We start from the raw sequence: 69,267 nt of genomic DNA, 5'->3' as shown, positions 1-69,267 counted from the left end.
AATGTCAAATAAATATTATTTATTTGACATTACTTTTTGATTTTTTTTTCTTTTAAAAATATAAAAATTCACCATTTTATAATTATTTTATATTTATAATACATATTAAATAAATATAAACATATCTCACTCTACCACTATTCTTATTATTAACCTCTTTCCCCTAAACCCATCACCTGTCTTATCGTACACCCATTGAAATGAAGTTTCAAATACTAATATAAGTGCCATCGATGTCAGAATCAATTCGTAACCAATGATCATCCATAATATAAAAATATTAAATTAGTTAAATAGTTTTTAAATATTTATGTCCATTAATTTTACTAATATATATACATATATCGAAGAAAATGAAATTTATCAAACATAATAATATTAAAAATTATTAGCTTAACCCAATCACCACTAACGGACAAATTTTTACGCCAAATAATTAGAAAGACGTGACCAGAAACATTGTTTTCAACCACACCGTGCTTGATATTAATACAAAGAGAATACAAATCACTATTTTCTTTTTCTAAACAGTAATTTCAACTTTATTAGAGCGCGTGTGAGAAAATAGTTAATTAATATAACAATTTATATCATAAACATGATTAATAAGGCTAAGAAATTGTAAAGAAAATATTAATTACATTCTTTATGGAAAGGTTTCCTAAATCTAAAAATTATAAAACAGTGTTATTATCAATGCATCTATTTATTTGATACATTAAAAAATATATTTTTGAGGTCGCTACATCTTATGAGTGATAATTATAAAGGATTAAATTTTATGCCCAATGACTTTAGATTTTTCCACTTTTATTCAACTATAAATTATTTTAAACATGAATTTTTAAGTATTTAATATAAAATTCAACAATCTTACATGCATGACCTCTTCTATTGATTAATAATATAAATATTTTGCATAGTTCTTGTGATTTAGGTTAAACTGTAATAAAGAAATTCACATGATTTATTTAATTTAGGAATGAGACTTACCAATCAATAACAAAGTGTACAAGAGTGTGAATTAATCATAATAATAATAATAAATATTACTCGTTTGTCTTAAATTTGTTAAAAATTATAAAGTTTTGTTAAATCCTTTTCTGCCCTCTTGTTTTAAGTCTCCATAAAAATAAACAATAATTGTTTAACATTACAGTTTATTTATGTAACTTTTTTTACCATTAGTGTATTTATAGTTTTTCTTTCCCTTCTAGAGGAAAAGTTAGGTTACACTTTAATAAAAGAAAAAACTCTTTAAAAAAACAGCCTATCTTCATTAAATAAATATAAAAGAAGACAAAAATTTACATATTCTATATATTTTCATATATAAATTGGATAGAAAAACCAATATATCATTGTAACTTACCGAAAAAGGTCATAACAATTCTACAATATATACTATTATGAAATTACAAGTCTCATATATATATATATATATATATATATATATATATATATATATATATATATATATATATATATATATATATATATATATATATATATTAAGCATACTTATTTCCTAAGACAAGATAATTAGTTTTAGATTATTGAAACTTTTTACCAAATACATTTTGATTATTGAAAATAAACGTTTAGGTGAAAAAACTTATACTTTTGATCTTAAATTCTTATTCATTTATTTATAAAAAATAACTCATTTCTATCTTTCGTATTATCAATCTTTATTGTGTTACTTTTATTACCTTTAAAAGGTGGCAACTAAAAAGTTGTTTCAGGCTTAAGAATATAACCCTACTCACTAAAATAGGAAATGTTTTTTCTTTAAGGAAAATAGAAAATGTGTTAGAATGTGAACTTATACTAAGTAGAAAATGCGTTAGGATGTGTAGGTCTCTCCATAGAATAAAAAAGCTTTTCCAAAATAGAAAATTTGTTAAAATTTAAGTACTCTTGTTAGTTAAAATCAGAAAATGATCAATTCAGCAATGTAAACCGAAAAAGTTAAATGTGTATAGATTTTATGTCTAATAGAATTTAATAGAAACAAATAATCAAATCGAGAGTTTTCATGTTAGCCAAAATAATAAAATATATTATTCACTTATTTTAATGAGATGTTATGCATACATTTTTACAATAAAAGTTACATGTTTAGAATAAAAACTACATTTTTAGAATAAAAACTACATTTTTAGAATAAAAACTACATTTTTAGAATAAAAACTACATTTTTAGAATAAAAATTACATTTTTATCATACATCACTAATTCACATTTGTAAAAGTGTAAAGAAATAGTTTAAGTTATCATTAAATATTGTGATTAAAAGTTTATATTAAAATATATTGGAAGTTTTTGAGGAAATTATAATATGGTAATTGGTTGAAGTAAATATGAGTGAATAGAGATGAAAGGAGTTACGTAAAGGATAACTGCATCTGCAACACATGGAAATGCAAAAACAATACTGACACTTGCACTTACAGAGAGAGGAGCGAGAGAGGAGAGAGAAGAGAGGGGTCCCACCACAATGGACATCGCTCGTGCATGTCACGGGCTCGTTGGTGAGCCTTTGAGCCGCCAACACTTCCACCACAAATTCATATTATTCCCTGTGCTTCACTCGGTCCTTGAGATTGGGAAGCATTGGTACCTAGCTAAGCTAAAGCTAAACCCTTCAGTTTTAGCTTAGCTTCTTGTGCTTTTGCTTTCTCCATCCATAAACAACCACCACCACCACCCACCACCATGTTTTCCACCACCACCACCACCACAACTTTTCTTCACTCTTGCTTCCTTCTCTCCTGCCTCCTGTCAGCTCTTTCTTGTGTTTCCATGTTCTCTGGTAATTGTTTTCTTCTCTTTTCAGTTGGCTAAGAAAATAAAAAACAAAGCTTGTTGTTTTTGTTATTGTTCTTGTGATATAGTTTGCATGAGGTGCAAAGACACGAGTCACCCTTTTAAGGATTCAGATTCCGTTTCCATGATGTTAGCACAAGATCTCTTTTTTTCTTTCTTTCTCTCAGATTTCGATGCAACAGAGCCCAGAAAAGGCACACTCAGCGTGGTGACGGTTGAGATTCTCCCGTTTCTGGCGTCACCTTGAATCTCTCTCAACCAGCTTACGCAAAAAGGGATCTTTTTTTTTTTGATAAAATATTCACGTGGGTCCTTGTATTGTGATTCTCCCTTTGACCATCTCTCTGGGTGTGCCTTTCTGGGCTTGTGTTGAGCCTGTGGATGAGTTGACACCTGATTCACATGGAGATGGCGTTTGTGTGAGGACCGAGTTGAGATAGATCAGAAAATTTGTGTTTTGTTTGGTTGTTATAGTTGCGTGGTGCTAATGGGTCAATTCACGACTCTTGTTAGTTCACTGGAGATGCTTGTGTTGACGAGATGATTTATAGTAACTTATTATTCTGATTGGGACATCTGAGTTCAAGTTGTGTCTGGAATGGGTAGGGTGTTGGTAGGAGGGGTATGCTACTCTTTTATGGGTCAGATTTTGAAATTAAAAATTAGTCTGTGTAAAAGAGAAAGAGGGTGATGCAAGTATCTTGTTTTTTTTGGTGCCAATTGGGATTTTTTTTTTCTTCTTCTTCACAATTTGTAGTGAGAAATTCTGTGTAACTGGCGCAATTTAATTTACAAAAATGAGTAAAGAAAACGGGAAGCACAAGGTAGCTTTGTTTGTTCTTGTTGGTAGATGTGATTGATTGCGTGAATGTTCTAAGTACCTATTTGAAATGATTAGGTATTGAGACAGGAGATTTAGAAAAAAGAGATGATTTGTTTCCACAGATTCTAAGAGACGAGGCAGTGGCGAGGCTTTATGAGCTTGGGAAGGTAACATATCTGAACTCAGCATTACTTTGATACTTTTTTCATTTATATTTCTACTCATACATGTATGAGTTTCTTTATTGACCCCAATGATCCAGATCCATACAGGAAAATGCAGATAACTTCAATGTGTGTCAGCTTTAAAGTATAGCATTGAAAGAAATGAGCAACATTGTGTTACCTAAATTGCTTATTGCATTACGTACACTTCACTGCAAATTATTTATTCTTTGAATTTAATGTTGTTGTTGGATTACAGGTGAGTGATGGTAAAAATTATTTGGAGAGGACATTCTTGAGTCCTGCATCCATGAGGGCAATTAGTCTTATTCGTAGATGGATGGAGGATGCTGGTTTGAGAACGTTAGCCTTCTAACTTCTTCAACCCTGAATAGTCTTTCTGAAGACATGACTGATGCTTTTATTCTTTGCAGTTGGGTGGACCAAATGGGAAATGTACACGGTCGAGTCGAAGGTGCAAATGCAAATGCTGAAGCTTTATTGATTGGTTCTCACATGGTGAGTCATTTGTTCCCTCAATTTGTTTAAATAAAATTGAACCTTTCCTTGACAATAGTGACGATCCATTTGAATGATGGATATTAGGACACTGTTGTTGATGCTGGGATGTTTGATGGATCCCTAGGAATAGTCTCTGCAATATCTGCCTTGAAGGCCATGCATGTCAATGGAAAGCTGGAAAAGCTAAAGCGCCCCGTTGAGGTTAGTCAACTAACTGATATTAGTTTTCAGTAAAAGAGTACTGGTTTGTGCTCACTGCTCATTAATTTATTGTATCCTTTGGTAATAATGATGTGCACCGAGAAAAAGATAGTCAGAAAATGTACATGGAAATGTTGGAACTATGCTACTGTTTTATTGATGTCATCTTATCTTTCTAATGATTCAGGTGATTGCATTTAGTGATGAAGAGGGTGTCAGATTTCAAACTACTTTCTTGGGCAGTGGTGCTATAGCTGGTATCTTGCCTGCTACAACATTAGAGATATCTGATAAGAGGTTTCACCTTGCAACTTCCTAGTTACATTTATAATAAATTTTTCATCATCAGTATATTTATTCATATACCTCTTTCAGGGATGTAATGATAAAAGATTTTCTTAAGGAGAACTCAATAGACATTACAGAGGAAAGTCTTTTGAAGCTCAAGTATGACCCAAAATCTGTTTGGGGTTATGTTGAGGTGTGACAAACATTTTCATTGTTCATCTATTGAGCTATTTTTCTCAATAATTTCACCAATAAGCTCATAAGAATTTGCTCGGTTGTTGTTTATTACATGTTGCAGGTTCACATTGAGCAGGGTCCTGTGCTAGAACAAGTTGGTTTCCCACTTGGTGTGGTTAAAGGCATAGCTGGGCAGACACGATTGAAGGTATGTTACAACTTAGATTTTCTGTCATGTGTTGTAATGCTCATAGTTACTTGGATCAGTTGTGGTTGTTACTTCTATGTGAACCCAACAAGATATAACTGATTATCTAAGTTGTCTTTCAAACAAAGAAAACTTTAATCTTTTAATGCGTGTGAAAAATATGAGGTAAACTTGTCAATGAAGAATTTGGCTCATCTACAGTAACTCAGGATAAAGTAAGCAGTCTTGGTTGCTGATAAAAAAACCAATGGTTGTTATGCATGATATGCACAAGCATAACAAATTCTGAATGTGTTGGAATATTAACTATTGATATTCTTATCAGCAACTAAGATTGTGCACTTTCAATATTGTAAGTTGGTGTATCTAAATAAACTTTCAATATCAATGCTTGTGAAAGACATTTTTAAAAGCAGATCTATCTGCACATTGATACTGTTAGTTTACTTGTAGTTATTGCTATACTTATACGCCCACGCCTATGTATATGTGGTTTATAATTACATAAACAACGATGCAGGTTACAGTTAGAGGATCACAAGGTCATGCTGGAACAGTCCCTATGTCCATGCGCCAGGATCCTATGGCAGCTGCTGCGGAACAAATTGTGGTCTTGGAAAGCCTCTGTAAACATCCTGAAGAATACCTTTCTTATGATGCTCATTGCAGTGATTCAACAGTGAAATCACTGTCAAGCTCACTTGTCTGTACTGTTGGAGAGATATCAACATGGCCAAGTGCCAGTAATGTCATTCCAGGCCAGGCAAGCCATGAATTTCTAAAATGCGCTGACCCTGGAATGTCAAAGTGGGCGTGCGTCATCATTTCATATTTTTGTGGTTGAGGAGGCCCTTGATGACAGTGAATTTTTTGGATTGTTGTAGGTTACATATACGGTTGACATACGAGCAATTGATGACCTTGGACGTGAGGCTGTTATCTATGATTTGTCAAAACAAATTTACCAAATATGTGACAAGCGTTCAGTTTCCTGCATTATTGAACACAAGGTTTGGTTTGGTTGGCCTTCTTTTGTTTTTCTCAGTTGTTTTCTGAATTGTACTAACAACAATCAATGACTTTGTTTTGTTCACTTCAGCATGATGCAGGTGCTGTGATTTGTGATTCTGATCTGAGTTCTCAGCTCAAGTCTGCAACTTATTCTGCACTAAAGAAGATGGAGGGTGACATTCAGGACGAAGTGCCAACATTAATGAGTGGAGCAGGCCATGATGCAATGGCAATATCTCACTTAACAAAGGTGACACATTTTTGTTCCTTATCTGTGTGTTTTGACATGCAATTTACTCTACAGAATCTGACAACGAATGAGGATTTGAACAGGTGGGAATGCTGTTTGTGCGATGTCGTGGAGGCATCAGTCACTCTCCACAAGAACATGTGCTAGATAACGATGTCTGGGCAGCTGGTTTAGCAACCTTGTCATTTCTGGAAAATCTATCATAAGTGATATGATAACTGTGTAAAGCAATAAATAGATATTATAGCTTGTAATTATAGGTTAATTTATTGAGTTAATTCATGAGTTAACTCTTTTTTCTTTAGTTGTTTGTGTCTTCTTATAGTTGTGTAATTGAATTTTTGGTTTTAGTTATCCTGTTATCAGGAAACGGCTCAAGTTGTTCTGCATGTTCTTTGCCACTGTCGGATAAAGCTTATGACTGATTTTACTTTTTACTTTAATAGGTATATATAATGTTAGTGTAAATGTTTATGTATGGCTTGGGAAGTAGTTATCATGAAAGTGTAAACCAAAGCTATCATACTCATACACAAGGAGTTGATGAAAGATGATAATATCAAATATTGGTGAATGCACGGATTATTTGTTCCCACACAAATGCTTGGCTCTAAATCCATGCTTTATGGAATCAAATTTCTGGCAAATGTATTTTGTTGTCTTCTGAGTTAAAAGAAAATTGACAAATACTTTTTGATTCATTTTATTGAGTGGTTCTTGAATTGGAAGAGATTGAAAGAGACAAGGTAAACCATGTTTGATTCCATACTCAGAAAAAAAAAAACAGTATTGGGAAGTAGAGTTTATCTGCAAGTGCAATTCTTGGCCATTAATTCTCTTGGTACAAAATAATTTCTTCGAATGAATTATGATATTGTCGTGAGTGTGGATGATTGAACATAAAGGAATATGAATGAACATCTGTGGTCAAAGTTCAAATGTGACTGTCACAATAAATAGAGGAACACGAATGTAATCATATTCGGATTCGCATTAAGTAGTTCGTATAAACTTTGGATATCCTCTCACGTTGTTTAATGTTTAAGTACAAAACAACAATATCCAATACACACTTCATACCATAGTCTTCTGTTTAACTTCCGTATTTTAATGTCTTTATTATGAATATAGTGATACATGGTTAAAGTAAAATTGGGCCAACGACACAACCCTTAACTTGGGCTGTTACTAATCTTGCAGGGATGTTTCTTCTTGCACCCTCACAATTACTAACTGTACATCGTAAACAATGTATGTTTCGAGAACTGTTTTTAATAGAAAACTGATTGTTTGATTTGATCAATTATTCTTTATTTTATATTTGTAAAAGAGTTATGGAAATGTATTTGATCAATTATTAGAAGTACACTAATTAAGTTAAACGTATTATACTATAATTAATTAGTACGATAAATAATCAATTAAAATATGACATCATGTTTTTTAATTTCATCGTTAATTATATCTTAATTTTCTTACTTGTATCATTCCATTATTGAATATTGAATTTTGATAAAATGTTATTAGGGTAAGATAAATTGGTTTGAGTTATTAAATATGAAAAATCAATAAGATTTGTAAAACATTATATATCTAGAGAAAAAGTGAAAATTGAAATATATAAATTGAAAGTCTATTTCGAAAAGTTATGCTTAAAATAAGTTTAAATAATGTTAAGAAGAAATAATTTTGATGAAGATTTGAATGAAAAGAATGACAAAATAGTTATGAGAGAAAACGAGTCTATAAATAAGAAATTGTCATCTTTTAAAGAAAAATTGTGACACACAAGAACTATGATGGGAAGTGAGAGTTATTAAAAGTTCATTACAAAGTAAACATTATAAATAAGATATATCTTGAAATCTAAGAATGTTGTTGGTTGGGCTTAATTTTGCCAATTTTTTTGTTTGATGTTTATGTAAAAATCTTCCCAGCTAACACTAAAAAAAAACTTAGTTAGTATTGGTCAAAAGTTGTCTAGGTCAACACTAAATAAAATCATAACAAACTATTTACAAAGAGATAAAAATATATAATTGGTGTCACTGTGAAAAGAGTAATCCTTGCAAAAATAAGAAAACAAATAACCACAATAAACATCAAAAACGAAAATATGAATCATAATGTAAAAAAGTAATTTCTTTAATATTGTTCGAGAAAACTCAAACAATAATATGACCGTATATTGTATTATATGATTGTACAATCATATTCATATAATGAACTGTTCGGTTATTATATGACTAGCTAGTCAAATTATTACTGAATTAACACAAATATTAATTAGTTTAATGCAAAGTATGATTACTAACAATTGGGTCGTGATTAGACCGTCGTAAATCCAAAGTCTACTTCCAAAATTATAAATACATGTTTGGGGTAAAGATGTAAGTGATTATATTTATTATTTCTTAACTGCTCTAATTTTGGAACGGACACGGAATTTAAAATACTTTCTGAAGACAACCTCTAACTTAATTGAATGGAGATTAAAGACGAACAACAATCGAGACCATAACTTAAATGAAAAGACGACACAGTAATAAAATAGATAACTTTGATTTTATAATCAAAATAATATTAATAATGTAAATAAAAAATAACTTTTATATTCACCCATCAAAGAATTCTACTTGACATAACTCTTACAATGATCGGAGAAATTTTAACAAATATTGGTTGAGAAAATGATTCTGACTTACATTAACAAGAAGATAATTCCAATTCATATTGAATGAAAAAAAAATTGTTGACGTCAACTTTGAAGAAAAGTATGAAGAGAATTAAATAAAATTTAAAAACATAAAGGATTTCAAATTTTATTTTTTTATAAAATCTTGAAATTTTCAATTTTAAATAATCTAACTGTTATTATAAAATTATAACTACTTAAAAAATATATTTGATTATGGAACTATTTTATAAATTTTGTATTCAAAATTAGAGATAAAAAAAACCCATTTGTCAACTTAAAACCAATAGTACTAAACTAAATTTGTTTTGGAACAAAATTGATAACATAATGTTTTCAATTGAAAAAAAGAAAGTTTTGACCTCGGATTTCCAATATATATATATATATATATATATATATATATATATATATATATATATATATATATATATATATATATATATATATATATATATATAGACCTCTTATAATGATAGGTTGCTTAAAGATTTAGGAAATATATAGACATATGAATGTATAGTAGAGGAAAGGTTAAATCTCTTCGTATGTTTCAATCATTAAATAAATAATTTAATGATCAATTTATGCAAAGACTTCAATAATCATTTGAATATAAAAATAAATAAGAAACTGATATAAGAATAATAATTTTTTATATGTATATAAAAAATTATTAGAAGTTTCACGTTAAGTAAAAAAACAAGATAAGTTTATAATATATAAAATTAGAAATCTTATTTATTAATTTTATATGATTAAGTTAGACTTAAAATATTTTTTTTAAATAAATGAAATAGGAATATTGAAGAAATATAATAATAGAATATAAGTATGCACCACTTGAATCTTATGGTTTGATACCTTATGTGTTGATCAAATTCTTAATAAAAAAAATAAGAGGAAATTTCGAGTTTTAAAAATACAAATTCCTTAATTTTAGGGTTTGAATAAATCCTTTCTTCTTTGACAAAAATTTTTACATACATTTAGACATCAGGCCTAATTATGGACTTTACTTGTACCTAAAAGTTTAAAGAAAATAACTTATAATTTTTGAGTTCAAGAAATTCACAACAAAGAAATTAAAGAATTATTTTGATGAGGAAGAACATATGGTCTTGTCATGTTTATAATCACTCTAAGGAAGAGTTGTTCATAGTAACTAGACTTCTTGCTCAAGCAATAGTCCATTGTTTGAATTAGAAAATGTTGTATCAATTATATTGAACAATGTTGTTCAAATACAATGCCTCACTCAAATGATATCCTGTGTAACCTAACTTTTATTTTGTTTATCTAATTTGTATTTACATGACATACATATAATTTGTGTATGAAAATGGTTTAAACATAACATATCATTTCTTTGTGATTAAATAACAAAGAGCAGTTAATTGTAATTAGTTGATTATGGTATGATTTGAAAACTATTAGTTATCATTTGTGAAATATAATATGAATATTAAGTAGGTTTTGTCCAAATAATATAAATAAGGGATTGGATAGTGAAAACTTGTGAAAGTCTCATTTTTGTCATATATTAACGATGAAATAGAGGAAATCATTAGAATTATTATCACATAAAATTAACATACAATACAATTATTATATAGGCTATACAAATATATTTACAACATCCCATTTAATGTAATATATTATTCAGAAAACATCACAAGTTTAATAAACTAGACCAGTTAACATGCAAGAACTATAAAGTATCATTGCAATTATCTAAATATAACTATAAGTCAAGTTGTATATACACATTTTCAATCCAAAACTATTCACAAATTTGGGTCTTTAAAGCTACTAAAAGAAAGCATCTAAACTAAAGCATCTATACATTCACACTATCTCCGCCTAGTGTATGCTCCACAAAAACATCATATACCTCTATTTTTTACTAATTAGGTGACCATCCAAACATACAACAAACCACAAAACAAGGGTAAGCTAATTGTAAAAAAATCAATCATAACATTCACTAGAAGCATATAACCTTTCTTTTCAAACAAATATATACCACATCTAAACTTATTACACATCTATACTCGACATCCGAATACATGTATTATTGTCGAACTATGATGAGTTCTACACTTGTGTGGTGGAATAACTGACCCACTCAAAGTTACCATACAAGGTTAGCCGTTAAAGTGCCTTTTGCCAAATGGTAAGACCCCTAGACTAGAACCTGCTGTTACTCCTCATGCCATAACTCATCACCATACGCTTACTACCATACACTAACTACTAGACACTTATCACCAAACGCTTACTACTTGACATTTACTACTTGATGCTTACTACCATACACTTATAACCAGACACTTACTACCAGATGCTCAGATGCTTACTAGCAAACGTTTATCACTAGATGCTTACTACTAGATGATTATACCATACACTTACTACTAGATGATTATCACCACACATTTAGTACCAGACGATTATCACCAAACACTTATCAACAAATTTTAGTAAAATAAAATTCTAAATGACCCAAAGACAGTTCTCGAAATTGCAAAAATTTCCCAAAATCATGATTTTAGAACTTGACCTGTCAAAACTCCCATTTTATGCCAAAAACTCAGCATTATTCTAATTTACTCTAGATCAAAGTTCTGTAATCAATTCACCAACTCATATTTACTGAATCTACATTCTCAAATTTATCAATAAATAATTTTTCACATCAGCAAACCAACTACACTCCAACATTCATAAGTTTCAATTCTAACACACCACTTTTTTTCAAGCAACTAAACATACAAAATTTTACCATCAATTAAATTTCACACAATCATATAAACATCAAATATAACATGTTTACCAAATCCAAATCAAATAAATTAGCTTCATACAACTTATATTTTTAATATTAAAAAAATCTCTCTATTTAAATATATTATTGACTTTTTAAACTTTATTCTCTAAGTTCTTATAATATTAATATAAAATATATTAATTAAAATCTTATTAAGTGAAACATAATTTACAATTAAATATTAATTTAATATAATTATTATGAAATATTTTAATTATTAATTTTCTTTGTTTATACTTGTTTACACTAGAATGATGATATGTTCACATATGAATAAGTATATATGTATATATTTACATATATAAAATGTTTTAAGACATTAGTTCTCTAGAAGTTCTTTAGATATTTTTATAAATATATAATCTTTCAAAAGTCCCTATTATATATTTATATTTAACATCTTTTATTTGTATTAGTAATAAATAATAGTATATTATACATTCAACCACTGTTTTTTCATATTATCTTAAGGAAAAGCTTTTTAGGTAATTATAGCCTTTAAGTTCGACGGAATAATTTGTTCAAAAACAATGATGGAATCCAACGAGAACCAATTTGGTTAAACATTTGAAAATTGGGAAAGAAATGACATTTTAAGAATTGAATAAAGTAGAATCTGAAGTGATGAAAATGTCAGAGATTTTCAAAACAATCACAAGGAAACATAAGAAAAAGTGATTTCTATTTTCAAGCATTGCATAGGGTTTGTCTCCCTCAAGCACGTGTGATCACACGTGTGACGGCAGTTACAGCCATGGTTTTCTTCTTAGCAAACGGTATTCTTCTTTTCACTGCACCAAAACCGCAACCACCATCCATGGTTTTCTTCTTTGCATAGCTTCTTTTATTATTTAGTCCTTCATCTTTTACTTATTTACACATTCTTTAATACTTTTTTTTCCTGTCCAACCATTTCATTTTGAATGATATTCCTTATATAGTTTAAGAATTAATAAGACTCAATTTAATGGTATATCACAATTAATTTACTGTACACAAATAATTTTAAATGATTCAATACTTTAATGATACAAATTTTAGGAAAAAAATGAAATGATATATTTTTTTTGTCCATAGTTTTGGTACCATGTGTACCAATTAGTACAAAATGAAAATAATATAAGAATAAAAATAAATAAATGGTAACTTTTTACATCCAGTAACATTTTATAACCATGTAGGAAAGTCTTTTTATAATAATAAAAATAAAAAAACTAAATCACACAAACTAAGAATAGATAATTAAATATATATATATATATATATATATATATATATATATATATATATATATATATATATAAATTTATTTTATCGCTTAATTCTTAAGGATGATTTTATCCTTCATACATAAAAAAGTATTTCTTGATGAATTGAATAATCTTTATAAAAATTAAATTATAATGTCTTTTATATAATTTTGGTTTTAGTTTTTTTTTTTAATTTTTAATTTTGTAATAATTAATTATTAGATCTTATATTCAGTTGTATTTATTTTTTATGAACTCAATTATACCAAATTAAAATATATCTGAATTTGATAATTTAATTGAAATTGCAGATTTTTTTAGACTGAAAGACTAAAATGAGATAAATGCAAGTGAACATTATGGAAAAAACTTGTTTTTAGAAAATATATAATACAATGAAAAATTCTAAAGTAAATTAATCAAAATAATAATATCAATGCACTTAATGTTCAGAACATTAAATCTCATTAAATAAAGTAGAGATATACCAACATTTGTTATAACATAGATAGGCAAATATTATGAAATAATTATTTTAATAGTTATATCAAGATGTGTTATTTAATTTTATTATCTTAAATTTGATTTTTTTACAACACCTTTTAAAGTTTATGATACTACCCTTTTACTAAAGCAAAATGTAGAGTGAAACATCCCATGGAGGGTGACATTCTAAGTTAAATTTTGGTTATAAGTAAGAATTTTATATCATTGTTATATGAGGAATATTATCTGTATATTCTCATGAATCCATTAATGTATTATTCATAATTAATTAACTATTATAAAGTAAAAAATTAATAAATCATAAATAGAAGTATTCAACTGAGGCTTATACAACTTTATTAATGAAGTCTAGTAAATATTAAAGAATGCATTAAAGGTTTAAAAAGATAATATTATTACAAAAAGTTATTAGTATATATTATTCATATTTTTAATAACCCTACACTTATTCAATTAGAAACAATTATACATATTAATTATATAAATTAAATATTAAATACACATGTAACTTTAAATTTTTATATATAATTTTTTTACATTAAATACTTTACATGGTAATAGTTTCTTTTTAATGTTTTTATACTATAACTTTTATTTTAATTATTAAATCCAATTAAATGTTACAGAGAGAGATATTTCCTCTGTTTCTGTGTAAGTAAGTACTGTATACCAGTTTGGGAAGTTTTCTTAATCCAGATGTACAAAATAACATTAATTATATTTATTTCATTTAATTTATATTTAATGTACATGCATACATACATTTATTTTAATATAAAATAAAATAAAAAGTACAAAAAATACTGTAAATTAGACAACACCTAATTGCTTACACATAATTTTGGCAATATCAAAAGTAGTGATACTTAAAAAAGTAAAAAGAAAAGAACTTTTATTAAGTGATAAATATGTGATTTGATGATTTTCCTGTGTGCATACATAACCATCCTCTTGTTTGAAAAGGAGGAAACCGCATCACCACCGCTCAAGCTTCTTTCTGTTTTGTTTTCCCATCAATAAAAACCATATGGAAACGTGCACAACCTTTCTCATGATAGTGTAGCTGGGCCATCTTCTGCAGCATTTATGATCAGACGCAAAGTTCCTAACTTTACAGTTTTCTGAGTTTCTGGTAAGAATTTTATTGGTTCTGTGTATGATTGTTAGAATTTGAATTTACTCTTTTGTGTCTTGTGATTGTAACGATATAATCATTTATGTAATATGTTTTGTGGGTGTTGACCTAACCATACTCTTGTTGTGTATGTGTGGTTTATTGAAATCTTTTTTTTTAATGGTGGGTATCTGCTCATTGGATCTTGGTTTTGTTACTGTCCTGTAGGGCTTTGTTTTGAATCTATTTCTTATTGAGCATTTTCACAAATGAGAAATCTAATATTTGGGAGTACTCTGCTTCTTGATCTAACCTCTTAGCTGGGTTGACTTCATTGTTTACCTCATTTTCATTTTGACGCATTCCCCCTTGTGATTTTGCTTTTTATTTTGTGAGGCAAGTCTATAAACAAGAATTTAGTTTTTATTTATCCATAGATTTAGATTCAGAAGTGAATCATCCTTTTGGTGTGTGTTTAACCAGCCAAATGAATCAGAGGGTTGTTTGATTCAAATTTAAGATTGTGTTGATTTCAAGACTGTACTTGTTTAGTAATTGGTAATTGTTATGACAATCTTGTACATGCATTGATACAATCTCGACATATCCTTTGGGTAAATGAACAGACTAGGGAGGAATCTGGGTTGGTCTGTGTGTGAGATATTCTTCATGTGCTTAGGATAAATAATGATTATTTTTTGACTTGGGTTGGATGATTGTAGATTGTAACAAGAGATTTTAAGTTTATACTTTGTTTTGTGGAAGCTGTGTAAATATTATCTTCATCATGGGAGTTGTATGTCAAATCAACACTTTACTTAGATGGCCAACCATAAAATAAGTTCATGAATGCGAGTGTCTGATAATTTTTTGAAATGAAATGAACTTGTTAACTTCCTGAAAGCTGGCTTTTACATACGATTTTTCAGGAGTCGAACTTATTACTATCATTATTTTTGTGAAACTATGACCAACATACTACTGTAGTTATTTTGTGAAATATGACCAAATAAACGTCACTGCTAGGAATATTTGATCCGAAGATCCTGTTTGGGTTGGTACTTGTGGTGGTTGCTTGAAATGGAACATTGAAGTAATGTGATTTACTTTCTAAGACTAAATTCAGTTTTTTTGTTATTGTTTTATCACATCTGCAAAAAGCTTCAATTCTAGACCTCTTTAATATACCTGAATCTGTATGTTCCTCTTTCATTTTAATTTACGTTAGGAAGTTCTGCTTGAGTGCTTTCCTTATATTTTCTTTGTATGTATAATAGATTTTGCAACAGAGACATGGGAATAATTTCATTTTCCTTCATATTTCAAGGATGTAGTGTAAATTTGCTACTTTCATATTTATTTAAAATACTTGTTAATTTGAATTGCTTTTTCTTCTGAGAAAATGCTTACTTGCTGATATTCACGCCTTATATTCACATGTAGCCTATTGAATACATTTCGTTATGTTTTCTGGCTGCTATTTATGCATCCCTGACTTTGTTCATATTGAATATCAGACCAGGTTTTTATCTTGTAGATCTCAAGTTTAATAGTTATTTTGAAAATTTCTTGTTGCTCTATAATATCATTTATAGTACCAACTTTTCCCTTGCTCCTGTCCCCTCCCTTTTTTAAACAACCAAACAACTTACAAAGTCTTATTATCATCTTGTAAGCTCTTTCATTACTTAATTTTCTTTTAAATTTAACAAGGTAATTTTGGAATCACATATGCAGGCTTATCACTTTTGAAGAAGTTCTCTACTTTACCGGATTAGGTTCAGTGTAATTTATTTTGGTATTGTTGTATCAGAAATTCTTCTGAACAATCCCGTAACAAAACATGACATTGTTGGCTAAGCTACGCTGTGTCACTATAGATGTTACCGGTACCCTGATGGCTTACAAAGGGGAGCTTGGTGACTATTATTGCATGGCAGCCAAAGCTGCAGGCCAGCCTTGCCCAGACTACAAACGTATGCACGAGGGCTTTAAGCTTGCATATAAGGACATGGCAAAGAACTATCCCTGTTTTGGGTATGCAGCCAAAATGTCAAACATTGTATGGTGGAAAACCTGTGTGCGAGATTCTTTTGTCAAGGTAAGACATTGGTAAAGTCATTACTTTGGTTGTATGATGTATTAAATGTCATAATAGCTGAGTTTTTGGTATTTACACGGGTACACAAGGAAAGGTAGCGTATTTAGTTTGGTCCTAAATTTCTCTTCTGAAACAATTAATGCACTGAACTAAGAAAGGTTTAAATCCAATCTCTGTTGATGTGTTCAGCTTCATTTAAGCTACCAGAATTGGGCATTGAGTTACAAGCTCATAATATTTGCAATCCCACATGTGAAAATTCATAGATAAAGTTTGTTTTTTGGCAGGCTGGATATGTTTATGATGAGGAGACATTTGAGAAAATATTCAGACGCATATATGCATCCTTTGGTTCGTCTGCCCCATATTCTGTCTTTCCAGACTCTCAACCATTTCTTAGATGGCTTCGTGAACAGGGTCTCAAAGTTGGTATTGTGAGCAATGCTGAGTATCGCTATCAAGATGTGATTCTTCCAGCTTTGGGATTAAACGAGGTAAGTTTCCTTTGTTTTTTTCTAAAAGTTTGCTATGTCAGACTTGTAAATGACATCCAAAGATACATTTAGGATTGTTTCAAAAACTACTTAAATACTTAACCAGAAGTGCATAATTTCACATTCTCAAATTTCTGTGAGTGCACTTGTTGGAAATGATAATAGAGAATGGTACACTTCCATTTTCAAACGCAATGCAGTTATTGATTCATGTTCTTTGTAAAGGCTGCCTGAAGCAGCCGAATTTAGCCTCAAGAGAAGAGGAGAGAGAGCAGAAAGGACATTGGTGGAAATTGTTTAGAGCTATCAATGTAACTGATATTACTTAATGGGACAAGTTCTTTTTTTGGTTGTTGTCATCATGGTGGTGTTTGCAGAACTAAGACTTGCTTGCTACTCACTACAGGTCTTTTTGTTGTCCTGTACACTTACTTACCCAGTGACAAGAATGTCTGATTGCTATGTATGATGTTTAATGATGCAGGGATCTGAGTGGGACTTTGGTGTGTTTTCTGGTCTTGAAGGCGTTGAGAAACCAAACCCAAAAATTTATGAGATTGCACTTGAAAGGGCTGGAAACATTCCACCTGAACAAACTTTGCATATTGGAGACAGCATACGCAAAGACTATGAGCCAGCTAAGAGCATAGGGATGCATGCACTATTGGTGGACAGATTTAAGACTCCAGAAGCTGAGGAATGGCGGAAGTCTGGGGCAGTTGTTCTCCCTGATCTATTTACAGTACAAGAATGGCTTTCTTCAACTGAGTCAGATTACTAGAGAGGCTCTAACGTTTTTGAACTAGTATTTCTGTTATCACCCCCTTCCCTAATGATATTACTATTTACTTTCTCTTGTGACATTCAACCAAATGCATGTGGCTGAATATTTCTCTATAGAGGCATGCTTGAGAATCTAAAGGCTAAGAGTTAGATGTAGCTCAAACTCAAACGTAACTCTGCTATACGATATATTTATATGTTACATTCTCTTCCATAGGGTTCTGTGGCTTTCCCCGGTTACAAGTATGTTAGAAGTTTGTAGGGAGAATGGTATGTTTGGTTCTTAAAAGGACATATCAGATTTAAGGTAGTATCTGAGAATATTAGCAAACTACAAAATCCCTGAAAATTAGTTTCTGTATTTCATATGCTACATTCTTTCATGTATAAAAAAGTGTTCTACACTATTTGAAAAATTGCAATCTAGTTTGAAGGGGTTAAATTATATTTTAATGGTAACACATAGTGATTAAATTCATCGTGTCAAAGTTTTTCTGTTTATCTTTCTTTGTATTCATTATCTTGAAGAAATAATGATCAGTGACGTGAATCTGTGCAGCAGGTATGCAATGGATTGTAGTAATCATGATGCCAAAGTTTTTCAGGTCTGACTGACTACACTCTTGACATTTCATATTTTGTTTTTGGTTCATCATGACAATTTTTGCTATTTTTTTTAGTAAAAATAAACCCAAAACAAAAAGAAAAAACAAAAAGAAAAATATCTTAGCAGACCCTTCAAATTTTATTTAACACACTAGAACCTTTTCCAGTTAATGGAAGGAAATCACTTCACTGAACAGGATTTCTAAAGGCGCTGATTTAATATTTTTGCATCCCTCCTAGAAATCAACTTACCATTAGTATATTATGTGGAGTTTTCTTTTTTAATTTTTTATAAATATGTTTAAAACTTAATTTAAATTATAATTTATTATAATTTTAAAATGAATATTTTGAAAATTAAACTTTTGCCCTCACTTAATATATATTTTTAAGATTATTAAATATATATATATATATATATATATATATATATATATATATATATATATATATATATATATAACTAATTTGAAATATGTTTGTTAGAATATAAGTAATATATTATAATATAATGAAATAAAAAGTATTAATTAATTTAAGAGATTGTATAATAAAATAAAATAAATTAGTTACCCAGTTAAACTCAATGACATTTTATTTACGGAAGTAGACTCATTGTTCAATGCCAGAATTTGATTTGAGAGTTCAAATTTTAGTAGTTATTCGTTACTGTTTTTGATAACATTCACTTACCGAGTTATATTCTCTTATAGTTTCCCCATTTAAAAAAAAAACAGAAAAAAAGAAGAGATTATTTAAAAAAAATTATTAAGATTAACGTAACCAATAAAAAAGTATGTTTTAATTTCTTTCTTCGTTTACAACGAATAAATTAAAAAAATTTAAATAAAATGAAACAGTTTATTATAAGTTAATATCAAATGGTGTTGTTTAATTTTCACTTTTAATATAAACTGTTGTTACTAATAATGAATGATATAAAATTTAGGAAAAAAGAAAAAAAAAAAAAAGAAACATTATACTTATTCATGATAAATTATATAAAATAAAATAATTCAATTATATTGGTATTAGGTTATAAATAATTAAAAATTCAATTAATAATTTGATCTTTATATTTAAGTTTTTATTTTGTTTTAGTTTTATGTTTTTTTATTTAATTGAGTTTCTATTTTTTTAAAAGACTCGATTGAGTTTTTATTTTTTTAAAATGTGTCTAAATTTTAGTTATTTTTTATTTAGAAGAAGTTATGTCAAAATTGAAAAGATTTTAAGATAGAAGATGATAAAATTTTGATGTGACATTTTCAAACCGATATTCAAATCAATTTAATAAAATAGAACACATTGAATTTTTTTTATATAAAAATAAAGATTCAATGAAATATAAGACTGATTTATTAATTAGGTTCCAAATATCTATATTAGTTAGGAGAGACGAATAGTCTCGACCTTCCAAAGTCATTATCAAAATTACCATACATTTCTTTCTTTGTAAAAGAGAGAAAAAGGAGATTAGTATTATTGGTGATTAAAAAAAATACAAATTTTAATATTATTTGTTGATGCATAAAGTAAATGTGATGTAATATATGTAAAAAGAAGTTAAATATGTTTTTAGTCCCTAAACTATCAAACAAATTTGTTTTTAGTAATTCTTTCAAACTAAACTACATTTTAGTCCTTCTATTTAAGGAAACCATAGTTTTCCGTCTTCCAAAACCAACGACGTTAAGCTCAGGAGGCTAATAGTAGTATGTCATGTCATTTTTTTTCTGACACTAGTCAATCTTTTTTCTCGGTTTCTCTCCCTCCCTCTCCTTCCGACTCTACCACATCCACCTCCGGCGCCACCTCGAACTCCTCCGTCGTGATCGTGAGTTGCCCCTTTCTTCCCACGCCGTCTCCTATAGTCGAATCTCGAAGTTCTTCACCTTCGTCACCAAAAAACTCAAAAACATATTTAATTAAAAAAATAAATAAAAATTGATCCACACAATCTTGTAACGTATAAGGTAAATGTGATGCAATATGTAGAGGAAAAGAAGAAAAATTCATCCATATTGTCTACATAATATGTAAAGAATAAATTTTAATAATTTCACATAAAGATTCGACATTAAAAATAAATTTAATATTAAAAATATTATTTTGAGTCATAATATTATTAGTGAATTTCGATTAATGGTATTAAATAATTCCGATGTATTCTACAGGAAGAAGTGGTATTTTGAAGTGTTGTTGACTTAACATTATTAAAGTCAGCAAGCTGGAAAGTAGCCCTCTCCCCTTTGATTATGCACTGATATTAGGTGATGAACATTTATATTAGTGATCGTTTTCCAATACTTTAAAGAATTGTATTGAAAAGTATAAATTCGTACAAAGTTTTTAAAAGTATTAATTACTGTTGAAGTATTAATTACTTAACTAAAAAAAAGTTTTGTTACTATTGTGTTTTAAAAGTGAAAATATTATGTTAAAAAAAATAATTACTAAACATCTAATTACCATAAAAAAGATATTTAACATAGATAATGTTATTATATATGTATTAAAGTATATTAGATTGAACTAATAATATGAAAAAGGTTTTTATTTAAAAATATATCAAATATTATTTAATTATCAAAATTTAAATATAGGAGAAATTTAAATTGTTATACAAGATTAATTGTATCTTTTAATTGTATTTTTTTATAAAATTAAAACTATATGCAAGGAAATTAAATAAAGTTCTAATAACATATATTAAAAAGGTGATCGAGGTTATTTTTGTTTTAGTCAAATATCAACCTTCTTATATTATAATTGTCAATGTACCTATTATATTCTAAATAATGAATCATTTTATTAAGGCTGTGTTCACATTCATGGATGAAATTGTTTACGCATATTAGGACAGACGGATTTGGAGTTAAAATTGTGTTCACATTAACGAATTGGAAAGGATGGAAGAGCAACGATTTGCAGGATGAAGCATTTTCTCCATCTGCGATAATAGCATGGGATTTGAGGGAGATTGGAGTGAAATTCTTTTTTTACCCCTTTAAACATTTTATTCAAAAAACAATTGAAAAAGCATCCAACCTCGGTATATGAAAACAAAATATTTATTTGAGAGAGGTGTGATATTGGAGAGATTTGCTATGTGAATTGTAACATCCCAAAAATACAATGTAAAACCATATAATAGGATAATCACATACAATAATATTACAGCTCAGTTCGTCAAAAGAGATTCAGTATGAATTCGGCCGAACGGCCTTACAAAAGGACGGGTAGTAAACTGTACAAAAGATCCAACTAGACCGAACGACTTACAACAATAACCTATATCGATCGGTCTGTCAAAAGAAAAGAAACAACAAAAGTCCGAACGTTCCTATTGTTCGGTAGCACCATCGATTGACCGAACGTTTCTACTGTTCGGTCTTAACTTCTACCTCCACCAAGTTTCCTTCTTCCAGCGGTTCTTCCAGCAACTCTTCTCCTTCTGCTCACATCCACACGGATGATCATTGCAACAGAAGGACAACAACCGAACGTACAAAACGGACAAGACAGTAAATAAGGTAAGCTTATGTAATTTAATTCAAGTATCAACATATATTTCACACAATCAACTAAACAAGATAAATCATTAACTCTTTCATGCAAAGCCTAATACTAGACTCTAACTGTCCGGACTGTATGAATTCTGTGTAGCTACGACGTTCGTGCACCCGGGTGATGTAGTAACTGGGATACTCTCAACAGCTGCCACCCGAGTTTAGTCCGTTCCATCCAAATTAACCATAAGGACTAGGACCTCCTGCCATTCCCACACATGACTTACCCTTCTCGACGTGAGAAACGAGTAATCACGGAATATCAGGATGAACCGCCAGCTAAGCTTTATCCACATTCATACTTTACCATTTCAATATTCATTCATGAGATATTCCTCCCCGGAATACTCTTTCATATTCATACTCATTTCATCCACATCATATTTCATCATCTTTCATTTTCAAACCTCAAACCGAACCAATTTCAATGCAGATCACATAGGATACCGAATACCAAACGTTAATCTTCAACCCCGAACGAGACCGAACACTTGGAGTGAGACCGAGATGTCTCCAGTTCCGAAACAGATCAAGATCAAGAGAGTTACTAACGGGGTTGTGAAAGAGACCAATTATAATAATACCTCTCAAAGACTAATAGAATCGAACGTTATTTACAAGGTGAGCCAATTTAATGAACTGACACATGAGAGTTTAGACTGAACGCCAATAAGCCTAGGCCGAGTACTAAGACTCTATGCCGAACACCATAGAAACTGATACTGTAGAACATCAAATAATAATAATTGCGGAAATATATGAAGAAACCGACCGCTATAAATACTTAGCTTATTTATGAGCTTAATATCAAGGAAACGAATGCTAGTCGAATACCGAGCACTGTAGAGACCGAACGCTATTGGGTTTGGCCGAATTCTCTTATTTTAAAAATTAGTTTAAGGAATCAAGGTCGAGCGCTTGGTTTAAGACCGAGCACCACTTAGTATGAGTACTTGGTGTAAGACCGAGCACTACTAAAATTATAGAATAAAGGCTTAATAAATATAAGATATCATTTAACTAGTGTTCAAGAACGAACGAAATATACAAATACATATAGATATACTGAAGTTTATAACCAAAGACCAAGGAAGGACTACCCTTGGTCGAACGCTAATGTACAAATATTACAAAACGAAAACGCTCGTCCTCAACTAGAATTCTCTCCAAATGAAAGAATCCAGTTCCAACCGAGTCCACAAGAAAACCGAACGGTCAATGACCTTCAGTGACAAACATCAATTTTCACATAGAAATATAGACTTAGAATTCATACTCTCATTAATACATTCCTCAGCATTTATCTTCATACACTTATACAATCAAAACATAGTAACAATCATACTTCATATTCATCCAATATTCACACAAACATGTCATCATTCCAAGTAAGAATAAAATTAAATTAAATAAGCTTCCCTTACCTCTAAGAGTAGTCGAACGCTCACAGATGCATAATATGGTTCACCTCTACCAGAGACCTTAGCGTTCTACAGTCACGCTTTAAGAAACTAAATCAAACACAAGACCAGAAATACTCAGAATGAGAGGATACACCCATGCAACCAAAAATCTGGGTTTGCATGCGACAGAAAACACACGGTTGAGGGAGAGATGAACTTACCAGCTCGAAATCGAAAACTGATCGGTTCAAACAAACGCCCTCGACGCCGGAAGTGCTCAGGTGTGGTCTGTTTGATGATCGGAAGAAGAAAAGAGTAAGATTTCTTAGAGAGAAGATGAAGAAATCTAGAGATAAGGAGGAGAAAATGAAAGTTCAGAACTTTGGAAAAGAAGGGTGCATGTAGAAGTGGCGTGAACTTTTGAAAACTGAGAGTTTTACTCCTACCGTCAAAACCGAACGTCCAATCTGCATCACACACTTGTCTTCCATTATCTGATTTTCAGACATCCCTTCCTTGACACTTGTAATCCACTATGCAGGGGTTTTTAGTGGGTTTTAATGGTTCTGACATTAATATATTAATAAACATATAATAATACTAAATAATAGTAATAATAATAAAAATATAATAATAATAATAATAAGAATTAATTTTCATGTTAAAATTATTTTTTATTTTTCTTTTCTTCTTATAGTAATTTTTACAATTATATATAATATTAAAAATTATTATTTTATATTACTTTAATAACTAGAGATATTTTGATAACATTTAATTTCTACTAATTAAACAATTTTTTTATCTGTCACATCAATCAAATCTTACACTAATTTTTAAAAATTTTACTTCCAAATCCATTCTCACTTACATCCAAATCCACTCAAATAAACTACAAAAAATTTACCTTCAAATCCCCTTAAATCCATCAACTCACTCTCTCCAAGTAAACAGAGCTTTAAGTATTGTCTTATACAATTTCTAGTTTGAACAAATAATTTAATCTTGGCTTAAAATTCTTAACACCGTATGTATGGGTGAAAAGTGTGTATTAAGATAGTTTAATATTAATTCAGAGTCTACGACTTAAAAAATAGTTTAAATATTCCTTCTATTTTCTATTATTCTATAAGTTTAAAGATAACAACTGATCGGATTAGATACTAGATAGTGTCTATTCACAATCTAACTTGCAAAATTAAAATTCAACCAGCAAATCCGCGGGTATTCATTTTCCATGGCAAAATCTCGTGATTTTCATAAAGCAAACACCACTTGTATCCAGTGTGAAGAAATAACAACACAATTTATCCAATAATGCACATGGAAATGGAAGGGATAGGTTTATCTTTTGATGGTGTTGACTTGTGCAACCTTACAACTAGTAAGCTACACTGTGCAATGGACAGTGATTGATAATTCAGTGATAAGAAAAGAATCAACAGAATTTCCATATCAGTTTATGTATGTAGCATGTCAATTAGTCTATGGGATAAATCATGGAATCTTCATGTTAGTCGGCATAATCTGACAACTTCATTGTTTTTTCCAAAGACATCGTGCCTTAATTGCTAATTTGATAACAACGTGGCGAGAATTCCAACATAGCTTTAGTATGCTGACGCTTTTACTCTCAGTAAGTTCAGTTGTATCAAATAAGAGTATAACTTTGAAACCTATTACATGATCTATTTCAATTATTGGGAAGCAATTTACATACTTGTTGGACATGTTTGTCTTTATCTGTTCAAAAAGTCTCACATGTTTGTGTCAATTACATAAGGGTAAGAAAATCTCTACACTTTCAAGCTATTTCTGAAACAACTTCAGTTTTTTATTTTTCTGATAGAATTTACTCTTTCAAATATGCAAGTTGCGTTTCCAAATGTTATACGTAAACTTCAGCATGATGTCTTCTTAAGGGCAGGGTAGATCAGCCTCTTATATATCATGTGATGTGGCCCTTCTTCTATTTAATGTACACTAAAAGACAATTGATGAGGAGTGAAATTTCCACACAAACTGACAAGAATTTAAGACATTTGGAAGGACTCAATCCCATACTTCTAAATATCTGTTTATGCTTGTTTTCCTCCTCAATCCTTCACTCAAATCTACTCAATAGCTTCAGAAAAGAAGCAATATTTTGAATGTCTACTAGAACAAGAGAAAATGATGAGGCCGAACCTCAAAGAGGGTATTGGAGATGGAGCAAACAAGATTTCTTGCCAGAGGAGTCCTTCCAAAGCTGGAACAACTACGTTTCTGCGCTCTCACAAACATGGCTAAGGTTCAAGGATCGTCTCTTCAGCAGATCAGATGATGCCACCGAGACAGAAGAGCTCAAGAAACAAAGTGAGCATGACATGAAACGTTGCCTCAACTGGTGGGATCTCATATGGTTCGGTTTTGGTGCAGTGATTGGAGCAGGAATCTTTGTGCTCACTGGTCAAGAGGCTCATGACCATGCTGGAGCAGCAATTGTTTTATCCTATGTTGCCTCAGGCTTCTCAGCAATGCTTTCTGTTTTCTGCTACACTGAGTTTGCCGTAGAAGTTCCATCAGCAGGAGGGTCGTTTGCTTATCTGAGAGTTGAATTAGGAGACTTTGTTGCTTTCATAACAGCTGGAAACATTCTTCTTGAAAGTGTTATTGGAAGTGCAGCAGTGGCCAGATCATGGACTTCTTACTTCACAAACCTTTTGAACCGTCCAAAGAATTCATTGCGCATTAAAACAAATCTCAAAGAGGGGTACAACTTGTTGGACCCTATAGCTTCTGGGGTTCTGGTGATTGCTTCAGTGATCACAATAATCAGCACAAGAAAAACTTCATTCCTCAATTGGATAGCTTCTGCCATCAACACCGCTGTTATTATATTTGTGATTATTGCAGGGTTTCTTCATGCAGACACATCAAACTTGTCACCCTTTTTACCTTACGGCGCTAAGGGAGTGTTTCAGGCTGCAGCAATTATTTACTTTGCATATGGAGGGTTTGACAGTATTGCAACCATGGCTGAAGAAACCAAGAAACCATCAAGGGACATTCCAATAGGTTTGTTGGGGTCAATGTCCATGATCACGGTGATTTATTGCTTGATGGCACTCTCACTGAGCATGATGCAGAAGTACACAGAAATAGACACTGGAGCCGCTTTCTCAATTGCATTTCAGAGCGTGGGAATGAAGTGGGCAAAGTATGTGGTTGCATTTGGTGCATTGAAGGGGATGACCACAGTGCTTCTGGTGGCTAGATTGTCACAGGCACGTTATATTACTCATATTGCAAGGTGCCACATGATCCCACCATGGTTTGCTCTCGTGCACCCTAAGACAGGAACCCCTATAAATGCTACACTCTTGATCACTGTTGCAAGTGCCATCATAGCCTTTTTCACAGGTTTGGATGTCTTGTCAAGCTTGATATCTGTGAGCACACTCTTTGTGTTCATGATGATATCTGCAGCCCTTTTGGTTAGGAGGTACTATGTGAGAGGGGTGACATCAAGAGAGAATCTTGTAAAGCTAGTTATGTTCTTGGTGATCATTATTGGATCCTCAATGGGAATTTCAGCATTCTGGGGGCTGAAGCCTAATGGTTGGGTAGGATACACTGTGACTGTTCCTGTTTGGTTCTTGGGAACACTTGGTATGTCACTGTTTTTGACTCAGCAAAGGGTGCCAAAAGTTTGGGGAGTTCCATTTGTGCCATGGTTGCCATCTTTGTCAATAGCAACAAATGTGTTCCTGATGGGATCTTTGGAGTATGATGCATTCATAAGATTTGGAGTGTGCACAGTGGTAATGCTGATATACTATTTTCTCTTTGGTCTCCATGCAACTTATGATATGGCTCACCAACAACAAATGCTGAAATCAAAAGTCGACCACACAGAAACCATCTAGAATGAAGGTCCGTGTATCCTTGTCTGTTTCTCTTCTGAATCAGATTTGGTACTGGATTGACACTGTTGGAAACATAATCATTTGTAAAATGTTTATTTTCTATCTGACAAGACAATCCTGTAAAAATACTCTAAGGGTGAAAAATATTTTTAATGTGTTGGTAGTGATGAAATTAAAATTGAGTATATTTTAAAAATAAATTAGTATAGTTTTTTTTATTTTCATAGTATTACATTTTTGTGTGAGTATTATGGATTAGAATTTGAATTAAATATGCCAAATAATATAAATAATTTAAATATTATTGATGTGTTATATATATAAAAAGGTAATATATATAATTGAATTAAAAAATATATTTATTTATTTTTAAAATTTAAAAATTAATTCATATCAAAATTTATTTTACATTAAAATTTATAGACTAAAAAATTATTTAACCGAAATTAAAATATCAAATATCAACAAAACAAAGTTTTTAAATAAAAGATCAAAACTGTTTTAAGAAAAGTCCTTATTTATTCACAGTTGTTAAATGACTTGTTTATCTGAAAAAAAAAGTGTAACATTTTTATTTCTAAAAGATATAATATATCCAAAAGCATTTACATAAATTTTTAATACAAAAAATATAAAATTAATTCTTGAAGTAGAATAAAATCGTAACCATCTTTAATTTATTTTGTTAAAATAGTTATATCTTTGATTGTTCCTAAGATATCTATGCCTAAAAAGATTTGGACAATGTATGTAAATACGTAAGTGACACACCAACACTTAACCTAATAGGAAAAAAAATAATTAATCTCTCTTTACATAATTATTTTTAAATATTCAATTATTAATTTGTATTTGTTTAACGCTGCGCAAACGCAAGCAAACATAACAGTATTACATAATCACCACCGTTTAAATCGAGAGATTCTTTTATCACGTTCGGAAAAGAAATATTAAATAAAATGTAATTATATTTAAAATAGTTCATTTTTTTTGTTTTAAATTTTAATTAATCAATCAACTAAAATTGTACTGGAATTGAACTGGTTCACAAAAATCAACAACATAAACAAGACTCAATTTAATTATATTCATTATTCAACTCAGTATAATGAGTTTCTCTAATAATTTTATTCCATTTAAAATTTTTACGATTTAAAAAGTTAATTTTATTATATAATTAAATAATTTTCATTTTTAAAATATAGGATTTTATACATAATATATACTTTTACTATGGCAAATCAACACAGTTTAATGTTTTTTTTTTAAATTATACTTAGGTCTTAAATTTAATACATGGTTTGCTCTTGCTCCCTCAACGTCTTCATGAAAATGCAAGAACTGAAGAAGACAATCGCCTCCATCTCCGACAAGACGACATTAACGTTCTCAAAACTCTGAACTCAACTCACTGACACTGTCCATTAAATCAAAACCCCACCTTTTTGGAATGATCCATGCTCTGCCCAAGTGCTCCACAACAAACCTTCTCAAACACTCTCTTCCAAGAACACTCCATAGCTATTTCTCCCTAACCCTAACATTCCCCTTTCACTCTTCCTCTCCCCATGGACCTCAGCCTCACCCTTCGGCTAAAATCTTCAAATCAGGTACCAAAATGGGTTCTTACAAATTGGGTGATTTGTCTTTCTATTCCCTCATTCAGAACCACGCCTCAGCCCTCGATTTTGGGTCCCTGGAAGAGGTCCTTGATCAAATGAAGCGCGAAAGAAGGGCTTTTGTAGAGAAGAATTTCATTGTTATGTTCAAAGCTTATGGGAAGGCCCATTTGCCTGAGAAAGCTGTGGACTTGTTCTTCAGAATGGGGGGTGAGTTTCAGTGTAAACAAACTGTGAAATCATTCAATTCGGTTCTCAATGTGGTTATTCAAGAGGGTCTTTTCAATCGTGCCTTGGAGTTTTACTCACATGTTGTTGCATCCAAGAGTTTTAACATACACTCAAATGCACTCACTTTTAACTTGGTCATTAAGGCCATGTGTAGGCTTGGTTTGGTTGATCAAGCAATTGAGGTTTTTAGAGAGATTCCACTGCGGAATTGTGCCCCCGATGCATACACGTATTCGACCTTGATGCATGGGTTGTGTCAGGAGGGTAGAATCGACGAGGCGGTTTCGCTGTTGGATGAAATGCAAGTTGAGGGCACCTTCCCTAACCCCGTGGCGTTTAATGTGTTGATCAGTGCATTGTGCAAGAATGGTGACTTGGCACGTGCGGCTAAGCTTGTTGATAATATGTTTCTCAAGGGTTGTGTCCCGAATGAAGTGACCTATAATGCACTTGTTCATGGCTTGTGCCTAAAGGGAAAGTTGGAGAAGGCGGTGAGTATGTTGAATAAGATGGTGATGAGTAAGTGTGTGCCTAATGATGTTACTTTTGGAACACTTATTAATGGGTTTGTTAAACAAGGTAGAGCCTCTGATGGAGCTCGTGTTTTGGTCTCCTTGGAAGAGAGAGGCCGTCGTGGGAACGAGTATGTGTACTCGTCCCTTATCAGCGGCCTGTGCAAGGAGGGAAAATTCAATCATGCAATGCGGTTGTGGAAGGAAATGGTTGGAAAGGGATGTAAACCAAATACTGTTGTTTATAGTGCTCTTATTGATGGGCTTTGCCGAGAAGGGAAGCTAGATGAAGCAAGGGATATCTTATCTGAAATGAAGAGTAAAGGTTACTTGCCCAATTCCTTCACTTACAGTTCCCTAATGAGGGGTTATTTTGAAGCAGGCATTAGCCATAAAGCAATTCTTGTTTGGAAAGAGATGGCAACCGATAATTGTAATCATAATGAGGTTTGTTACAGTATACTCATTAATGGCTTGTGCAAGGATGGGAAGATTGTGGAGGCTTTAATGGTGTGGAAGCAAATGCTGAGTAGAGGAATTAAATTAGATGTTGTGGCTTACAGTTCAATGATTCATGGCTTATGTAATGCTAACTTAATGGAACAGGGCGTGAAACTTTTCAATCAGATGCTTTGTCAGGGGCCGGAGGTACAGCCGGATGTGATAACGTATAACATAATTTTAAATGCTTTTTGCATGCATAATAACATCTCTCGAGCCATTGATATTCTAAATATTATGCTAGATCAAGGTTGTGATCCTGATTTTATTACGTGCGACGTATTCTTGAAAACTTTAAGAGAAAATGTGAATCCACCTCAAGATGGTAGGGAGTTTCTAGATGAGCTTGTAGTAAGGCTAGTTAAGAAACAGAGAACAATAGGTGCTTCCAAAATTATCGAAGTGATGCTGCATAAATTTTTGCTGCCTAAAGCTTCTACGTGGGCAATGATTGTTAAACAGCTCTGCAAACCTAAAAGTGTTCGAAAAGTCATCAGTGAATGTTGGAGCAAGCTAAGTTACTGAAATCTGGTAAGATATGTTGTTCAATTACAATTTTCCTTGGATCATAGGAACTTTGGATACAGGGAGCTTGATTGAGGTCCTCAAGCCAAACGCCTTGAACTTTCATATAGCCGGATGCTGTTATACACTTCAAATACCGACTTTTCTGCTATCCTATAGTCATTTGGCCTGTGTGCAGATGTTGGTGTGAACCAAACAGGTGACAAGTGATTATAATATCACTTAACCACTTCAGATGTTTAAAATATTAATATTTTAAAACTTACAATGGGGATCATTGTCCTGAAAGCTTAAAATGTTCCACTATCCAATTGGCTATGATCTATTTTTTAATGCACCATATTTTGACTGATGTATTTGTACAGGGCTCTGTTGAAGTCATTGGCTGTGTAAGCATGTCACAACATCTTAAAATGCTATCAGTAAATTTAGCCACTAAACAATTGTGTTGAATATGGAACTATATTGCAGATTGCGTTTGTAGAAGGCAAATGAAAGTCAATGATACGATTAACAGTTGAACTAATTAGCTGCTGGATGCCAACACACAGAAGTGCAATTTTCTTTTGTGGGCATGTGCAGAATGCAGAGTTCGTATTTTGTTGTCTTACGTGCAAAGGAACAGAATGAAAGACTCATGTTTTGATAATGGTTGTCTATAGGACCCAGAATTATCTTTCTATGTAAGCTACTTGTTTTCCTTGCTATTTTTTTTTTTTTCAAATTGGTCTAGGATGCTTGGTCTATAAAAATACGATAGTTCCATAGTATCACAAGTCGTAGATGATGATTGAGTGAGAAAAAGTTGTGGGGCTGTGAGGAATGAAACCAATAGTCAAAGTATATCAACAATTGTTGTTTATCTGGTCATTTCATGCGTATGTTAATTTTCTTAAACGTTCTCTACTCTTGTTGTATAATGAGTAATACGCAACTTTTGTTTTGGTAATTCATTCTTGATTTCTAAAAGCTTTCTTAGCTGATTATAGCCTTCAGTTTTTTCCACAGTACAGTGTACTCTGTCAAAAGTATTCTCTGGTAATTGGTATGATGAATTTGATAGTGGTATGCGAAGCTTTTGAGAGAACTATGTATGCTATTGAAGCATTCTTTCTGAGTCTTTCAGTAAATATAGTAATTTGTCCAAAGTGCAACCGTTTTTGGGCTGTGATATATTTGGTATCAAATGTTGGCAATTTGTTTATGATGCGAGGAAAACATTTATTAGTGATGTTAACCGTGTGTGAGCTGAAATGTTGAATATTGAAATAGTAAACACTTTTATTAAAAAACCTTTATCTATTTTCAGCTATTTCTGTAGAATTGTTTATTTCCCATGTTGCACCTTGCATTGGATAACCTTTAGAGAAAATACACTGTGCAAGTACGAATGAATTGAAACATGATTCTTCTTTATTTATTCAATTCTTCTATTCTTGTTGAGTAATATGACCTGCATTTTTTTATTCAACTATTCAAGGGTTACTGGCATGAATAATTTCATGTAAATTGTGGAACAGGTATGCGTAAGGGAAATCTAATTCAAAATGCTCAAAACAAATACGCAATGTCTATGGCCCTTCATTCTTGATGGTTTCTCTGTGATCAACTTTTGATTGCAGCTTTTCTTGTTGGTGAGCCATATCATAAGTTGCATGGAGACCAAAGAGAAAATAGTAGATCAGCATTACCACTGTGCACGCTCCAAATCTTATGAAGGCTTCGTACTCCAAAGTCCCCATCAGGAACACATTTGTTGCAATTGACAAAGATGGCAACCATGGGACAAGTGGAACCCCCCAAACTCTTGGCACCCTCTGCTGAGTCAAAAACAATGACATCCCTAGAGTTGCCAAGAACCAAACAGGAACAGTCACAGTGTATCCAAACCAACCATTAGGCCTCAGCCCCCAGTAGGCTGAAATTCCCATTGAAGAAGCAATGATAAGCCCCAAGAAGATAACTAGCTTTAACAGGTTCTCCCTCGGTGTGGCCCCTCTGACGTAGTACCTCCTCACCAGAAGGGCAATAGATATCATCATGAAGACGAAGAGTGTGCTCACAGATATCAAGCTTGACAGCACCTTCAAGCCTGTGAAAAAAGCTATGATGGCACTTACAATGGTGATCAACAATGTAGCATTTATTGGGGTTCTGGTCTTATGGTGCACAAGTGCAAACCATGGTGGGATCATGTGGCATCGTGCAATGTGAGTAATATAACGTGCCTGTGCCAATCTCCCCACCAGAAGCACTGTAGTCATTCCCGTCAGGGCTCCAAAAGCCACCACATACTTTGCGAACTTCATCCCCACATGCTGAAATGCAACTGAGAATGCAGCACCAGTGTCTATTGCTGTGTATTTCTGCATCATACTCAGCGAGAGTGCCATCAGGCAATAAATCACTGTGATCATGAACATTGACCCAACCAAACCTATAGGAATGTCCCTTGATGGCTTCTTAGTTTCCTCAGCCATGGTTGCAATATTGTCAAATCCTCCGTATGCAAAATAAATAATTGCTGCAGCTTGAAACACCCCCTTAGCCCCATAAGGTAAAAAGGGTGACAAATTTGATGTGTCTGCATGAATAAACCCGGCAACAATCACAAATATAATAACAGCAGTGTTAATGGCAGAAGCTATCCAATTGAGAAATGAAGTTCTTCTTGTGCTGATTATTGTGATCACTGAAGCAATCACCAGAACCCCAGAAGCTATAGGGTCCAACAAGTACTCCTCTTTGAGATTTGTTTTAATGCGCAGGGAATTCTCTGGACGGTTCAAAAGGTTTGTGAAGTAAGAAGTCCATGATCTGGCCACTGCTGCACTAGCAATAACACTTCCAAGAAGAATGTTGCCAGCTGTTATGAAAGCAACAAAGTCTCCTAATTCAACTCTCAGATAAGCAAATGACCCTCCTGCTGATGGAACTTCTACGGCAAACTCAGTGTAGCAGAAAACCGAAAGCATTGCTGAGAAGCCTGAGGCAACATAGGATAAAACAATTGCTGCTCCAGCATGGTCATGAGCTTCTTGACCAGTGAGCACAAAGATTCCTGCTCCAATCACTGAACCAAAACCTATCCATGTGAGATCCCACCAGTTGAGGCAACGTTTCATGTCATGTTCACTTTGTTTCTTGAGTTCTTCTGTCTCAGTGGCATCATCTGATCTGCTGAAGAGACGATCCTTGAACCTTATCCATGTGTGTGAGAGGGCAGAAACGTAGTTGTTCCAGCTTTGGAAGGACTCCTCTGGCAAGAAATCTTGTTTGCTCCATCTCCAATATCCTCTTTGATGTTCGGCCTCATCGTTGTCTCTTCTGCCAGTAGACATTCAAAATATTGCTTCTTTTCTGAACTAATGAGTAGATTTAAATGAACTGAGGAGGAAAACAAGCATAAGTATATATATAGAAGTATATTAAGCCCTTCCTTTTGTCAGTTTTTTGTGGAAATTTCACTCCTCATCATTGTCTCTTCAAGCCACATAAAATATTGCTTCTTTCTTGAGCTTTTCGAGAGCCGAGGACTTTAGAGGAAAACAAACATAAGTATCTTTGACGTATAGACGTCTACAAGGGGCATCATTACATGATATAAAAGAGGGTGTTACATATTTATAAAATTAAAAATGTTAATTTTTTTTTTTGTAACTATTATTTTGAAAGTAGTAGTAGGCGTAATTTTAAATTGTAAAATACAAATCTTACCAAAATCAAGCTCTATTATCAAGTATGTCTAATAAGTGGATCTCGGAACGAGTTCTTGGCATTGGAATAGTACAAAAATTCTCTTTTAGGCGGTATATCTGATATCTAATACTTGTTGAACCATGGGAATGAGCATTTGATATTAGATCAGCACATAAATTTTGGATGGATAAACTTCTTTTCATTGATGATAAAAAGAATTCATAAATTGAAATTTGTTTATGTTTTTAACTTTAATAAAACGATTTTATTCAAGATTTTTAAAACTTCAGATGCATTTTAGCTTATAACAAAAATCAGTTTACTCTAATTTACCTTTTAGGATTGCTAGTCAACACCATCATAGCATAGACCACTAAATCCTTTCATGGTTAGATAGCTTAACACATTTACCTTTTAGGATTAACTTGGAAAACATTACTATTTTGGACAGACAAAATTAAGAGTTTTAGACAAGTGCAGTGATTAAGTGGCGCTATACTATACCATCTTCAGAACAAATAAGTGCTTAGTACTTGCAAGTACTTCAATCTATAATGCATGGGAAATTACACTTATTTCTTTTGCAACCTTTTGTAATTCATACTAAATGAAGTCTCAATAGTGTAAAATTTTTTTTGACTCTGTTAAAACTTTTTGTTCTATTAACGTACTGTTTTCAATCTGTTAATTTCTTTTAATCTACCCAATCAACTTGTTGCTAAAAAGGAAGGGACAACTTGACTTATGAGTATGAAGAAACTTAATTAAACTTCTACTGAATATTTAAACTTAATTAAAAAAACTAAAATGAAAAATCGAACATAATTTAACATTTTCAATAATATTTTATTGGATGGTTAAACAATAAAATCCACTCATTCATCAACGAATAAACACTGCTGCCAATTCATTCGATGGATATTTTTGGAGACATTTTAGCTGTTTTCTTGATAGAATACACGGGTGGATTCATGAAACTACTCAGTAACCAATCACATTTCAACCAGATTGTGCGTGCAATTATCTTTGGCACCACTTACCATAATTGAAATAGAAAAATACAACCTCTTTATTCATTGCACAAGCCTTATCACAGGCCCCAGCTTGCATTTATTTGTATATCCAGTTACAACTACGCATGGAGTTGGTACTATGGTTGATCATTTTTATGTCATTGGAGCTCTTTAATTTCTCATATAGCATCGATATAGATTCCACATACGCAGTTCAAGCAGCTGCTTCAGCTGAAGAAGAGACCTTCCGAAGAACATAAACAGGACCCCCCACTTCAATGATTTTACCACTTCTTTCAGCTGAAAATTCTGTCCAGTTCCAGGTCATATACTGACCAAAGTAAACCTACAGAAGCAGTTCACATGTCATTTCACATCATTAAACAAAAATAGCTTTATTGAAAGCTTGATGACTCAAGGTCTTACCCTTTTTTTATTTTTATCATTTGGCCTTATGATTTCTCCAGACCTAGTTTTCATGAGAATTTCATTTGGTTCAGGCCCTGCTATTCCGGTCCCTTGATTGATTGTAGGCATCTGTTCATACAACAATCAATCAAGCCAGTTGGATAAACAAGAAAACTAAGAAATTACAGGGAAAATTAGATTGGCATGTGCATTTTAGAATCTAGCTCCTCTAAAGTGAACGGGGCACTTCAATTCAAATCAACATTTGTATGCCCCCCAACTTTAAATGTTTGCTCACTTTAGAAGAGTCAAATCCATGTGATAGATATCTAAGTTAGAAAAGCATTACAGAGTAGTGAGTAGATGAGTCATAGATGGACAATGTCAGGGTAAGTCATGTGCTCCATGTTCTTGAGGCGCATAATGGGTGGGACATTATAAAGTACCTTACAACGGTAGCAGAGTTTGACACCAAAAAATGAAAACTTGCTTATCTTGATTTCTGTCCATATGTCCTCAGAAAATGGTTCACACCCTTCAACGAGGATACTGCACAATGAAACACCCAAAAACTCAATTGTGTGAGTTAATAACAAATATTAGGAAACAATACAATTCAGGAGTAAACAAAAACACATCGAAAAATCAATACTTGGGTCTAAACCGATTAATAGAAATGGGCTCCTTCAGATGCTCGTTTAGTGCATTCAAGGATTCCTGAAAGTGATAAATGACAAATACTGAGTAAAAGATTCAGTAAATAAGTAAAATATAAACTTCATTCCCAGCTAGAATGACCTGAGATGCTAGTAAGAATGGATAACCATCAGTAAATAAGGTATCATGTTGTCCCTTGACATAATCAGGATCCACTTTTCTAACTTCAGAAGCTGCATTTGGAAACATTAAATAAATATGTTAATCTCAAAGTAAACACCTCAAACTCTGTATATTACTACTGGAAGTAATTTGGTTCTCAAGCCAACTTTGCTGCACAAGATAATTCAGGCGTAATGCAGGTCTCGTGTCTGTTTCTTTCTCCTTCAGCTCTCCAAGGCTTGTTAAGATTCTTTGGTTACAGTTTGGAAATATAACATTGGACTGTTATCATAACTATTAAGGCCATTCAAAGCACTGATACGACATTGGGTTCACATGGCATGCAACGGGAAAACATTGTAGTTTGGTTCATGTTATATTATTGCATACATTTAACATAGCATAAAATAACAGTAATATATAAATAAAACAACAGATTTATTTGAAAAACTACTATCCTACTTAAAACATCAAACATAGTCTCTCATTGACTTCTAGAATCATCCTAAGTTTCAAATATATTAAGCATAAACACAATGGATATGAAATCTGTAGTATATGAAACTTTCATAGGCCAAAAGGAAACTTTCAATGGATAGTATATGAAATCTGTATCTTGTCTGTTGGGTGACTTGTTCAAGATAACAAGGCTGACCGGCATTCTCATTCAAAGCAAAATGAGAGAGACAACACAGCAAGAAACGGGTCTTAAAACTGGCCAGCCCTCTAATTCACAACATTATAGGTTTTGTTTCTATGGATGCTATCAACTAAAAGAGTTCCAGACAATTAATGTGCACTCATTGTAATGAATCATTGCATGTGTTCTGAAAAAAGCTTTACTCCTTTAACAATTAATTACGTGCCTAAAGTACACCACTCTAAACATTTTTGTTCTTCTTCTTATCTTATTCTCTAAGGTTTCATACTTTCAAAAACCTACCAGAGTTGAAGCGGACCAGTTGACAGGATTTTCCTAAATAATCTGAGAACCACTGAGATGCTTCGGCTCCCTCATCCCAGGCAGATCCAGTCCATTCCCATACTGTGACAGCATCTGCTACTTCCTGCTCTTGTTTACTCAAACAAACTTTGAGAGCTTGCATCCCAGGTGCTTTCACCACTGTAATATCAAGTGGCACTTAACATTAAACTAGGAAGAAAACAACCATCATTATGAAGAATATGAAATTCCAATCTTTTTTCAACAATACGAATACGTGCTATGTAAAAACTGATTTAAGACCATAAGCTGATGATGTTTACTATTTATTATGCTATGGTTTTGGAAAATGCAATATACCCATATAGGATTCTTGAGTTGGTTCCCAGTTTTCAAGAAAGGCCTCAGATGGCAGTTCAACCTCAACCAAAGCAAGCTTTGGTTCAACTCTTTGAGTGTACATCCTTCCATGAGGATTCACCACCATCCATTGTCGATCCCATCGAAATCCTGTCACACAACTCAAAACTACTAGTAAACCTGTGTATACACTACACCATAAACAGAGAAAGAAAGAAAATTGTTGTGAGAAAAAAGGAAAGAAAGAAAGATTTCTTACCAGTATGAATGAGTGGAGCATGGGAAACAGAAATTCCGCGGCATGATTTAATTGGGTATATGAAGATGGCTGATACTTTGGCTGAAGGTGTTGGTGTTGTTGATGCTCCACCACCCATTCTTCCTCTTCTAAGTAACTCACCACTCTCAACAGGTTACTCTTATTATAGCAGCATTCACCATCAAACAGAATCCAAACTCATTACTTTTGGATATAATTAGTAGGTGAAATCAAGTTTTTCACTATGTTTGTTTGAACTAACGTCACTAAAAATAAAACTCAAATTAAGAAAGGCGCGTAACTGTAAACATCAAAAATATAAAATTTACTGACAAAGTTACATGTTTATTTATGATTGAATGAGACAGTTTTAAACTCGTTGCATGGTTTTTTCACATTTTCGTACATCTCAGTTCATTTGTGACTTCCAACCAAGCAATCTAAAATATCTTTAGAACTCCACAGGAACAGCCAGCTCTCCTAGAAGTACACAGTTATCCTGACACGACATCACATTATAGATAAGATAATATGACAGAAAAAAACAGTTTTCTTTAGAGGTTAATTTTTTTTTCTGAAAATGATTACCGAATTTAGTAAAATGATCAAAGTGATATAGCTTTTTCTAAATGTAAACAAAACTTTAAACTAATAATTAAAAGAACTAATTATACTTTTTTTTTTCTAGAAAGTATTGAAAATTATACTTAATATTTAACTAATATTTCTGTCACTCATTCCACTGACTTGGAAGTTAATTATGCATATCATCCTGATTTCATACATAAATTAAAAATTAAATCCCAAACTTTCATTGAAGAATTTAAATATCAACTACTTACAGTAACTACTAACATACCATTTCCGTTCCTTTTCGATCGTTAGTTTTTTAGTAAAAAAATCTCTTCTTTTATGTTATTTTTGAAATTTTAGGATAACATTTTTTTCAACTATATTCCTAATAAAATTAATATATAAAGAGAATAATAGTTATAATAACTCAAGAAAAATATAGTAACACAGACATATACTTTGAAATAAGAAAATTGAAAGAAGCACAATAAGTAATTCACTTAAGATGAGGCAGAATACACCATATGTAGCTCCGGAACAATGAAAAAGAAAACATTTCCGTAAATTACATTCCAGGATATTTTTCTCCATAGCATCAAACTTTAATTTTAAAAGTTAATTTGATTTTCAGGAATATGGAAACAAACACAGATACAAAGATATTTATTGAATTAGACATACAAAACTAAAGTGTATATTATATTTTATAAGAATGGTGGAAATTTAATAGGCTAATGTTTTATAAAGTTTGTAATTGCAGCACTTTAATTGCTGGTATTAGAATCCTGCAGATTCTACGTACACAGTTCAGGCAGCTGCTTCGGCTGCAGAAGAGACCTTTCTAAGAACATAAACAGGATCTCCAACTCGAATGATTTTTCCACTCCCTTTAGCAGAAGAATCCATCCAGTTCCATACTATATTCTGACCAAAGTATACCTGCATAAGCAGTAAACATGTCAATAAAACATAAGGAATACTCAATGAAAGCTTGGTGACTAAGTGCCTCACCTTGTTTTTATTTTTTGCATCTGGTCTAAGGACTTTGCCAGACCTAGTTTTCATAAGAGTCTCAGTTGGCTCAGATCCAGATATCCCAGTCTCCTGATTGATTGTGGGTACCTGACCATAATCATGCAAGTCAAACACAACCAAACTAAGAAATAGAAGGTAAATGCGACATTATCCATTCAAAATCTAAGGTTTCTGGTAAAATGAATTAAGCTCCACTTTTACACTAGAATCAACTTATGCACTTAATTAAATTCATTTTACTTTATAGAGAAAATCAACGTATTTTTTTTATTTTCTTCTTTTAGAAAAAACATACAAAAAAAGTTTATTCAAACAAGATCTAAACTTAAGGCCTGATGAGAGATGTGGGTGTACAACCAATGATAAATGTAAAGCATCAGAGTAAGGGAAAAAAAAGGTGCTAGAAGGAAGCTCATTAAATTCAGGGCCAGGGAGAGGAGAGATACCATCCTTTGCTCCAATAAACCCATAACATCCTTGCATCTCATCCTAAAATTATAAAAAGATATACCCAAGTCCTGTCCTCCTTAATTAATGAACATAATAGAAACTAACCCAATTAATGATATGTATATGATCCTGGGTATTAATCAAAGGGACAAGAGGAATTACATACATATTAAAAAATTATGAAGTTCTATAAAGTCATGTCTGTTTTAGAATGATATAAAGCTGGTGATAACAGCAACTGAGCCCTAATTGAAAGTGATATTCATTCCTTGCTTCTTTATCTAATAAAAGGCACATAACACACAATCCTAGCTCTCTACATCACACAGAGGCTAATGAATGCTTATTATAGTGGTACATGTTAGAAACTAAAGTTGTTAACACAAGTCACCAGATAAATGTTCCAATGACCACAAGATAGGTGGGAAATTATAAAAAAACTCTTCACCTTACAACGGGAGCACAGCTTGACTCCCTGAAATGAAAACCCACTTATTTTTATCTCAGTCCACAAGTCCTCAGAATATGGGTCACAACCTTCAACAAGGATACTGCATCATGAAGGAGCAAAAAAACTCAATTATGTGATCTAATAATCCATTTAGATAAAACAGTACTTTCAGGTATAAATTAGCAACAAATTTATGAACAATGCAATTGCAGAACTAAAACAATAGAAATTGAAAAATCAATACTTGGGTCTGAAACGATTAATAGGTATGGGTTCTTGTAGAAGCTCATTTAGTGCATCTAATGATTCCTGAAAATCATAAATGGCAATACTAAGTAGAAAATCAGAGTTTAAGTGAAATAAAACTTCATTTCTACACTGGACTGACCTGAGATAAAAGTAAGAATGGATAACCATCAGAGAAATAGGTTCGATGTTGTCCCCCAACGTAATTAGGATCCACTCGTCTAACTTCCGAAGCTTCATTTGGAAACATTGAAGAGGTTCATATTAATGGGTTTTTCTTTCTTTCTGTGAGTTATGCTTGATTGATCATCTTTCTTTCTCCAGACAATGTAATATGTATTCATCTTAATGAATCAACGCAATGCAAGTTAATAGTTCTTTCAAGTAACGTTGCAGGTATATTCCTTAAACGGTTATAGTTCTCTACCAATTCATTACATGTCTAAGGTAACATACCCTTCTTGACAATTTTGTGCTTATTATCTTAATATTTAAGGTTTCATAGTTTCAATGACCTACCAGCATTGAAGCGGACCAGTTGACAGGGTTTTCCTAAATAATCTGAAAACCACCGTGAGGCTTCTATTCCTTCATCCCAGGCAGATCCAGTCCATTCCCAGACTGTGATAGCTTCTGTTACTTCATGCTGTTTACTCAAACAAATTTTGAGAGATTCCATCCCAGGAGCTTTCAACACTGTAATGTGAAGGTAGCAGCATTAATATTTATACACTAAAATATATTAAAACAATCATGATAATGAAGAATGTGAAAGGCAAAGTCCATCATCAATTCAACTACTGCAACTTTGTTTTTCAAAATAAAGAACACAGGGAAAGCATTTGTCAAATGAGGAATCAACAAAAAGTGAATTTATTAACTAAGTATAGGAGGGTTGATGTCATGGTATCCTTGTTGTCTCAACCATTTCAGAATGCTACAATTTGATCGACAGGTACAACGTTCTTAAGTAAAAATTGGATTAAAAAAGTGTCTGTTGAAAAATGCAACAGTTTCAGATGGTCACGAGACAACAATTCAACAAATTGATGCCAGGAGTCATACAGAAAGAAGAGACAGATACCAAAGCAAAGGATAAGAAATTATATGTAAAGGATAATAACATGGAGACCAAAAGGAAAAGAAGGCCAAAAAGGTGAACTTAAGAACCAAGCAACAAAGCATGATTGTCTCTAAGGAAGATTCAACACACGAGGGGAGAGGGGGGAGGAGGAGGAGTGATCACCAAAGACATATCCCAAATTAGCCAAGAATATGAACAAAGTACACCCTTGAGATATAAGTTTTTGGCGGTTGAATTAATCCTAATATGTTCTTAATTCTATTATGACTGAAACATAAACCCATATATTTCTTTGACCAACTCCCCTAACTAACTGTTCTGTCCATTCTATTTAACCTTACCAGCATCCAAACCCGGACCATAAGGGTACGATTTTTCAATCAAAACCACAGAGACCAGTACTGCCAGTCTAACTATTGGGTATGTATCAGTATCAAATTATAGTCAAAATCTACTTGGTAAACGTCTCCAAAAGCATTTATAAGATAAGAAAATATGAAGGTAAAATGCATTGAGCATCTCCATAAGCAAAAATCAACTTATCCTTATCCATCTTAACTTTTAAAGAAGTTAAATGAAAATAATTTCTATAAAGACAAGTTCAGTAGATAGCCTAACTTCCAATTTTTTGAAGGAGAGAACATCACTCCCTTTAAAGTATCTAATCCTCTAGCTAGTTCTAATTTCCATCATTCCTCATTCATCATTCATAAAATACTTTTTTTATTCTTCTTTGTAAATGAAAACATAGATGCCACCGGCATATCAGTCCATCTAATTTGAAATAAATAAAGAACCAGAAAATCATCACATGTTGTGAAGAAGTTACCCATGTAGGAATTGTTCGTAGGTTGATAGTCCTCAGCAAGTGCATCTGGCGGCAGTTGAACCTCAACCAAAGCAAGCTTTGGATCAACTCTTTGGGTGCATGCCCTCCCTTTGGAATTCACCACCACCCATTGCCGATCCCATCTAAGTCCTGTCACACAACATAACAATATAATATGAATAATATTAGTAAAGTTTTGTGTATGTTGATTCAGGCAGAAACAAGGAGAGAAAGAAGAGTTACCAGTGGGAGTAAGGGGAGCATGGGAAACAGAAATTCCACGGCATGACTTGATTGGGTATATGAAGAGGCTTGAAACTTTGGCTGCTGGAATTGTTGGTGCCAACAATTCAGACTCCATTTTCCCTGATGCTCTCACAGTGTCACCATCACAAAGGAACTACCTTTATACAACTCTCACCGGACATAACAACAACGCATGAGACATTTCTAGCACACACACCCACCCACCCACGTTTTCCTTGCAGAACTAGACTAATCTGAAGTTGGAAACTTTTACACAAGTACTTCATAAAAAATTAATACTTATATTTTTTTAATAAATTTATTTTAAATTATTTTATATTTTAAAGTAAAAATGTTATTTTATTAATATTGAAAGAGTGCTAAATGAAAAATTAAGTATTTGTATATCATTATCTTTCAAGTATAATAGTTTGTTTTGCTTTATGGTATGGTAATGATAAATTGAAAACATTAGACTAAAAAAACTTCATAATAAGAAACAAAAAGAGTTGTTGGGCCAGTTCACGACATGAAACAAAAAGAGTTGTTGATCCCCAATTTAATTAACAATTAGTAAATATGAATATTTGTATCTATTTGCTTAGCATCGTTCACTCTCTTATATACTTAATGTACTTAAATATTATTTAAATAGCATTTATAGAATAAAATAAAAAATCAATAGTTTATGAAAGATAAAATAAAATTCACTCTTAGGATTTATTTTTGAGTGGAAGGTCGAGATTAATGGTTTGAAGTCTGAAAAGTTTTAGGTCTAACCGCTTAGCTAAAGTGTTCGAAAAATACTTGTAGAATATACTTGGATATCAAAGGCAACTCTAACCGTTAGAAACTAATAGTACAGTAAATGTAAATTTGTATATATAGATTTCAGAATAATTTTTTATTAATATCTGTTTAATCACAATTTAATTATGAATAATTATATTTTATTTATAAGTTAATGAACATTAAGATTAATTACGCATGTCCATGATTGACTAGTCTTCCTCTCAGCCCACCGATCACTCGTTGGATGATCCAGACGAAACGATCTTTATAGTGTTATTTGTTTAGATAAAATATATTACCTTTCCCCTCTAGATATAAAACCAATTTGGAACAATTTCTTACTTTATTTATAAAATCTTTTCAATTTATTACTTGCATCAATTATTTTGACAAGAGTATTTTATTATTTTATAACTTTATAGTCAATTAATAAAAAATCATAAGAAAAATATTTTGTGTGATTCTACTTTCATTTTATTTCTATCGAGGATATCTTAGCCATTATACATATGGTTATCCTAACATTAAAAACTAATAGGAAATGAATAACAAGATTCGATTAGGATTTTGAAACACCAAGTGGGTGGTTCATAAAGCAAAAATTCCAATACTTTATATACACAATAAAATAATAATAACTTTTTATCGCTTCTTAATCATTCACTAATTCGTTGTCTTAGATGGAAGGTGAAATATTATTATCCATAGTCGTGCAACTTTCAGGTGAACACATTTTTCAGATTATTTTTCTAGTTGAAGTTTAATTTAATTTTAAAAATAGAGATAAATTTTGAAAAAAAGGAATTTTAATTTTGTTTGTCTAAATAATTTGAAATACTTTCCTATAGGATAAAATAGAAAAAGATAAGTAGCAGAAAAAGTTTCATAAAAGAAGCAATTTTAAAATGCAATCCAATCTTAACCTTATCCAACCGCCACTCCCCTATCCCTTTTCCCTCCAAACCCATCACCAAATCCGCACTCTCCCGACTCCCAGACACCCTCCTCCACCCACCGTCACCGCCACCGCCGACGCCGTAGAACGCCGTTCTCCGTCCCAATGGATAGACCTCCTCCGATACCAGACTCAATCCTCTTCCTTCCACGACGCCATCGCCACCTACGCCGCCATGCTCGCTGCCGCCGCACCCCCAGACAATTTCGCCTTCCCCGCCGTTCTCAAGGCTGCAACCGCCGTGCACGACCTCAACCTCGGGAAGCAACTCCACGCGCACGTCTTCAAGTTTGGCCACGCGTCCTCCGTTGCCGTGGCTAACACCCTCGTCAACTTGTACGGCAAATGCTGCGACCTCGCTGCCGCGCGTCGCGTGTTCGACGAAATCCCCGAGCGAGACCACGTGTCTTGGAACTCCATGATCGCGACGATGTGTCGGTTCGAGGAGTGGGAGATGTCCCTGCACTTGTTTCGGTTAATGCTGTCGGAAAACGTGGAGTCCACTTCGTTCACGCTGGTCAGTGTGGCACACGCGTGCTCTCACGTGCAGGGTGGCACGCGGCTCGGGAAGCAAGTGCACGCGTATACTCTGAGAAACGACGATTTGAGAACTTATACCAACAATGCGTTGGTGACCATGTATGCGAGATTGGGGAGAGTTAGCGATGCTAAGGCATTGTTTGACGTGTTTGATGGTAAAGATATTGTGTCTTGGAACACTATTATTAGTTCTCTTTCTCAGAATGATAGGTTTGAGGAAGCGTTGATGTATATGTACCTTATGATCGTGGACGGGGTTAGGCCTGATGGGGTTACACTGGCGAGTGTTTTGCCAGCTTGTTCTCAACTGGAGAGGTTGAGGATTGGGAGAGAAATTCATTGCTATGCGTTGAGGAGTGGGGATTTGATTGAGAATTCGTTTGTTGGGACTGCGTTGATTGACATGTATTGTAATTGCAAGCAGGCTGCTAAGGGTAGGTTGGTTTTTGATAGAGTGTTGAGGAGGACGGTGGCGGTTTGGAATGCCATGCTTGCTGGTTATGCTCGGAACGAGCTTGATGATCAAGCGTTGAGACTGTTTATTGAGATGGTTTCTGAGTCTGAATTTTGTCCCAATGCCACTACTTTTTCGAGTGTTTTGCCTGCTTGTGTGCGTTGCGAGAAGTTTTTGGACGAAGAAGGGATCCATGGTTACATTGTGAAGAGGGGATTAGGGAAGGATAAGTATGTGCAGAATGCGTTGATGGACATGTATTCCAGGATGGGAAAGATTAAAATTTCGAAGATGATATTTGGTGACATAGATAGAAGGGATATAGTGTCTTGGAACACGATGATAACTGGCTGTGCTGTTTGTGGGCAGTATGATGATGCACTTAATCTTTTGCATGAAATGCAGAGGGGTCAAGGAGAAGATGGGAGAGACACATTTGTTGATTGTAAAGATGAGGTGAGCATTCCCCTCAAGCCGAATTCGGTAACTCTAATGGCTGTGCTTCCTGGTTGTGCTGCCTTGGCAGCGTTAGGTAAAGGAAAGGAGATTCATGCTTATGCTGTTAAAGAAATGTTGGCAATGGATGTTGCTGTGGGAAGTGCATTAGTGGACATGTATGCAAAATGTGGTTGCCTGAACTTGGCTAGGATAGTCTTCGATCAAATGCCCATAAGAAATGTTATTACTTGGAATGTTCTTATCATGGCTTATGGGATGCATGGGAAAGGGGAAGAGGCTCTGAAGCTTTTCAGAAGAATGACAGCAGAAGGAAGCAATAGGGAAGTAATAAGGCCCAATGAAGTGACCTATATTGCTATTTTTGCTGCTTGCAGTCATTCTGGGATGGTGGATGAAGGCCTTCATTTATTCCATACAATGAAAGCTAGTCATGGGATTGAAGCCAGAGCTGACCATTATGCTTGTCTTGTGGACTTGCTTGGCCGATCTGGTCGGATCGAAGAGGCCTGTGAATTGATCCACACAATGCCATCCAATTTGAACAAAATAGATGCATGGAGTAGTTTGCTTGGCGCCTGTAGGATTCACCAGAGTGTAGAAATTGGTGAAATTGCAGCAAAGAACCTGCTTCTCTTGGAGCCAAATGTAGCCAGCCATTATGTTCTACTGTCTAACATATACTCCTCAGCGGGGCTCTGGGAACAGGCAATAGAGGTACGGAAGAAAATGAAGGAAATGGGAGTAAGAAAAGAACCTGGTTGTAGTTGGATTGAGCATGGTGATGAGGTTCATAAGTTTTTGGCAGGGGATGCTTCACACCCACAGAGTAAAGAACTTCATGAGTATCTTGAAACTCTGTCCCAAAGAATGAGAAAGGAGGGTTATGTGCCTGATACTTCATGTGTCCTTCACAATGTTGATGATGAAGAGAAAGAAACAATGCTATGTGGGCATAGTGAGAGACTGGCTATAGCTTTTGGCCTTTTAAATACCCTCCCAGGGACTACCATCAGGGTTGCCAAAAACCTTCGAGTTTGCAATGACTGCCATGTTGCCACTAAAATCATATCAAAGATTGTGGACAGGGAAATCATTCTTAGAGATGTTAGAAGGTTCCATCATTTCAGAAATGGAACTTGCTCTTGTGGGGATTATTGGTAAAACAAAAGTGAATAGTAAAATATTAATTTTATTTAAGAAAAATGTTGTTTTAACAATTTTTATTTTAAACTTTTTAAAACAATGATTTGTGTGATTGGTCCATTTCAAATAGACATAAAACTGTCACATACAATTTGTTGTCAAAAAATTATTAAAAAAAGTTGATAACTCGTGGGAATGCTTTATCTAATTTATTCTTCTCAGCCTCTCCTTATCTCCATCTTTCTTCCTCTCATTTATACTGCATGATGACGTAATCTTGGTAACAAAGACCATATATCTAAGATGGTAACTTTAAAACATGGGTCTTAAAAGATCCTTTTATTTTATGAAATTCATACATTAAAAAAATTAGACATGAAATCTTAAGAATGAAGTGCCACGGGAGAACCCAAAAAAAGAAATTAGAAGTGTGTATCATGAATGCCGGAAATTTTCTTCGTTAATCGCGGTCTCCCAGTTCTTATCTCTATTCCTCAGTTTTCCATGTTGTAAGTACTGGTTACTATATCTGAAGTTATCTACTTGCATCTTTTACTCCACAATTTTTGACGTGGCTATGCCGTAATCTATAAACATCTTGCTGGCACCAGTAGGGATCATTCTTCAGCAATTGGGAATGCTCTGCTGTATTGATCTATTATACATTTTTGGAGATACTGATTTCACGCATGTCTGGGTTTATGTACGCTTTTAGTTTTAGAGCTTACCTTGTATGAATTTGACTTAATTGAATAAATCTATGTTGAAGAACCCTGTTTCCTAATTTGTTTTCTCAGAGTTTGCATCGATGTGTGGACCGAAACACGAAAATATTTTGGGTTAACGTGTTTGAATTCTCACGATTGAGTTTTGCATATTGTCATGTGTCTTTAAACACTTGCCAAGCTGTCGTTTGCTTTCGTATGAAATTTTGAGATTTACACTTTTCTTGAAAGGGGTTTATGTTATCTTTTGCAGTTGAACTCTTCGATTTTAGATTAACATATAATGAGTAATAAGCAATATGCAGAAGCTTATCGATAATTGAAAACAATGTAAATTAATTAATATTTTATTTTTTAACAATGTAAATTAATTGGCATTTAATCTCGTAACTAAATCACTTTAGATTCTCTCTTGATTTTCTACTTTAATAAAATATCTCAGTACTGAAAAACACTTTAGATTCTCTTTTTATTTTCTCTTTTCACAAGAATAAAAGGAAAAAATTAAAAATAATTATACATATTTATAAATAAGAACCCTGATCCATTTTTATAATTTCTGTGGATTAATTTTTTTTTAAAGTTTTAATATTTTAATTTAATCTTTCAACAAATTAAAATATTATCTTTACTTAATAAATTTTTCATGATATATATGCCCTTTAATAATAATTTAATTAAATTTAATAAATTAATTAATAAAATATAATAATCAAAACACATTTAATAATTTGTTATATATATATATATATATATATATATATATATATATATATAAACCTCTTAAAACGTACAACATAATGAAGAATCTGCAGTTAATGGATACCGAGCATTGTTTCGGTGAGAGGGATTACAGGTATATACCGCAGTGTTAACAAAATTTCCTAACTATTCTCCTGCAGTAGAATCGGGATTAGAACAGTATTTTCTCTTGGTACATGTCTAATGCTTTGATAACTTTCTCCATCAACAATTTTCTGTGCAATCTATACCTGCATATGTGGCATTCACAGAGAAACCATAATTAGAGGGTTTAGGAATTAAGATGTCCTTACAAAAACTTTAAACGATTTTTGAAACTGCTAAATGATGTATATATGGCATACCTAATTGCAGCTTCAAATGTCCTCGTAGCATCTGTCATGGAATCTGCAATCATGATGGGTAAGCTAAGAATTAGCTTTTATCATGAAACTTTGGGTAAATTTTGATAAATTGAGTTAGCCAAAATACTCACGCAGTCCTGGAACTTTTAATAAACTTTGGTCTTTTACAATTTTACAAGGGCTCAACATATGACTATTTTATAAACCTAATGATATTTTGAGCCTTTTGCCAATTGGATTTGCGTACTTGACTCAAGATGCATGCCTGGTACAACTAAAATTGTAGACAAAAATACTACATAGTAAATTTTGCAGGATTAATGAACGCCCATAGAACTGATGAAGCTTATGTAGAAGATATAATTGTCATGTAGAATTGTAACCTGTTTCGGCAATGTAGATAGACTGAATCTAACAGAATATACCCCAAAACATTTTCAAGCTCACGTGTACTACTGATATAGAAGAAAACTTGAGAGCCATTTTCAGGATAATATATACTTATATATATTCTCACAAAGCAATGATTGCATAATACAAATTATTACGACAATTAGTTCTGTGTAGCTACTTTCTAGAGCAAGGCTACAAACGGCAAATTTACCTAGCAATTTCTGGTCTTGCTTAGAGGTTGTAACAAATCCTGCCAGCATCTTTTGGCATTCACTTTGCAACTCCTTCACAGCCTCTCTTTCCACACTAGGAATTGGAGGAACATCCCCGTCTGACCAACTTGGCAATGTTCGTGCTGCAGCTATGACTGCTCCATCAACAAAAGTATTGCCATCCGTTGACAAATCGTCTGCCAAAAATATCATATTAACAATCTAAATATTGCCAATTTGAATAGACATAAGTGTAACAGCAGATTCCAGAAAGAAAATTCATATTGGCCATACTGTTATGGTAATACTCTTCGCGAAGGCCAGAAATATTGAAGATTGACAAGAAGGAATCCAAATGAATACGTGCATTGCCTGAGAACTGTACCTCATCCCATGGGTTCTGCAATTTAAGCAACTCTGAGAACTACATTTCAAAAACTCAGCATATAAACCGAAAAAGTAGAAGTTTGCATGAATTGTTCATTACAAGCAAAAATCAATAACGAAATCATTATATAAATAATTCAAAGAAGCACTATCATGTGCCATACTTCAAAGTGACCATTGGAAGTACATATCAGAATGGTTATATAAACTTAAATCAAACTAAAATTATTTAATTGGAGTTTCCCAGAGTTACATGGAAAACTAACTCTTTTAACATTGAGACTAAGGTTAGTGAAAGATGTGGTTGAGATTATTGAATGAATAAAGTGTGGCAACATAACCAAGGTGAGAGGAGTTAAAATGACAATCAAGGAGAAGATACATTTTCTTGATGTCGATTAAAGGTAGTGTTGAAGAAAGCTGACGTGGGGGTAAAAAACAAAGACACTCTTCATGGTTGACAGTGAGCTCTGTAATGGGCTCTATTTAATGTATACTTTCCTCTACCCACAAATATTCAGGATAAAGAACAAAAAGATATAGAAATCCCATTCATCAAGATTTAATTGAAAGAAAATTACCACAGGTGACGAAAATCCATATCTTTGCATGTACATGTCATTCTTCTGCGAACTCATGTAATTAACTGTCATCTGTTACAATTTTGGACAGTATATCTTGGTGAATTATACAATACAAATGATAAAATAAACATGGAAGCAAATATTCTAGTTACTCCAACATAAAAGCATTTATGCTCTAAAGGAATTCCATCTAACGAATAAAATAACACATTAATATTTCAAGCTTATGAACAATGATACTCATGATTATATGCTAGCCATCGATATGAATTTGACCCATAAGATGTTTAACTTTTTAGGGAAACATGGATTTCATTTCTCACTTCAATTTCCTTATTTTCCCTCCTCCCCATTCCATTAGTGTTTTTGGCTATAGCAAGATCCTAAAATTTGGACTTAATTCAATCTCACAAACCGGCTTATAAGTTGTAATTAGGTCATATCTTTACTTGATGCGGGGCTAAATGCAACTGCATCTTCCAATGCAAGAAATTGTGGTCCTTTGCTCTCTTTTCTGGTTTTAGATGCATGTATCTATAGCATAACATGAGAATTTTCATTTAGCAGCTATCCTCTTTAGACGACTTGTTCGTCTACCTCTTTCTGAGCATTTTGGCTGACCAGTTGCTTTGTAACTTTAGGAGGCTTAGTCATCCTATTCTTCTTCTGTTCTTTCTCTTTTTTTTCTTTCTTTTTCCTAAGTGAAGTTAATTGTTACAGGACTACACCCTGGAGAACATTTTACATCACTAAGAAAGGTTAGAGTCTAATAACATTCTAAATCACAATACATATGTCTTGGTTCTCAAGGGATCTCTGGAAGGTTCCAAGCATTGGATAACTAGAGTAATGAGTAGCAAAAGTTGAAGAGCTATCCCCAAGTACAATGCATTGATATAATCACCACTTCATTGAAGAGGTCCCAAGTACCACGAACAGAATTGGAAGATTATGATAAATAAAATGTTATTCCTTACCAATCAAATGATAAAAAATAAAAAATAGATTACATATACATCTAGGAGATAAACGACACCTGTGTATAAAATAAACTATTACGATAATTAATTTACATGCACTACTAATGATAGTTATTTCCTAAGAGAAGTTCCAGCATACTTTAAATACATTGAACATATTTATCACACAAAAAAACCAAATAGCTTACCTCATCTCCTTTTCTAACACGATGTCCAGCATTTATGAGAACCTCAAGCATCCTGTCCTTAAAACGCCAATGGAAAAAACAATTTGGCTCAAATGAATGGTTCAGCATATCTGAAAAACAAGACCATGTTAATCATTTAGCTTAGTTTTAAGTTGTAAAAATAAATGCTGCCACCACATGCAATATATACAAAGAAACTATTCCAAAATTTTGGCCACTTCTTTACCTCTACCATATTGCTTTGTTTTCTTTTTCTGATAATTAAAGTGATATAAAAAGAAAAAGACAATTTCAAGGACTGTCTAATGGTGTTCGTTTATTTGTATAATCTGTTGCATAAAAATGTCATAGCTGTTCAAATTTCTAACAATACAAAGAAAAAATTAAACAGACAAGGAATGGATAATGATTTTTTTATAACTTGAAATAAAATCAAATTTAATATAAAAGAAAGCCGATGAGAAAATGAAAGGTTCACAACTAACTCACAATCCATACTATTAGTTCCAATCACTCAACAAACTTCCTTTCTAAAATTCACATTATCAAAAATAGAAAAGAAACAAATTCCCCCAAGAGAATGTAACTATACAATTTTTTCTTCTGCTTAAAGAGTCAGAAAAAAAACCTATTCCGTGTATATTGAATAAATCAAACAGCGAAATTTTTTAAGTTCTTCTTTGTAATATATACTCATATTATAAATTTATAATAATGAAATATGGCTTTGTAATGTTTTTTTTTTCAGTTTTATATTTTTCTAATTTCTAGAGTTTCTCCTGAAACAGGTAAAAGACATCAAAATAAACAAACTCCTTAAGAAAATAGAACTACAGTAAAATTCAAAGATAAAAGATCCTGTTGACTAAATGACTGCATGAAAGGTATCATATTTAGTCAGAGTTAGGTGAACTGAGCTCACCAGCATAAGGAATCAGCATGTTTGCTTCTTGATTTAGCGCACCAACTCTCATTTGCATGTTAATACATCGTGACTGTGCAATACTTACTGCCCAAATGAACCTTTGTGGATCACGAGCAAGACGCTTTATTTTAAGGGGTGCTTCACTGTGCTAAACAAGATCAACACAATTTGTTAAGAATACATCATAAGTTTTGCAAAATGGAGGACTAACTAATAAAGTAAGAACTTTCTCCTTACCCAATGCTTGTGCCAGAATTCTAAGGCTCTTTGTTGCTGTTTTCTAATGGTGGAAGCGAGATTGGGATCCTGTAGCTCCAAAAGTTCTTCCTAGCGATACAGATCAATAGATGGGATGACATAAAACTACTACTAAAACTTTATTGTAAGTTTCAAAATAATTCAATTCAAATGCATGCCAATGCATGCAGTAAAACCTTAAGATTTTAAAGGATTAATCCATGCCAACTAAGACTTGATATATATCTTGTGGCTCAACCAAAATTTATGATATCGTTGAGGTTTCCATAAAAAAACGGAAAAATATAAAACCTACAAGGACCAGAGTGAGTTACAAATTACAACTATTTGTAAGTGGAGGCTTATTTAAGTGCAATATCTAGTAAAATTAGTTGTTTGCAAGACTACATTGTTCCTACCTAAATTTTATGTAGACCAATCAAATATCTAAATATTAGAAGCAATTAAAGGGTCCCTCAAATTTACACAGAACACCAGAAAGAAAATAGACAAGTAATACGTGATAGAACTAGTACTACTAAGAATAACTGCTTTTTCCTAGTCTTATGAAATAATCCAACTTCAACATAAAAACTGCCCATCAAAATAATTTCAAGGAGAAAACCTTAAAACAGCCTTTTATATGTGAATTGAAACATCTACTAGGTACATGGTCTCCCTTTGATATCAAGAATTGATCACTAATAATTAAAAAAAAAATAGAATTCCCCAATCTAACAACTGTTTAATGATGTAAATCCAGTTTGTTTTATGCACACCTCTGAAGCTAGAAGTAGGCTAGTGCACTCATCTGCACTTGGTAAGAAGTCACCATACAATTGCCAGAAGTTGCCTTCACAGTCAAATGCAAATAGGAGAAGGGATGCCAACCTTAGGTCCCAATCTGTCTGCCATAAAGATTTACACAATTGCATTAGGCAGATGACCAGAACATCTTTTACTTTTGTAGCAGGTACAACAATTAAAACAAAGGATGACACATAAGTATTTATCATCAAAAGCAAAAAATACCAAGCAAATTTGGTTATATCTTATTATGAACTAATGAACTTAGAGGAGAATTCCAAATACCTCTGGATTTGTTGAGTTAATAATATCAAATATTGGATGATCCAAGGGAATTATATCCGGGAAAAACATCCATGGGAGCTTCTTGCTTATGGTTAACATCAATTCAAGAGGAATTTCCATTATAACCTGCCCAACTTCATCATTAGAGAAATCATCCATGGACAGCTACTAAAATTATAATCATAAACGACATGATACAAATAACTAAATAAGTAAATAATTGTATATTTTGACATTAAGTGCAGTCAGTTTCACTTGTTCCACTACCAGCAGTTTGAAAAGGCTATATATATATATATATATATATATATATATATATATATATATATATATATATATATATATATATATATATATATATATCTGGTAGAACTTAAGTGATGTATCAGCACTTGTGGCAATGAGCAATATTAAATAAAGTCACTCACCCTTGGTCGGCGAAGAGGCTCTACATCTTTGGAAGCATACACACCAAAACCATCTGGCCCTTCTTTAAATTGAACACCATAAGCTCGCATGCTTCGGACATACCCAATCTTGTAGAAGTCAGGATCCACGGGCTCCAACTGAACAAATAAATTAACAAAAAAGATAATGAAGAAATATTTCATCAAACAGAAGCCCCTTGAAGAATTCTTTAAAAGGCCGGCCGTTCAAGAAAGAAGATATTGAATCTTAATATGCATAAAAGCAGATCAAATTAGAAACAACTCTTACTCTACCACATTAAGAGTTATACACATAAAAACACATCAAATTATAGAAATAACATTCACCGTAACGTATTACGTGTTGTGAACATAAAAGTATCAAATACGTTTAGTATATATTAAAATCTAGTTGCAATATATATTAAGACAATGTTCTAACTACAAATGTGTAAGCTCCCTATAAACTTTGTTTCCTGCCCATTCCCCTACTTTGATGTCGTCGTTAATATCATTATTGTTCAACATTTCGGATGATCATAGCCATCTGTAGTCTCTTCATTTAAATCTTCTCTCCCTAAAGTTTCATCTTTTCTCAGCATCTTTTGTTCAGGTTCTCCTGCTTCTGGGCTAAGCCTTATTTTTTCACTCTTTTTTTTTTCTGCTTCCCACTGTAAGCCCTCTTTTCTTGCCACCTTTTTTGCTTCTCACTGTAAACCCTATTTTGTTCCCACATTCTTCTACTTTTCTTAATCTCAATATGCACATGTATCTATATCAACTTCTTAGTAACAATCATGAACTATATGGATGGAGTTGCCCCATACACTATTACAGTATTTAAATCCACTTTGTTAAATGCATAAAGACAAACAAAAACTAACTAATCACAGAAAAAGCATTACATAGGTCTTATTCAATAAACTTTTCTCTAATCACTTCTGCAAGCAAAAAAAAGGTAAAATGAATTGAGTTTCTCGTATATGTTAAATAAACTTATGCAGCTTAGCTCTCAAAAAAGATGGACTAAGGTATATTTTGACAAGCTTCTCCATAAGTACTTATACAAGGAGGAAAAAACGCTCGTGAAATAAGATTCTCCATAAAAGTTCAAATTAGATTATCTCGTTTATAAAAACTACTTTTTTTTTTATTTAAGACTAACAAATGGCTCCCGCCTCCAGCATGCTTAAGTGTTGTAGACATCAAAGCAAATCAAATTAAGGAAACAGCAAAGACACAAACAGTTCATAGGTGTCAGTCAGTGCCAAAACATCAAAACAACAACCAACTGCAAATAAGCGAGGGGCAAAACAGGAAACACAAAAAAATGGGATTTACCTCAGACGGTGACTCTTCTTCAACTTGGGGAGGTTGAAACAGGGCAAATGGGGATTTAGCAACCAAAGCTCTAATGGGTTGTACTTTGTTTTCAGGAAGAGCCTCAAAGGAGTAAGAGGGTCGCCAGAAAAAGCCATTGCGCAAGCCCTTGAACTGTTGAGAAAGAAAACAAGGTTGGAAAGAGGTGCAGAGGGAAGAGAGAGAAAATGGATGGAAAAAGGAAAGAAATTGGAACCTGGGTATTGGAGAAAATGGTGTGGGTTGGCTTGTAAAGAGGAAAAGAAGCCATTGGATAATGAAAATGGAAAGAAGCACTGAGTTAAAGCATGTGAGCAGTGACACTAACACAGAGCAGAGTGTAGGCAGAAGAATATGAATAGAGGGAACGTTATCCAGTCTTTCCTTCCACCAACTTATGTAAATTGCCTTTTATCATAATAATAGATATTAAATTGCATTTTAATAATAGTATACAAAATTTATTTGAAATGATAACGAAATATAGAAATATTTTTAATTTTACTGTTTAATTAGTATTTGGGGATAAAATTGAAACTTGGCTATATTTTCAAGCACCAAATTTACTATTCTATCTTTTTTTACACTAATGTTCAATCATTTTTCTTTAGGATTTGTTACGGTAAAATTTTGTTTTTGTAAGTATATTTTTACGCTGGATTATTTTATGAGTATTTAATTACTTACACATTACTTTAAATTGGTTTAATACTTGCTTTTAATATATTTTGAAATTATTTAATATTGTTTAGTTTTCTTTTCGATGTAGTTTTCATGTTTAGAAAAATAAGTTAACATGATCTTTTTTATTTTATTAAATTTGTGTTAACATTGTTTAGAGGTTGATGGTGTAAGGACCGAGTGTCCTTTTTAATTTTATAAAAGAAGAAGTGGTGGGGGAAGGGAGGCACGTTCCTGGAAGTGGAAGGAGGGGCGGCTGCACTTGGAGAAAGTGGAAGGGCTCCCTGTCTGCAGAGTGGTGCAGCTGGTGAATGGTGGGTCTTCCCACTTTGAAGTGCTTCAACCACCATGAGACCACCATCCTCACTTTCATAATGGGCACAACACTAAGAAGGGGAAGGGAACGACTGAGGTTCGTTCAGCAGTGGAGTGCACTTTTTCTTCCTCTTAAAGGGAGGGGTTCGTGAATTCAGGGGAATTTTTGGGGAGTTCTGCAGAGGGGGAGAGTTGCTGGAAAAATCTGGAAGAGAGTAAGCTTGCTGCAGATTTGGGAGAAGTGAGGCAGAGGTCATCCGGCGTAGCAGCTGCAAGCTTGAGGAAGGTAGATTCAAGTGAAGTGTTGGGTGCTGCATCCAGTGGTGAGGCAGAGAACGTTTGGAATTTCACTGCATTCAAGATTTGCTAGGAGGTCTTCAAGAGGTAAGGGGAGTTGGATTTTTGGATGTTGATAGTGGTTGCATGGGTAGGATGCTGGAAAATTGTGGTTATATGTATGGTTGGACTGAAATTGATGTGTTGATTCATGTATGTAATCTTGTATGTTTTAAAATTGAAGGAAATTGGAATTTCATAGCTTTTTAGTCATTTGGAGAGGAAGTGAGGTAGTGATTTTGAGCATTTGGGGTCTAGAGTGTTATTGAGCCTTTGGAACAGTTTCACCCACTGTATTGTGACTTGTTGGAACCATCAAATTGATCAAAATAGGTGTAAAGTGGTAGAATTGGATTTTGAGTATCAAAGTTATGAAAATTGGTGTTTTATGGTTGAATTTGAGTATGAATCCCTTAAGAATTGAATAAGGAACGGTTATAATCAGTTAGGTAAGTCCAATCTAGTATAAAACATGAATTAAGGGTGTTAGAAGTTAATTAAAAAGGGTTGAAAATGGTAAGAGAGGTTATGACCTCAAATCTGCAGAATTCTGCATTCTGCAGAATTCTGCATTCTGCATCTGTCGCGCCTGAGCGCGCGATGCTGCGGAGCGCGTTCGTCCAATTTGACTCAAATTGGACGTTCGTCCGTATTGAGCCACATTAAACGTTCGTCCACATGGCTCGATCAAGCGTTCGGCCTTTATTCTAAGTTGAGCGTTCGGCCTGCTGTAGTGATTGTGAGCGTTCGTCCACGTTCGTACAACCGAGCGTTCGTCCGCGTTCGTCCAACTGCGCGTTCGTCCGCCTTCGTCCAACTGAGCGTTCGTCCTTCATATAAGTGCAGCGTTCGTCCTTCAATCGGAGTGAGCGTTCGACCTAAGTATCAATCCTAGCGTTCGTTCAAGAAGTGTTCGACCTTGAGCGTTCGTCCGTGGCGTTCGTCCAAAAGAGTGTTCGGCCTGTTGTTGAGCGTTCGTCCCGTAGCGTTCGTCCAAGTGTTCGGCCGGTTGTTGATCATTCGTCCTGTAGTGTTCGTCCAAATCATCAAGCTAGCGTTCGTCCTTATTGCTTAGACAACGTTCGTCCATATTGTTTTGTTGACGTTCGTTCATCCGGAAAGGACGTTCGTCCAAATTGTTAGATGGCGTTCGTCCATTTTGAAGAGACGCTCGTGCAAAATGTTAAATGGCGTTCGTCCAGAAACGTTCGTTCCAAGGTGTCGGGTGAATAGTGCTCGTTCGTATAGTACCCTATAACTAATGTTTTCTTCTATTAAATTGAACTACGTGTACAAATGTTTGGAATGTATACTGTGATGAGAATTATGTGAAAATATGTGAATTTATTAGGTGTGTTGGATTTACTGTAATATATGGGGATATCTGGTATTTGTCAGTAACAGTATAATTCACAGACGTAATTCCATGGTCCTCAAGGAGGGGATACATGGTGGTGGACGTAATTCCATGATCCTCAGAAAAGGAGACATGGTGGTGATTTGGGGTGTACTTACCTTGCATAGTGTTGGGGAGTGCCAGCTGAACTATGCGAGTGTCAAGATAAATCGTGTGCGTTTACCTTGCATAGTGTTGGGGAGTGCCAGCTGAACTATGCGAGCGTAAATATGAGTTGTGACTTACTCTACATAGTGTTGGGGAGTGCCAGCTGAACTATGTAGGTGTAAGGATAAATCGTGTGTGTTTACCTTGCATAGTGTTGGGGAGTGCCAGCTGAACTATGCGAGCGTAAATATGAGTTGTGACTTACTCTACATAGTGTTGGGGAGTGCCAGCTGAACTATGTAGGCGTAAGGATGAGTCGTATGATGTTATGAGATGTGGGTTATGAGTATGCTGTAATTGTTCCTATATATGTACCTATGTATGATGTCATGAATTAAATGTGCTATGAGATAACATGCTTTTTATATCTAGCTCACCCTTGCATTGTTTGTGTTGTGTGCTGTTTGGGTATGTTTCTCTGGCGATGATCATCCACTTGGATGGGAGCAGACGTTGTTGAGGAGATCCCTTTGGAGCAAGAGCTGGAGGATACTAAGGTTGCGGAGTAGTCTTCTTAGGAATTCCTATCGGAACACGTGTAGTGTTCGAATCTGTAAACTGGTTAAGTTTAAATTTTCCGTTTCTTTTATTTTAGATGACTGTAATTTCGTACTTTAATTACACGTCATGATCCAACTGTTCTCTTTATTGGAATGTTGACGTCTTTATTATGTAATATTTGTTATTATATAATCGGGATGTTACATTAATGGTATCAGAGCAGTTCGTCCTTAGGATGACCTTTGTGTTGTGGGTTTGCCGTGTCTTCTCTGTGAAGACTTGGGTGTGGATGGTATGATTTACCATTTCTTCAAGTCTATATTGTGAGGTGTGTATCTGACTAGAAGTTTTAAGAACAGAAAACGTCTTGATAAGAGTAATGGGGGTGCACACTCATGACTTTTATCGTAGATGATTTTCCTTTCTTAATTCTGAAGGTTTGAGGTGAGAAAGAGTTAGAGTTTCAGTGTTGTTTCCCTTAGAAATTCCTGTCTTGTTCTTGTTTTGTGGTAGTGTTATGTGCTCTATAGTAGTATTGGAATGCATATTCGAGGACGACTTGAGTTGTATACCTTTATTGGAATTGGGTTAAGCATTTGAGACAAGTTCTTGCCTTGAAGATAGGAGATTGAAGACTAAAAAGTTAAGCTTCGGAGGGCTAGTGAAGATATTAGAGTTTGGAAGTAATGTTATGGATGAAGAAAATTTCAAGAAAACAAAGTCAGAAGGTCAGATACCGTGTATTCCACAAGAAGAGTTGGGTTTGAAGGTTAGAATAAGATGAGCTTTGGGTAAGCATGGGTGTGACAAAGTTTGAGAGATCAGTTTAAGTTCAGTGTATCAATAACGTCAGAGGTTAGAAGAAAAGGGTTTGAGGAGCAGTGTGTAAAACATAGAACGGATTTAGGGAGGGTGTAATAGAAGCCAGATCTCCAAGTTAAGGGAACATGAAGTGTGTGAGGAGAATTGGAGTATTATAGGACTGTGAGTTGAATAACCAAATGGAGTGGTTAAGCATTAATCGCTATTGGAGAATGCATAGTCAAGTTCAGAAGAAATGTTTCAAGATTAGTAAATGTTTGATCATTGGCTGAGATGAGAGATTTCAAAGGTTGAAGGAAGGAGTACACCAGAATACCAGTTTGGTAAGAAAGTATAAGGTCAGAGAATTAAGAGCACAGTGGATGGAGAAAGGTTTTAGAATAGATGATAAAGGGTGGCTGTAGTATAAGTTGCTAAAGGAGGTATCGAGAATAATCAGAGAAGTTTGGGTTGGTTGAGATGTTTAGAGTTATGAAGTTGCAGATTGTGATAAAGTTAATTTTCTTCGGGTATGGTTTTATAGTGATGTTCAGTGTTCGGCTGAGTTTGATCAAGAGAGAAGTGGATGTTGAATGATGGATTGTAGAAGGCAGTGAGTTGGTAAGTTCAGATAAGGTCAGAGTATTGGTGTTGTTAGTTAAGAGTATCTTGAGGTTTAGAGAATTAAAGATAGGGTTGGTATTTTGATGATTCCGAGTTGAAGAGGGCAATTCTTGACGAAGCAGGTTTTAAGTTAATCTGGACGGGATGAGTGCAAGAAGAATTATGAGTGTTGTGGCGTTTGTGGAGTTAATCTAAGGGCTCAAGTTTGAAGTTTATTTGGAGTGGTTTCTTGACAGGGAAGGAGAACGAAGGTGGTGCATCAAGTATAGTTGAGCGAAAGGTGGAAGCAAGTGTTATGAGAATTCAAGATGTCTGTAAATTGCAAATGAAGAAGAGATGATGATGTTCTTTCATAAGTTTGAGGTGTGATTCAAGGGAGGTTTGTTGTTTCAAACAAGTTCTCTAGTGCTTTATAGTCTTTAATAGAAGCTTCATATTTCAAGAAGAAAAGTCTCCGGTTATATATATATCAATTGTGGATCAAATTAGAAGTGAAGAAAAAGGGGTGTGGGAATCAAAAGAGATTAGCATGGATATGTGAAAAAGAGAAGATAAATCTTTATGGTGTAAAGGTTTTGGTTGGTTTTCTGCAACAAGTATGGGATTTTATAACTTGGAGAAGTGGAATTCACTTTGGAGTGGGGTCTTAGGCAACACCAGCGTCCGAAATTTTTGGGTGGTTCCTGTTTAAGTCGTGTAGTGCGAGAGGAAGATGGAGGTTGAGTTAGAGCAATAATATTTGGACTCAGTATAATCATAGGGAGAACTACAAGGTTGAAGAATCGTAGAAGAGAAATAGAGGACATGTTGGCATAGTCTAGTATAAGTCTTAACAATCAGGAGTGATTTCGGGCATGGTCGTTTTGTGGAGTAGAAAACAGTGTTGAGGAAATGAATGACAAGGCTATTATGCAAGGGAAGAGTTTTCAGAGTTTTGTAAGGTCATAAAAGTTCTGAAAAAGGTTCTTCGAGGGTGATCTTTTGCTGGTTACATTCATCATGAAGGAAGTGTTCTTTTAAGTAAATTGGTGAGTAAGGAAGTATAAGGATCAGAGTAGCGCAGCAGATGATAGTGCTTCTTAGTGTTATTACCTATGGAACCGATTCAAGTTTCAGATCTTGCGGCACAGGAGAATCGAATTGTGAAACTTGTGATTGTGAGTGACTTCTTAAGATGTTTTTCCTGAAGAAGTTTCTGGTTTACCTCCTTCACATGAGCATGAAGATCACCTAAGGTCAGTGTTTAAGGTTGAGAGTGTGCAAGTGAGAAAGGAATTGTCAGTTGAGGTGCAACCAATAAGGATTGAGGAGAGTCAAAACAAACAACTTAGAGGAAGAGATGTCAGACTTGTCAAAGTTATCTGGAGCAGTGGAACGGGCGACTCTACCTGGGAGTTAGAGGACGAGATGAGAGAAGCTTACCCCCACTTATTCTTTTAAGCTGAATTTTCGAGGACGAAAATTTTTGTTGTTGGGGAGAATGTAAGGACCGAGTGTCCTTTTTAATTTTATAAAAGAAGAAGTGGTGGGGGAAGGGAGGCACGTTCCTGGAAGTGGAAGGAGGGGCGGCTGCACTTGGAGAAAGTGGAAGGGCTCCCTGTCTGCAGAGTGGTGCAGCTGGTGAATGGTGGGTCTTCCCACTTTGAAGTGCTTCAACCACCATGAGACCACCATCCTCACTTTCATAATGGGCACAACACTAAGAAGGGGAAGGGAACGACTGAGGTTCGTTCAGCAGTGGAGTGCACTTTTTCTTCCTCTTAAAGGGAGGGGTTCGTGAATTCAGGGGAATTTTTGGGGAGTTCTGCAGAGGGGGAGAGTTGCTGGAAAAATCTGGAAGAGAGTAAGCTTGCTGCAGATTTGGGAGAAGTGAGGCAGAGGTCATCCGGCGTAGCAGCTGCAAGCTTGAGGAAGGTAGATTCAAGTGAAGTGTTGGGTGCTGCATCCAGTGGTGAGGCAGAGAACGTTTGGAATTTCACTGCATTCAAGATTTGCTAGGAGGTCTTCAAGAGGTAAGGGGAGTTGGATTTTTGGATGTTGATAGTGGTTGCATGGGTAGGATGCTGGAAAATTGTGGTTATATGTATGGTTGGACTGAAATTGATGTGTTGATTCATGTATGTAATCTTGTATGTTTTAAAATTGAAGGAAATTGGAATTTCATAGCTTTTTAGTCATTTGGAGAGGAAGTGAGGTAGTGATTTTGAGCATTTGGGGTCTAGAGTGTTATTGAGCCTTTGGAACAGTTTCACCCACTGTATTGTGACTTGTTGGAACCATCAAATTGATCAAAATAGGTGTAAAGTGGTAGAATTGGATTTTGAGTATCAAAGTTATGAAAATTGGTGTTTTATGGTTGAATTTGAGTATGAATCCCTTAAGAATTGAATAAGGAACGGTTATAATCAGTTAGGTAAGTCCAATCTAGTATAAAACATGAATTAAGGGTGTTAGAAGTTAATTAAAAAGGGTTGAAAATGGTAAGAGAGGTTATGACCTCAAATCTGCAGAATTCTGCATTCTGCAGAATTCTGCATTCTGCATCTGTCGCGCCTGAGCGCGCGATGCTGCGGAGCGCGTTCGTCCAATTTGACTCAAATTGGACGTTCGTCCGTATTGAGCCACATTAAACGTTCGTCCACATGGCTCGATCAAGCGTTCGGCCTTTATTCTAAGTTGAGCGTTCGGCCTGCTGTAGTGATTGTGAGCGTTCGTCCACGTTCGTACAACCGAGCGTTCGTCCGCGTTCGTCCAACTGCGCGTTCGTCCGCCTTCGTCCAACTGAGCGTTCGTCCTTCATATAAGTGCAGCGTTCGTCCTTCAATCGGAGTGAGCGTTCGACCTAAGTATCAATCCTAGCGTTCGTTCAAGAAGTGTTCGACCTTGAGCGTTCGTCCGTGGCGTTCGTCCAAAAGAGTGTTCGGCCTGTTGTTGAGCGTTCGTCCCGTAGCGTTCGTCCAAGTGTTCGGCCGGTTGTTGATCATTCGTCCTGTAGTGTTCGTCCAAATCATCAAGCTAGCGTTCGTCCTTATTGCTTAGACAACGTTCGTCCATATTGTTTTGTTGACGTTCGTTCATCCGGAAAGGACGTTCGTCCAAATTGTTAGATGGCGTTCGTCCATTTTGAAGAGACGCTCGTGCAAAATGTTAAATGGCGTTCGTCCAGAAACGTTCGTTCCAAGGTGTCGGGTGAATAGTGCTCGTTCGTATAGTACCCTATAACTAATGTTTTCTTCTATTAAATTGAACTACGTGTACAAATGTTTGGAATGTATACTGTGATGAGAATTATGTGAAAATATGTGAATTTATTAGGTGTGTTGGATTTACTGTAATATATGGGGATATCTGGTATTTGTCAGTAACAGTATAATTCACAGACGTAATTCCATGGTCCTCAAGGAGGGGATACATGGTGGTGGACGTAATTCCATGATCCTCAGAAAAGGAGACATGGTGGTGATTTGGGGTGTACTTACCTTGCATAGTGTTGGGGAGTGCCAGCTGAACTATGCGAGTGTCAAGATAAATCGTGTGCGTTTACCTTGCATAGTGTTGGGGAGTGCCAGCTGAACTATGCGAGCGTAAATATGAGTTGTGACTTACTCTACATAGTGTTGGGGAGTGCCAGCTGAACTATGTAGGTGTAAGGATAAATCGTGTGTGTTTACCTTGCATAGTGTTGGGGAGTGCCAGCTGAACTATGCGAGCGTAAATATGAGTTGTGACTTACTCTACATAGTGTTGGGGAGTGCCAGCTGAACTATGTAGGCGTAAGGATGAGTCGTATGATGTTATGAGATGTGGGTTATGAGTATGCTGTAATTGTTCCTATATATGTACCTATGTATGATGTCATGAATTAAATGTGCTATGAGATAACATGCTTTTTATATCTAGCTCACCCTTGCATTGTTTGTGTTGTGTGCTGTTTGGGTATGTTTCTCTGGCGATGATCATCCACTTGGATGGGAGCAGACGTTGTTGAGGAGATCCCTTTGGAGCAAGAGCTGGAGGATACTAAGGTTGCGGAGTAGTCTTCTTAGGAATTCCTATCGGAACACGTGTAGTGTTCGAATCTGTAAACTGGTTAAGTTTAAATTTTCCGTTTCTTTTATTTTAGATGACTGTAATTTCGTACTTTAATTACACGTCATGATCCAACTGTTCTCTTTATTGGAATGTTGACGTCTTTATTATGTAATATTTGTTATTATATAATCGGGATGTTACAGATGGCATGATAATGTAAATGATACATTATAATGAATAATCAATGTCACATTGGATAACTTAACACGTGTAATTTATGTTGTTACGTTTTCACTTCCCAAGTGACAGGATAATGGATTAATGCCTTTATAAGGCTACTACAAGCATGCAATAATCAATAGAACTGAGAGAAAAGAAAGTGAAGATTACTTTAGAGGGGAAAATGAAACAATAAGAAGGAGATATAACTTTGGAGAGAAAAAGAAAAAAATGGAAGAAAGCTTAAGAAGCTTTGAAAGATGAATTTATGGGCTTGGAAGACACAAGGTAACAACAAATGTTAGTCCTTTATATGAATATAGACCCTTCTTCATTATATCTATATAAGATTGTTGTAAATTGTCAGTTAGATAGTGTTTATTGAGGGGATGAAAATGGGATTGTGGTGTTGTTAAGGGATTTTAAAGGGAAAGTTTGTGGGAGTTTAATGATGTAATGGATATGATAGATTAAAGTAATGTTTCAATTAAAAAAATAGATAATTATTAATTTATCCTTGCATAGAAATAGGATATAAATTTAAATATAAGTAATGAAAATTATATTGAAATAAAATTGTTTTTATTATTTATAATAAAAAAATTAAAATTGTGTTGTTGTTGTTGTTATCAAATCCTAATTCTGTAATATCAGATTCTTATCAGAGAAATAGGGGGGATGGGGGGGAGGGGAACGGAGTTTGATTAAGACTTTGTAAATGTTTGATAAAACAATGAAATATATATTTTATAAATAAAAAAATTACGTACAGTACCTATGATATGATATTGTTGGTATTATTCCCATTCCCTTAGCACCTTCATAATATGTAATATATTAAATTAAGTGTAAATTACCAAAGTAAAACTCCTAATCTGATTGGAGAATACCGGTACCATAAGTACTTTATGTAAGTTTTTGCTTATTATAAGCCTTGATACATGGCTGCAACAGACTAAGACATTGAAAAGAACTTGATAGATTGAATTGAGCAGATTTGATTAAGAAGAGATATTCGATTGGTGAACCAAAAACTATATTTAGGCCACAAAGAAGAAGCAGAGTGATGTCCTTGTATTGACAACTTGGTATCAATGTTGTCATAAGTTGTTCTCTAACATCACATGGATCCTTATTCTCTATCTAAGGTATACATGTACATCTCAAAAGTTCTATTTACAAACTGTGGAAATTGGAAATTATTCTATGCAGAAAATTTCTGTATGCATTCCAATCGTTCGCATAATTATCCTACAGTAAAGTACTGATCTTCCCTCGCTGTCAAATGGATTCAAATCCACATAGCCAGACCTGTTTATAATCCATCTATCAAATGGATTCTATAGTGCAACGAGTTCCTTTGACTACTTTTACTTATCATGTATGTCTGCAGGCAGAATACAGATAATGGTAAAATAAGAAGATTGTTCCCCATAAAAGCTGGCTCAAATGCAGTAAATTAGTTGAAGGACAAAATGTGAATGCAGTTCCTTGCATGTTTGCACCTTGATAACTTATGTGGACCATTTATGAAAACCTTTTATAACGTAAATTACTAAGTAAAACATCAATTCTAATCAAAGAACAATATCAGATAAACTTGAACTGCGTCTAAGTTTTGTCTTTGGTTAATAGGTGAAGAGATATGAATATTGAATATACCTTACGCGGTGCCTTCTTGTCGTAAAGGCTGAGCTTCAGCATGAACTACGTTATTTTGCTGGTCCAGTGGCATGTATTGTGACATGATAGCCATGATCTCGGAATCCATGTAAGACTACAAAAAAAGAGACACGTAAACTAATGTAGTGATTGGTGATAATTTGGATTTCCAATTTAACATGAACTGTGTAACATTATCTGTAGTTGAGAATGAATTAGGCTTACCCGGAGCCTATATTTGTAGAACACGTAACCAGCTAGACCAGCGCCCAAAACAACTGCTATGACCACAAAGGCAAGGAACCGTCCAAATCGTGATCCACTTCTTTCTGCGTGAGACAGATAGCAAAATTCTAATCATAAACAAACTGAATTTTCTTTAGAAAACATTAGTTATGGTGGTGGGATCACAAATTGACAGTAGTAATAATAGCAAAGTAACAGATGGGCTTTAATATCTTACCAATACAGACATCTTGTTCCTTTATATATAGAAGATTTCCCTTGCATTTACAATCGTAACCACCCCAAGTGTCCTTGCAGCTGCAGCCATCACACTGACAAGCACTTCTTTCCTTACATTCGTCAACATCTGAATAAGATCAAAACACGTTTTTAGGTAGATTTCTATATTTAAAAAATTGATCGTACGAAGAAAAGAACATTTGCTTAATTGCTTGCCACAGTAAAATCAAATGTTACCTTCGCATTTATAACCATCCCCAACAAACCCAACCGGGCATTGACAACCATTCGCCTTAGAGTCCTTCATTTATACAGAAGGGAATTCAGTTAGCCAAGAGGGATGTGAAGGAAAGTGGTCGAATAAGTCTTTCAATAATCAGAAGATAAAATGAAAGTTAGGCTATGCAGTACTGAACTGAGCAAGCTGAGAAAGTAACTCCGTTTTTAGTTTCTGACCAACAACCACCATTGTTTATAGAACACCTTGCAGGTCCAAAAGCTGTCATATAAGGAAAAGAATATAAACCTCAGAAACGTCATGAATCAGAACATATAACTGTCGAATACAGAAACAAAACAATTGCCTCTTAATATGGACCCTACTACGACTTTTTTAGTAGTTTGGTCATTCTAAATATACATTAACTCATCTGTAGTATTTGAATATTTTATTAATTTATTCCTAGCAGCCATAGGCACCGACACACAAGACTCTCCAAAGAGAAACAGAGATGACTGGCTTGAATAAATCAATTCTAGCAATATTGAAATGGGGCTTTTAATCTCTGGCTCCCATAGCCATCTTGTTGTATGAGAAAAGAGAAACGAATATTTTGATATTCTAAAATAACTTTTTAGATTGAAAAATGCATACCTTCACATGTAGTATAGCCATCACCCTTATACTGAACACCGTTCACAACAGGGCACTCGCAAACTCTTCCCCTGAATGTGTCCTGAATAAAAGTATAAAGGCTAAGTTTGTAGTCAATCATAAGCAGACACACATGGCTACCATACATCATTTCCAATGATTCTAACTTTGGGGAAGGGAAACCGTAACAGCAATTCCTTATTTTATACCTTGCAAGCAGTTATGTTGGCCTTTTTGTCTTCCCAGCATCCTCCATTTCTTTCAAGACACTCATTAGTCTCAACATCTGGTAAACTCAAACCAGGATGTATAATTTAGATATTACACACTAGACTTTTAGAACTAGAAGAGTCAATCATCAGTGAAATTCATATAATAAGATATCAAGCACGCTAACCTCCACTTAAACAAACTGAAGGTTCAGTAGTCTCCTTAAACCCAGAACATACAGCCTTCAGTACAGCAGTTCTCTCCAATTTTCCTTTAGACGAGATGAATATAATATTCAGAAATCAGATATATCAGGTATGTTCATACAAAGGATAGTTGAAGTTGACATACAACACAAGCATCCTCTACATTACACCAATAACAAATTAAGACATTCAACTAACCAATCAACTAAAATAAAAAGCATAGAGCCCATAATATACAAGCAAGAGATAAAGGAATGCAATAAGATCACACAGAAGAAC

At 33.8% G+C, this 69,267-nt stretch overlaps 10 protein-coding genes across 20 annotated transcripts in view; 5 read left to right on the top strand and 5 right to left on the bottom strand.

The window, feature by feature from the left end:
• Positions 1–2,557: 2,557 nt before the first annotated feature.
• LOC108321145 (allantoate deiminase 2) lies at positions 2,558–6,941 on the top strand. Of its 3 annotated transcripts, none has more exons than XM_017552806.2 (12): positions 2,568–2,815; positions 3,728–3,819; positions 4,076–4,179; positions 4,251–4,335; positions 4,423–4,539; positions 4,727–4,836; positions 4,915–5,020; positions 5,126–5,212; positions 5,733–5,975; positions 6,097–6,222; positions 6,312–6,473; positions 6,557–6,941. In XM_017552806.2, exons 1-12 carry the CDS (start codon positions 2,719–2,721, stop codon positions 6,677–6,679), a joined length of 1,452 nt encoding a protein of 483 aa, XP_017408295.1. In that variant the 5' UTR covers positions 2,568–2,718; the 3' UTR covers positions 6,680–6,941. The 3 variants fall into 3 exon arrangements, with proteins under 3 accessions (XP_052732736.1, XP_017408295.1, XP_017408296.1); XM_017552807.2 differs by having other exon boundaries at positions 2,663–2,815; positions 3,775–3,819; XM_052876776.1 differs by lacking the exon at positions 6,557–6,941 and having other exon boundaries at positions 2,558–2,815; positions 5,733–6,019; positions 6,312–6,467.
• A 7,733-nt stretch (positions 6,942–14,674) lies between these two features.
• LOC108321042 (uncharacterized) lies at positions 14,675–18,461 on the top strand. 4 transcript variants are annotated; one of them, XM_017552681.2, is made up of 5 exons: positions 14,675–14,887; positions 16,607–16,647; positions 16,750–16,970; positions 17,258–17,464; positions 17,949–18,461. In XM_017552681.2, exons 3-5 carry the CDS (start codon positions 16,767–16,769, stop codon positions 18,243–18,245), a joined length of 708 nt encoding a protein of 235 aa, XP_017408170.1. In that variant the 5' UTR covers positions 14,675–14,887; positions 16,607–16,647; positions 16,750–16,766; the 3' UTR covers positions 18,246–18,461. The 4 variants fall into 4 exon arrangements, with proteins under 4 accessions (XP_017408170.1, XP_052732735.1, XP_017408169.1 ...); XM_052876775.1 differs by lacking the exon at positions 16,607–16,647; XM_017552680.2 differs by lacking the exon at positions 16,607–16,647 and having other exon boundaries at positions 14,676–14,887; positions 16,683–16,970.
• Positions 18,462–25,350: 6,889 nt separating this feature from the next.
• Positions 25,351–27,954, top strand: LOC108321093 (cationic amino acid transporter 5). The gene has a single exon (XM_017552737.2). It carries the CDS (start codon positions 25,979–25,981, stop codon positions 27,734–27,736), a length of 1,758 nt encoding a protein of 585 aa, XP_017408226.1. The 5' UTR covers positions 25,351–25,978; the 3' UTR covers positions 27,737–27,954.
• Positions 27,955–29,027: 1,073 nt separating this feature from the next.
• Positions 29,028–33,156, top strand: LOC108321133 (pentatricopeptide repeat-containing protein At4g20090). 5 transcript variants are annotated; one of them, XM_017552788.2, is made up of 3 exons: positions 29,028–30,746; positions 31,596–31,807; positions 32,645–33,156. In XM_017552788.2, the coding sequence occupies exons 1-2, from the start codon at positions 29,187–29,189 to the stop codon at positions 31,617–31,619; spliced, it is 1,584 nt and encodes a 527-aa protein (XP_017408277.1). In that variant the 5' UTR covers positions 29,028–29,186; the 3' UTR covers positions 31,620–31,807; positions 32,645–33,156. The 5 variants fall into 5 exon arrangements, with proteins under 5 accessions (XP_017408277.1, XP_017408276.1, XP_052732734.1 ...); XM_017552787.2 differs by having other exon boundaries at positions 29,028–31,130; XM_052876774.1 differs by having other exon boundaries at positions 29,029–31,513.
• Positions 32,607–34,561, bottom strand: LOC108321134 (cationic amino acid transporter 5). The gene has a single exon (XM_017552790.2). It carries the CDS (start codon positions 34,463–34,465, stop codon positions 32,696–32,698), a length of 1,770 nt encoding a protein of 589 aa, XP_017408279.1. The 5' UTR covers positions 34,466–34,561; the 3' UTR covers positions 32,607–32,695.
• A 1,140-nt stretch (positions 34,562–35,701) lies between these two features.
• Positions 35,702–39,698, bottom strand: LOC108321040 (uncharacterized). 2 transcript variants are annotated; one of them, XM_017552675.2, is made up of 8 exons: positions 38,626–39,698; positions 38,367–38,516; positions 38,007–38,186; positions 37,043–37,134; positions 36,897–36,961; positions 36,691–36,793; positions 36,263–36,373; positions 35,702–36,182 (listed from the first exon to the last, which is right to left on the bottom strand). In XM_017552675.2, exons 1-8 carry the CDS (start codon positions 38,741–38,743, stop codon positions 36,051–36,053), a joined length of 951 nt encoding a protein of 316 aa, XP_017408164.1. In that variant the 5' UTR covers positions 38,744–39,698; the 3' UTR covers positions 35,702–36,050. The 2 variants fall into 2 exon arrangements, with proteins under 2 accessions (XP_017408164.1, XP_017408165.1); XM_017552676.2 differs by lacking the exon at positions 35,702–36,182 and having other exon boundaries at positions 36,594–36,793.
• Positions 39,699–39,848: 150 nt separating this feature from the next.
• Positions 39,849–43,797, bottom strand: LOC108321143 (uncharacterized). Its single transcript, XM_017552804.2, has 8 exons — positions 43,537–43,797; positions 43,294–43,443; positions 41,900–42,076; positions 41,523–41,614; positions 41,379–41,443; positions 41,132–41,234; positions 40,210–40,320; positions 39,849–40,137 (listed from the first exon to the last, which is right to left on the bottom strand). The coding sequence occupies exons 1-8, from the start codon at positions 43,652–43,654 to the stop codon at positions 40,006–40,008; spliced, it is 948 nt and encodes a 315-aa protein (XP_017408293.1). The 5' UTR covers positions 43,655–43,797; the 3' UTR covers positions 39,849–40,005.
• Positions 43,798–45,234: 1,437 nt separating this feature from the next.
• LOC108321060 (pentatricopeptide repeat-containing protein At3g57430, chloroplastic) lies at positions 45,235–47,942 on the top strand. Its single transcript, XM_017552704.2, has one exon. It carries the CDS (start codon positions 45,237–45,239, stop codon positions 47,898–47,900), a length of 2,664 nt encoding a protein of 887 aa, XP_017408193.1. The 5' UTR covers positions 45,235–45,236; the 3' UTR covers positions 47,901–47,942.
• Positions 47,943–49,389: 1,447 nt separating this feature from the next.
• Positions 49,390–56,902, bottom strand: LOC108321073 (protein PLASTID TRANSCRIPTIONALLY ACTIVE 14). The gene is made up of 13 exons (XM_017552717.2): positions 56,716–56,902; positions 56,481–56,633; positions 55,140–55,277; positions 54,712–54,837; positions 54,399–54,527; positions 53,620–53,709; positions 53,380–53,530; positions 52,458–52,567; positions 51,287–51,358; positions 50,613–50,718; positions 50,318–50,515; positions 49,714–49,756; positions 49,390–49,599 (listed from the first exon to the last, which is right to left on the bottom strand). Exons 1-13 carry the CDS (start codon positions 56,767–56,769, stop codon positions 49,521–49,523), a joined length of 1,449 nt encoding a protein of 482 aa, XP_017408206.1. The 5' UTR covers positions 56,770–56,902; the 3' UTR covers positions 49,390–49,520.
• A 9,688-nt stretch (positions 56,903–66,590) lies between these two features.
• LOC108321037 (vacuolar-sorting receptor 6) overlaps positions 66,591–69,267 on the bottom strand; it is a 5,806-nt gene continuing 3,129 nt past the window's right edge. The window contains exons 5-13 of the mRNA XM_017552665.2: positions 68,970–69,053; positions 68,782–68,858; positions 68,573–68,654; positions 68,115–68,197; positions 67,936–67,999; positions 67,697–67,825; positions 67,459–67,562; positions 67,234–67,348; positions 66,591–66,958 (exon numbers count right to left, since the gene is read on the bottom strand). Coding sequence (XP_017408154.1) covers positions 67,235–67,348; positions 67,459–67,562; positions 67,697–67,825; positions 67,936–67,999; positions 68,115–68,197; positions 68,573–68,654; positions 68,782–68,858; positions 68,970–69,053 — 737 coding nt within the window. The 3' untranslated portion in view covers positions 66,591–66,958; position 67,234. The remainder of the gene's footprint in view (positions 66,959–67,233; positions 67,349–67,458; positions 67,563–67,696; positions 67,826–67,935; positions 68,000–68,114; positions 68,198–68,572; positions 68,655–68,781; positions 68,859–68,969; positions 69,054–69,267) is intronic.

This window comes from Vigna angularis, chromosome 4, assembly GCF_016808095.1.
Source record: "Vigna angularis cultivar LongXiaoDou No.4 chromosome 4, ASM1680809v1, whole genome shotgun sequence".
In the NCBI taxonomy this organism is placed as follows: domain Eukaryota; kingdom Viridiplantae; phylum Streptophyta; class Magnoliopsida; order Fabales; family Fabaceae; genus Vigna; species Vigna angularis.
The sequence above is the reverse complement of the archived record's forward strand: the minus strand, read 5'-3'. Positions and strand labels throughout refer to the sequence as shown.

What these genes read in the sequence shown, in the direction of transcription:
- LOC108321145 (XM_017552806.2), top strand. Translation starts at nt 2,719, where the DNA reads ATGTTTTCCACCACCACCACCACCACAACTTTTCTTCACTCTTGCTTC. An exon ending in TATTGATTGGTTCTCACATG is followed by an intron (nt 4,336 to 4,422) that starts GTGAGTCATTTG and finishes GATGGATATTAG; the next exon opens with GACACTGTTGTTGATGCTGG. An exon ending in CAATATCTCACTTAACAAAG is followed by an intron (nt 6,474 to 6,556) that starts GTGACACATTTT and finishes GGATTTGAACAG; the next exon opens with GTGGGAATGCTGTTTGTGCG.
- LOC108321042 (XM_017552680.2), top strand. Translation starts at nt 16,713, where the DNA reads ATGACATTGTTGGCTAAGCTACGCTGTGTCACTATAGATGTTACCGGT. An exon ending in TGCGAGATTCTTTTGTCAAG is followed by an intron (nt 16,971 to 17,257) that starts GTAAGACATTGG and finishes GTTTTTTGGCAG; the next exon opens with GCTGGATATGTTTATGATGA. An exon ending in CAGCTTTGGGATTAAACGAG is followed by an intron (nt 17,465 to 17,948) that starts GTAAGTTTCCTT and finishes TTAATGATGCAG; the next exon opens with GGATCTGAGTGGGACTTTGG.
- LOC108321093 (XM_017552737.2), top strand. Translation starts at nt 25,979, where the DNA reads ATGTCTACTAGAACAAGAGAAAATGATGAGGCCGAACCTCAAAGAGGG.
- LOC108321133 (XM_017552787.2), top strand. Translation starts at nt 29,187, where the DNA reads ATGATCCATGCTCTGCCCAAGTGCTCCACAACAAACCTTCTCAAACAC.
- LOC108321134 (XM_017552790.2), bottom strand. Translation starts at nt 34,465, where the DNA reads ATGTCTACTGGCAGAAGAGACAACGATGAGGCCGAACATCAAAGAGGA.
- LOC108321040 (XM_017552675.2), bottom strand. Translation starts at nt 38,743, where the DNA reads ATGGGTGGTGGAGCATCAACAACACCAACACCTTCAGCCAAAGTATCA. An exon ending in ACTGGTCCGCTTCAACTCTG is followed by an intron (nt 37,135 to 38,006) that starts GTAGGTTTTTGA and finishes TTCCAAATGCAG; the next exon opens with CTTCTGAAGTTAGAAAAGTG. An exon ending in AACTCTGCTACCGTTGTAAG is followed by an intron (nt 36,374 to 36,690) that starts GTACTTTATAAT and finishes TTGTATGAACAG; the next exon opens with ATGCCTACAATCAATCAAGG.
- LOC108321143 (XM_017552804.2), bottom strand. Translation starts at nt 43,654, where the DNA reads ATGGAGTCTGAATTGTTGGCACCAACAATTCCAGCAGCCAAAGTTTCA. An exon ending in CATTCTTACTTTTATCTCAG is followed by an intron (nt 41,444 to 41,522) that starts GTCAGTCCAGTG and finishes TATGATTTTCAG; the next exon opens with GAATCATTAGATGCACTAAA. An exon ending in AGCTGTGCTCCCGTTGTAAG is followed by an intron (nt 40,321 to 41,131) that starts GTGAAGAGTTTT and finishes GATTATGGTCAG; the next exon opens with GTACCCACAATCAATCAGGA.
- LOC108321060 (XM_017552704.2), top strand. Translation starts at nt 45,237, where the DNA reads ATGCAATCCAATCTTAACCTTATCCAACCGCCACTCCCCTATCCCTTT.
- LOC108321073 (XM_017552717.2), bottom strand. Translation starts at nt 56,769, where the DNA reads ATGGCTTCTTTTCCTCTTTACAAGCCAACCCACACCATTTTCTCCAAT. An exon ending in AAGAAGAGTCACCGTCTGAG is followed by an intron (nt 55,278 to 56,480) that starts GTAAATCCCATT and finishes TTATTTGTTCAG; the next exon opens with TTGGAGCCCGTGGATCCTGA. An exon ending in ACATTTGAAGCTGCAATTAG is followed by an intron (nt 49,600 to 49,713) that starts GTATGCCATATA and finishes CCACATATGCAG; the next exon opens with GTATAGATTGCACAGAAAAT.